Raw genomic sequence first — 72,089 nt, 5'->3', positions numbered from 1 at the left:
GCGTGTTTGACGTGTTAATTTGTGATCGATTATTTGAGTGGATTAATTTGGAAGGGTTATTTTTAAAGTTAAAAAGGTGTGACTAAAATACCTGTGGAAGTAATAACGGGCTTGATATTTGCATGCGTTTCTAGAGCTTCCATGCATTCCTCTTTGCTCATGTTAAATACTAAGCACTCTTCTATTAGGTGTTGCACCTGTTCATCATCATCACACAAAATTAACTTAACCATATACATATAATACATCTACATATATATATTATGAGAGAGAGAGAGAGAGAGAGAGAGAGAGAGAGAGGTCCATATGAGTTATATATATATATATATATATATATATGCACGTACCATGTGGATGTACTGAGCAGAAGGAGACTCCGATCCCATTTTTTTTTCCCAGCTAATAAAGCAAATCAAATTAATAGTTTAGACGTGCTTTATTGATCGATCAGGATCACTAAAAGCTATAGATATTAATAGTGAAGAATAAGATTATAATGAAGAAGTAACAGGAAACTGTCTGAACAAAAATGAGAGAGTGTGAGAGAGAGAGAGAGAGAGAAGTAGATGAAAGAGGAGTGAGGAGAGGTGATGCGATGCACAATTTATTAGATGATTAAAGAAATGAAAAGATTTTTTTGAGAAAAAAATGAAATGAAAAGATTAAAAAAATGGAAAAGGGGTAGTGATCAGGTGATGTCATGGGGTGGTGAGGGTCAGTAGTCCCACGTGGGAGATCACTCCTAATTGGCTGGGAAGAGATTAGACGAGATTTTGTTTAAGTCGCATTCTCTCTTCAATCACGTGTCACCCTGGGCCCACTCTCAAGCCTACTGATTCGGCCCATTTCAGGCCCAATTGGGAGGGCTGGGGCTGCTTAATCTTATTCGTGTTATTTGGCGTGTAAATATTAAACACATCAATTTTGAACCAATTTTAGTTCCAAATATAAATTTTAAAACTGTGATATAATACACAGACTTTCTTAATTTAATTGAAATTTTGTCTCGGACTGAAATTTTCCTTCATATTGAAACTTTCATGATATTGACCTGGCAAACTAAAAGTAAGATTGTTGGTGTGTCCGACATGAATTTTGGACCAATTCTTATTTTTAACGCGAATTTTAAAAAGTGTCAAGTAATATATAAATTTTTAATTTATTTAGAATTTATTAATGAGTAAAATTTCTTCAAATTAAAACTAATTTGACATTGTCGTGACAAACTTGAAATGAAAGTAACAATCAAAATATCGTCGTTTAAATTTTTTTCAATTAAAATTAATTTTTAATTTCTCCATTCTCAAATCTCATTTCTCTCTTCCTCAGTAGAAACCACTCTTCTTCTTCCTTACAAATTCGACAAGATTTGCTGTTGGAATACCACATAGAGAAATGATGTTTTGATTGTCACCTTAATCTCAATTTGTCATGTCAGTGCCATATTAATGTCACTTCAAATTTAATTTGGTGATAATTTTACTACATAGTAATAAATTCCAAATAGATTTTTAAAGTTTTTATTTGAGACTTTTTAAAGTACATGTTAAAAAAACATAATTCGTCCGGAATTGGTGTATTTACACAACAATAATCATAATTTTAATTTGCCATAAAATTTTACTTTGTGACAAATTCCAAACAAATAAAAAATTCACGTGTTATTAGTATGCGTGTGTTGGCCTAACGATAGGAGGTTAATGCTCAAGACCTAGGTTCAAGTTCTCCGCCGCACAGTCTTTGAATTTCTTTATTTACTTATTTAATTTATCCAAAAAAGAAAACTCATGTGTTATTTGAAAATTTTAAGTTTATGTTATAAATCAAAATTCAACCAAAATTGATGTATTTACATGTCAATAACCTTTTATTATTTTAATTTTAATTTAATTGTCTTCACTAGGATTCAATCTTGATCATTCCCTTTTTTCCCCCTAATTCAAAAGTACTTTTTAACTAAAATTTAACGACTCGTGATTAAAAACTTAGTTAAATTTTAATTATCAACTAAATTGATATAGCATCTCAAAAATTTGAGGTGGACAAAGCTGTTGGTGTAAATAACAATGTCGTACAAAATTGTGTGAGCACAGCATAAATGAGTTGTGTTTTATCATTGTCAATGTCATCTCATTTTATTTTTTCCACCTCTGTTGTCAGCTCATTGAATTTATACAACTCAGGATGTCATGCTAGTTTCAGTTTGGACGAGGATATCTGAAATTATAGTAAAATTACTATGGTGATAAAGTTTGCATATCTTTTTTAATAACATTTAAAGTTCATGTTCCAATTCAAAATAAATTTCAAATTTGTGTATTTAGAGTTATAATTCTTTTAAAAATATTGATGTTATTTATATTACCAGTTCCCAGAGCAGCTAAGATTGCCTTGTTTACCAGTTGAAGAAACGGTGCTTTCCGTGTTGGGCTGAAACAAGTAGCTACTAATTAATTAGCATATAATTATATGATTAGTTAGCATTAATAATTAACCATGAAAATTAGTTTGCATGCATGTTGATGGAGCTGGAGATGCAGATTTAATACCATTCAAGTTTGTGTGTTAGCACGCCAAGTATATGATTTAATAAAGGAAGGAATATATTCGGTGATAATAAATATTCCCTCCGTTTCCTAATATTATGAAATTTTTTTAATACAAATTTTAATAAAATATTATCCAATGTATTGATAGTAAAAAAAATCTCACATTGAGAGAGTATTATTATTTGGTTATGGTAAGTGATAGTAAGGAAATGATGTCATATTACGGGTAAAATTATTTAATTGTGTGGGATAATGACCATAAATAAAGTGTAAATATTTGGAGAATGTGCCCAAAAAAGAAAAAGTCATACTCTCTCCTTGCACAAAAAATAGCCTCTTGTTATTTTGGAATGTCCACAAAAATTGGTCCATTTTCATTTTTGAAGATTAGTCTCATGTCATTTTGGAATGTCCACAAAAATTAGTTCATTTCTATTTTTGAAAATTATCTATCACATGATGGGTGATATTCTCCAATCACAATCTAATTAATTATTATTATAAACATTATTTTTTAAATGAGATTATTTCTCTATTCACAATACAATAACGATTTTTATTAAAACCCGTGTTGTTTCTTACTATGACTATTTTTTATAGACAGAGCCCAGAGGAAGTATAATTTTAGGCGAGTGAAAAAGTAAACGATTTACTACAATTCTATTTGTTTTGCAGTTGGCAGCGCGAGAAAAACATAATTAGGAAATGTTATAGTATCACAAATAAGCAATTAAACAGATTGACACGTATAATCTACAACAATGGATAAATTGCTTAAGCACGATTCCATGTAATGTTACTCTGTTGCTCAAGATTGAATTTATAATACACTCAAAACCGAACAAGATTCCATCATATTGGTGGCAAAAGGCTGAAAACTGCATCATCGTCATCTTCACCTTCAAGTTAGAGACTGTAATTTCTTTTCATAAAGCTTAGCTCGTCGTAGGGCGTCCAAGGCCTCGGCTTGCTTGCCGGAGCGTTTTAACTTCACCGCCTTCACTTTCTCAGCCTTAATTTGTTCCACCAGCTGCGCTCTCTCTGTATCAGCATCCGCCTCGACCTTGGCTGGCTCTGGTCTTTCTATGGCCTTGGGTTTGGTGTGGCCATCATCTAACCCGATTGACTGCAATGCAGACAGGAGCTGAGGATCGAGAAAATCCTCGACGCTGACATCATCTGCTGGCCCGGCAGAATCATGAGGGTCCGCCTCCTGAAGCCGAGATTCTATAGCTTTTGCCAGTTCAAATTCAGCTTCAGCTTCTGCTGTTTTACCTTCCCTTCTCAACTTAAGCGCTTGCCGCTTGTGGCCGAGTGACTCCTGCTGTAGTTTGAATTTTTCACGGCTTGACAAGGGTTTAGAGACTGAACTAGGACTGGCCGACGAGACATCAGATGCTGACATGTCACTGGAGTTGGTTGTAGTCTGAGGTGTTTCGTCCACGCCCTTCTCCAAGAGCTTTGCCTGCCGAAGCTCCTCCTTGGCTTCTGCTAATTTTCCATCTCTCTTCAAGGCAACTGCCTTCCTCTTGTGAGCAAGGATTTCTTGTTGGAGGGAACCTGAATGAGGTTGCTTAGACACATGCAATTCTTGTGGCTTCTCATTCTCATCAGCTTTAATCTCGTCTTTGACTTGCTTCTCCGAATGAAAAGAAGATGTGGTATCACGAAGAGCATCATTTGACGCGATCCCTTTGATATTTTCAGGAGAATCGTCTCGTATTCTAATTGGTTCTTCGGATTCATTCAACTGTGCCTCCAACAATCTGGCATTGTTTAGCACTTCCTCAGCCTCCTCGACCTCTCCTTGGCGTCTCAGTGTATGAGCTTTTCGTTTTAACGTTAATAATTCTCTCTGAATTTCACTCTTACTTTTCTTCGGTGTCTTCACTTCAAAATTGACAACAGATTGGGTAATGGAGGGGCCTCCTACATGCTTCTGGGACTCATTATTTTCTTTTAAAATCGACGCTACATCTGCATTATCCTCATCTTCCCAGCCCAAGTTCTTCAAAAGGGACAGATACGACGGATCGTGCAAATCTTGATCTGTCACTTCTTCGTCTCCATCATCCGGAGTAGCGTCTATATTGTAACTCTGCTTGTTGCCAACACTTGGCTGTGTCGCAGAGGGAACTTTGTTCATATTTTCAAGCTGCTCCTCGAGAGCCTTCGCCTTTCTCAATTCTTCATCCGACTCATCCAATCTACCTTCCCGTTTGAGTGCCAAAGCCGCCTTCTTCAGGGCAATAAGCTCTTTCTGAATCATTAGTTTACTCTTTGGAACCGACTTAGGACCCGCATCATTCGCACTTGCCCTGCTGGAAAATGACGATTCTCCCACAGATTCCAAGATTACACCTTTATGAGGTGTAGCATAACCCTGATTCGTCAAATCTAATTCATGAGCTTCGGAATTCTCGAGTTCCTTTTCAAGTAGTTTAGCTTTCCTCAGAAGTGCCAATGCGTCTGTCGTGTTGCCTGCTCTTTTCTGATTCAGAGCCTCTCTCTTTAAAGACTGAATCTCAGTTATTAATGAACCCTTCTTAGAAGATGCAACCTCGGTGCCAAGGTCCTCAGAATCCGCAGCGTCTTCTTCCCAACCTAGTGATTTCAAAGCAGAAGATATTTCTGGATCATTCATGTCTTCATTCGTTACATCAAAATTACCATCTACACCAACATCATCAGCCATTCCAATCAACTGATTGAAATCCAAATTCAAATTAGATTTGTATGGTCCCGAAAAATCAGCACGCTCGTCAGCATCCATACTGCGTATTAGTGAAGAAAGTTCATCATCAGAATCATCAGACCCACCCAGAAGCTCCTCTTCCTCTATTTTCCTCTCAAGAATTTTCGCTCTCTTTAGTTCTTCCTTGGCCTCAACAACGTTCCCAGCTCGTTTTAGTTCAAGAGCCCTTTTCTTATGAGCAGTAACCTTAGACTTATCAGCGCTGACCGTTTGCTTCTCTTTATCAGGTTTTTGAGAGACTTCCTTCAGAAGAGAAAAAAGTTCACCCTCCAAAGACATGGTTGCTGGCTTGTTTTCTGCATCGTGGAGATCAAAATCTGACCATCCCAATTCCTTGAGTTCAGCAGAAACATCGTCAGTTCCTTTATTCTTCTGAGACGAAAGCTTATTTTTAGGACCAGATGCTTTAGCTTCATCTTTGTTTTCTTGAATATCATCTATGTTGCTTGACGACAAAGCCCTTTTACTATTTTTTCTCAAAGCTAACTCCAATGCTGCAGCTTGCCTTTCAAGCTCTTTACCCTTTTTAAAAGCTTTTAAAGCTTCTTCAGGTTTTCCTTCAGCTTTCAAAGTTCTGTGCTTCTGTTTTTCAAGCAAAGCTTGCTGACGCAGATCTTCTGGGGTAGCAGATCCTGCCTCTGTCAATGTGTTGGTAGACTTATCAAGAGAGAGATTTCCAACTATATCTGCACCTTCAACCTGAGTAGCTACTTCAGAAATGTTTGAACATGATGCATCGTTCTTTTGTGAAGAGGAACGCCTATTCTCATTACTAGGAGTCTGATTCAAAATCTCTTCATCTTTCTTTGAAACATTCTTGGAACTACCTGCAAATAGCTTAGCCTAGTAAAAATGAAATTATGTTCTGCATGAAACAATATGACAAAAGTTTAGGAGTATGTATTTATGTAACCGCGAAGTCTTAAAGACTCCCAACATAGCCAATTCAGATCCACATTCCTCTTTCATCTGCAGATAAATATAAGAACAGAAAGTATGCAATTTTTATACCAAAGGGTTCAATATCACAAGAAAAACATATTAAAATGTCATAGAATTGAATGTTGAAAAGGTAATTTAGCAGTGACCCTTTTAAAATAAATAATCCCGGATAAAACATGCAGTTCTACATAATTCAAATAGCTTGAAGACGTGGCAGATTTGGGATGTCTTCTGAAGTGCTCTCACAGCCTTGAGAACAAGGCTGTTTTGAAAAGGGAAGGAATTGATCAAATTTATTATTAGCTCTAGTATCTTTTATTTCTTTAATTATTTAGCTATTTAGAGTTAGAATAAATGGATTAGGCTTTTGTATGGGCCTCTAAGTTATTTACTTAGGCTTCAAGTTTTTAGGTCTTTAAATAGGGTTTTTGAGCTAGGGTTTATGACTTTATTCATTCATGATATTACTTTGTTTTAGGGCCTTGTTTGAGGAGGGTTTGTTATTGTTTTCTTTATTCATTCCATCGATTTCTTTTCTATTCACTGTTCTTCATTTATTACAATCCCTTCACTCTATCAGTCTTTAACCCAATTTGTAGAGTTATAGAAATCAAATCTAATCCAACAGCATGAACAGATAATTCAGAAAAAAAACAGGTCTTAGTTAGTTAGTCATAATTCATTCAAGAAAAAATGCACTATATAGCCAAATGTGAACTAATTTCAAAGTTACATAGTACAACAGGAGATATAAAAAAGGTTACCCAGAGAGCAATGTTAGTCTTTTGATACTAGAACAAGTTACAAAAGACAGCACACTGGAGGCCTAATTACAAAACAAGTTAACAGAACACTTACAATGAGGATTAACCACTTCAAAAATAATAATAATAATAATAATAATAATAATAATAATAATAATAATAATAATAATAATAATAATAATAATAATAATAATAATAATAATAATAAAAGGGGATTAACCAAATAGAGAACTCAGAACAAGCGTTAAGTACCTCTAGAAGATTTATTTTTATGTCCATATCTCATTTCAAATCGTGCCGCCTCTTCTAGTTTTTTGCATGGTTCACAGATACGCACAGGTGAGTCACCTTGTCCACGCAATACCATTCTTTGCTGGGAACAGCTGCCGCAAAATATGCCTCCACACCTGCGGCAATGGTGCTGGAAATCCACCCGGGACATCAAAAGTTAATTATGGAACTCTGACAAAATTGTGCATATCCATACAGTGAAGCCTATTTGTTTAGTCTTTCAACTATTTTGCAGACCAGTATATTGGGAGTATCAAATATATCATATATTGAAACTATGTAATAATAGTCGTCCATGTTGAGTTTCATGTAAGAAGTCCCTTCGTAACGCATAAGAAGTTTATCCATGCAGAAGAACGAGGTTAGGGCTTTAGCATATACACAAGTTATGTAGATTTCCAAGTTTTCATTGTAGCATCATGAAATCATGAAATGTGAGATTATTTGCTAAGCATTCCATTTGGATTTAGTTCAACAGAACAAATGATAGCTTGAGTTCTATTATTCTGGAAACCTAATGGCATTATTTGAAAGACTCAAAACAAGAAAATTTTATTCTATTTCCCTTAAGAACTTTACGAGCACAATCCTCAACCTATGGATCGATGGACTATAGGTTTCATCCTCTTCCGTAGGTCACATTCACTTAAGCAAGCCTCATTATAAAATTTTAGAATTTACAAATAAATAAGCAATTCACAAGTACAGTGCAAAAACTTAAGAAGAGAAAATGCTGATATAAGTCCTGCTCTGGACATATATATTGGAGTATCACAAATTACATAATCCTTCTTCAATATAACAACTCCAAACCAGGGATTAAGATTACCTAAACTGGAGTTCATCATCACATTGAAAGGAGAATGATGATAGTCATGATTGTAGAGAAAATATTTCATAGTAAAACAACCTAATGCTAGTGAGAGTGATCCCATTTATGTCAATTTCGATATGTTAGCTACACCGATCTCAAAACCAGCTTAAAGTAATCACAAATGATGTTCCTCCATCTAATTAGTTCTATATAATTAATTTAAGATATCATTTTAAAATTATAATGTTAAGTAACTAATTATTCATATGCACCAACATCAGAAGTTCCACTCATCAAAGCTCAAACCATAGACAGCAAGTGCAATAAAAAGAAAAATGAATCATTATTCTATTTTCAGCAAAGAAACCACACACACAAAATATTCAAAGGCCCATCGTGTTCAACGCGCCAAGATCACAACTTAAACCAATCCAATCCCATCAGAAAATAAGCAATTTCATGTAAAGGGCATGAATCGAAATGGGACGGAAACCACAAATACAAAAATTGAGTAATCAAAATCATGACCGAGAACCAAGAAATTTGAGGAAAAGGGTTTTTTTAGAAGAAACAATAAAATCAAGATCTGAAATCAATGGGAAGAATCAGTGAAAAAATAGGGACGAACCTTGCGATTGATGAAAGTGAACTGTGAGGAACATCCTTGGCAATGTGAGGCGTCAACCACCCAAGTATTCCCTCTTAGTGATGGCTTCGGAGGCAGCCCAATTTTCTCCAGCATCTTCTCTCTCTTTTTGTTTCCACCTTAGTTCTTTCTTTGAGCTTCTGTAGTGATCAAAATCGAAAGATTGAATTGAAACAAAAGCGTTGAGGAAAGATGGCTCTCTCTCTATCAAGAGTCGAGAATACCGAGTTTCAGTCTTTTCCTTATTTCTGAGGGAAAACTTTGGTATTTTCATGTACCAAATAAGATAATAAGAATTGGGGTAATTACGCTCAAAACACGTGAACTTTGACCCGTTTTTTAACTTTTTCATGAACTTTAATTTTTGCCTTTAATTCCCTGAATTTAAAGAGTTGTTCAATTTTTTCATACTTTTCATAAATTCCCAAATTGTAAACTGACATATCAATTTTTAAATCACTTGATAAATGACATGGCAATGCCGGATGGCAAGCAAAACGACGTCGTTTAGTTGGGGAATAAAACGACGTCGTTTTATCCCAAACCCTTCTCTCTGTCAACTACTGATGTGTGTGATTTAGTTATTTAGATTTATGTTATTTATCGTGTGATTTTATTTGATATTACCCAAGTTCGTTGGCATTTTGCGCAGAAATTGTGTGGATGGAGAATGAAGATGGCAGATGTCGGGAGATGATGAAAGTCGAGAATTTTGGATCAAGTTGAATGCTTTTGGAAGAGAATTAGAGATTGGGCTTGAAGTTATTTATTTTAGATTTAATTTAGCCCAAAACTCTTGTTTTTATTAATTTTGGTCCTTATTATGTTTAAGGGGCCGAAGCCCATGTTGAGTAGGGAGGCGGTGACTTAGGGATTTAATTCCCATATATATATTTGTTTTGCTTTTGGTTAAGGGGTCAGCCGCTAGTTTTAAAAGGATTAGATTAGGAATTAGTTTTAGTTTGAGATACAGCCGCATAGACTAGTTAGAGGTTAGGTTTTATTTTATGCACTACACGTTTTATTTTCATGAGATTAATAGATTAGTTAGAGCTTTTGAACTTGGCGACTACCTTGGAGGAATTGCAGCAGACGTGATTTCTTTTCTTCAAAATTAGAGTTGGTTTGCTTTTTAATTCGATTATTTTCGTGATTGCTTGTTATTTATTTTCCGTTTGCTTTAATTTATTTTATTGTTTTTAGTTTTAGTTATGAATAGCTAATTTCTTAATTCGGCGAGAATAATGAAGTATTGATTTAATAATCTGTGAGACCTAATTGTTCATATAATTGATTCCTGTTGATTTTGATTTGTTCCTTGTGTTTAAAGATAGTTCTGATTTAATTTAAGTCTGATCAACTTAGGTTACATTGGATTACAGTCAATTGGTTCCCCCAATCCGTAATTGTTGGAATAGGGCTGATTAGTGATAAAACTACCATGTTCGTAGTAGGAATAAATTGGTGGATGAATTATTACTAGCGTATCTAGGATAATTTATCTAAACTGGGTTCCTTCATCGTAATGCTGTTAGAATATTAAATCTAGGTCTGGCGTCTCCAGCTAGGTTATATTTTAATAAGGGAAATAGGCAGGTCTGGCGTCTCCATCTGTTTATCGATACCGTAAGTAGGAATTGGGGTACGTCCGTTGCGTTTCACGGTATCCTATAACTGGTTGGTTGATAGGGATTAATTAATCTTTGCGTCGATGATCAGAGTCATTAAATTAATATGGATTTATTCGAGCCGAGTTACTTTTCTTTGATCATTTTCTAGTGTTATTTTATTTGATTTAATTTGCTTTCTTAGTTAATTAATATTTCTCTCAAAATTAAGGCGTGGTGGCTACACCAAAAAAATTAGATCTTTAGGAAATTGATTGCAATTACCCGTTCTCTGTGGTTCGACCCTGCTTGTTACTATACTCATTTAATTCTTGGTAAGATTGCAGGAATTATTTGGTGGAAAACGACGTCCACCAAATTGGCGCCGTTGCCGGGGAACGGTGTTAATTAATTTCTTTTTTCCTATTGATTCTATTTTATTTTATTTTTTTCTGTTGTTTTTGAGCATGATTAAAAAAAAAAAAAAAAAAAAAAAAAAAAAAAAAAAAAAAAAACTCTCCAGTTTGAGGAACGAAGCAAAGGAGAGAAAGCTGCAAGGTCTGTTGGATTCGGAGATTGCTCTGTCTGCCCGGACAGAACTGTTTTTCATGGCTGATCTCAGTGCCTCTGCTGCGGAAGATGATCTGTTTGCCCAAACGGATCCTGATTCAGAAGCAGAAACAGAAATCGAAGAGGATCCTGAATCTATTTTCATAACTGTGATTGATCCTTTTGTTGATGATGTTGTTGAGAATTTCAGGGAAGAGGAGCTTGATCAAGTTATTTTCAGTGTGCTGAATGATGAGGATGCCAAAACAGAGGAGAATGATGCTATTCGAGAGATTATCATGCAGCTGTACTCCACGGACGAAATTCCAATTCGGCACCTATCGAGCAGGATGGCCAAATCGACCAGCACAGAACCGATTATGCCAGCTGTTGTGAAGCCATCGAAGGTAGACTTGAAAGAGGTAGGGTTTGAGTGTCATTTTGAAGATTCTGGAGAATTTGAGGTCAAATTGAACACTATGCTAAGTGTGGTGGAGTCAACTGCAATTCTGGGATTTGATGGAGGATTTGACCTAGTCAAAATTTCCCCCATCGTTTCCCTCTCAATTCCACCTCCTCCAAAACCCACTCCAGCCATCTCCACTCGCATATCTCCGCCAGAAACACCACCACTGCCGCGACCTACACCAGAACCGCCGCCGCAGCCACATACCTCCAGCCTTCATTTCAAACCTGCACCCGCCGCTGCTCTCCAATTCCACAATCCAACAACTCCCTGTTCCGGCCATCATATTTTTTCATCTGCATTTGGAAATCACCACCGCCAGCCTCCATTACCGCCCTCCATCTCCACTCGCATCTCTCCGCCTGAAACACCGCCGCCACCGCGACCCCCTCCAGAACCGCCGCCATTCGTCCTCTGCCGGCATCTCCACAAGGCAGCGTGCACGGTGATATCCTTCTCTTGTGTTTGATTTTTCTTTTTGTTTCTCTTTGTCTTGTTTATTGTCTTATTATGTTTTTGTTAGTTTTTGTGTGCTCCCCTTTTTTTATGCTTTTTCTTGTTTGCTTGAGGGCAAGCAACGTCTAAGTGTGAGGAGGGGGATGTGTCTTTGTTTTTGTGTGTCTATGTTGTGTCGTTGTGTTGTCTTGCATGTTAGTCAAGTGAGTGTTGGTTTGTTAGTTTTGTGTATGCATGCTGCCAAGTTGCACTTTGTGATGAAGTAGATGACTTGATACTTTTGGAATTGAAGAATTGTGATTTTTTGGATGAATCTTTATTAGATGAAAATTGGGATGACGAAGAAAGGCAATAAGTGAGTAAAAACCACACATAAGTGAGATTTGAGCTTAATAGAGTAGAGCACTCTCTACTACATTTCTTTTTTGAGTGATTTGATGTTCATGAGGTCGTGATATTAAGTGTGTCATATGTGACAAATGATAGAAGGCACTAGGAAAGCCCATTTGGCCTGCGTTTCATTGCCTACCCATACATTAACTCCTAGTGAGCCATTTTTGAAGCCTTGACCATTTTTGTTCTTACTAGTCACTAAATAATTAGCCAAGGCCTGTTTTGGACTCTCTCTTTGGCCCAGTGATGCATATCTAATTTTGAACTTCATTCCATTAATTGCTAGAGAAAGTTAAGCTGTGTTATATGTGTCGTTTGCCCAAACTGCTGTCTTGTGCTAGATGATAAGGGTCTGTGATCCGTTTGGCCAAACAGTGGCAGTGAATTCAGATGGGTTTGGGAGATGATTTGTGGGGATATTTTGTAGATGATGATTGCATGTTGATTGGAGATATAAAAAAAAAAGAAGGGTGCTGCTGAAAAAAAAAAAGAAAAAAAAAAAAGAAATTGAAAGAAAAAAAAAGAAAAAAAAAAATCGAAGAAAAAAAGAAAAGAAAGAAAAGAGAAAAGATGTTGCACCAGTATGAGTTGAGCATGTAATATCATTGTTATTGTTGGAGTTTTCCCCCGAGTTTAGTTGCTTGCTTTCTTTCTCTATGAACTTGAAATTGTGGATGATGGTTTGGATTAGATGTGCACACTTTGATCTTCATTGCTTGAGCCTAGGAACCCCTTTAGATCCTTCCAATCTTATGAATGGACCCTAGCCCCATTACGCCAAATGAACAAAGTCCTTTTTGAGTCACTATTTGACCGCGACATATCATGACCGAGTGGATGAATGTCTCTAATTGCAAATTGAGCGAATGAGTGAAACCGTGAGCTGTACTTGATATTGCCTGATTTTGACTATTTTGATGATAAAGATGCATTCTTGAGATTCTAAATTTTTTATTTTGAAGGTTGTGAGTTATTTATAAATTACTTGGTTCATCTTGGCAGTATAAATTACAAGCTAGCAGTTGGCATTTACTTGGCTGTTGTGTTTTCGTGTCTCACTTCTTATCTTCCATATTTCTTTTTCCTTTCCGTGTGTTAGTGTGTTGAGTCGGGGAGAAGGTCGTGTCTAGATAATTATTTTCACTATTGAGTCTTTTCTTCACTTCATACTTGAGGGCAAGTATGATTCAAGTGTGAGGAGATTTGATGTGTGTGATTTAGTTATTTAGATTTATGTTATTTATCGTGTGATTTTATTTGATATTACCCAAGTTCGTTGGCATTTTCGCAGAAATTGTGTGGATGGAGAATGAAGATGGCAGATGTCGGGAGATGATGAAAGTCGAGAATTTTGGATCAAGTTGAATGCTTTTGGAAGAGAATTAGAGATTGGGCTTGAAGTTATTTATTTTAGATTTAATTTAGCCCAAAACTCTTGTTTTTATTAATTTTGGTCCTTATTATGTTTAAGGGGCCGAAGCCCATGTTGAGTAGGGAGGCGGTGACTTAGGGATTTAATTCCCATATATATATTTGTTTTGCTTTTGGTTAAGGGGTCAGCCGCTAGTTTTAAAAGGATTAGATTAGGAATTAGTTTTAGTTTGAGATACAGCCGCATAGACTAGTTAGAGGTTAGGTTTTATTTTATGCACTACACGTTTTATTTTCATGAGATTAATAGATTAGTTAGAGCTTTTGAACTTGGCGACTACCTTGGAGGAATTGCAGCAGACGTGATTTCTTTTCTTCAAAATTAGAGTTGGTTTGCTTTTTAATTCGATTATTTTCGTGATTGCTTGTTATTTATTTTCCGTTTGCTTTAATTTATTTTATTGTTTTTAGTTTTAGTTATGAATAGCTAATTTCTTAATTCGGCGAGAATAATGAAGTATTGATTTAATAATCTGTGAGACCTAATTGTTCATATAATTGATTCCTGTTGATTTTGATTTGTTCCTTGTGTTTAAAGATAGTTCTGATTTAATTTAAGCCTGATCAACTTAGGTTAAATTGGATTACAGTCAATTGGTTCCCCCAATCCGTAATTGTTGGAATAGGGCTGATTAGTGATAAAACTACCATGTTCGTAGTAGGAATAAATTGGTGGATGAATTATTACTAGCGTATCTAGGATAATTTATCTAAACTGGGTTCCTTCATCGTAATGCTGTTAGAATATTAAATCTAGGTCTGGCGTCTCCAGCTAGGTTATATTTTAATAAGGGAAATAGGCAGGTCTGGCGTCTCCAGCTGTTTATCGATACAGTAAGTAGGAATTGGGGTACGTCCGTTGCGTTTCACGGTATCCTATAACTGGTTGGTTGATAGGGATTAATTAATCATTGCGTCGATGATCAGAGTCATTAAATTAATATGGATTTATTCGAGCCGAGTTACTTTTCTTTGATTATTTTCTAGTGTTATTTTATTTGATTTAATTTGCTTTCTTAGTTAATTAATATTTCTCTCAAAATTAAGGCGTGGTGGCTACACCAAAAAAATTAGATCTTTAGGAAATTGATTGCAATTACCCGTTCTCTGTGGTTCGACCCTGCTTGTTACTATACTCATTTAATTCTTGGTAAGATTGCAGGAATTATTTGGTGGAAAACGACGTCCACCAACTACACTCAACGCTCTCACAGACTCCGACAGCTCGATTTCAGCGGCATCTCCTGCAAACACTCGAGAATGTCCTCAATCAACCTCTCCAATCATCATCTCCACGTCGATTTCTCCAAACTCATCAAATTTCTCCTCTCCCTTCAGAATCTCGAATCACTCAGTGCTGAAAAATGCTAACATTAATTCAAAATTAGGGTATATATTCTTTTTAAATTTCATTTTTAAGTCATAAATATTAATTAGAATTTATTAATATTTTTAATTTTTATAACAAATAGTTATAAATTAGAGAAAAATAAAAGTAAGATACAATTATTGAACACAATAAATTATGGGATAGAGGATATTTAGTAATTCCTTCAGGTTCCATGATCTAGTTATTCATATCAACCTAAACAAAATTTATGAAACGATGCTTTTACCTATAACAAGATTATATTATTATTTTCTTATATGACAACATAGTTTGCCATATGCCAACTTTATGTTCTTGGTATTTTTAATTACAAAAATCTGACATAGGCACGTGGAAAAGAAGGGTCAAACTAGGCATGCCAAGATGTAGTCAGTGGATGAGGGCTGATGACATAAAAAAAGGACTTAAGTAACAATGGTGTGCATCATTATCAATGATTAATCCAACTTGTTAGAGATTGCGTTGAGCAGTTGTAGTTTGGTTAATTCTTCTAATTAAGGGGAAAAAATGGCAGAAAAAGGTAAGTGTGTGTGTGTAACTGGAGCTGGAGGCTACGTCGCATCGTGGCTCATCAATTAAGCTTCTCCTATCTCAAGGCTACACCGTTCATGGCACCGTCAGAAATCCTGGTACTTCATCTCTCTCACACATTCACACACTGAACTCAAGAAGCAAGAAAGCACCTTCTTACATTATTGTTATTACTTATATATGTTATTCTTGATGTTTTGAGTGACAAGTTGGAGCTGTCAAATGAATTATTGTCTACCAACTATGTACTAACATATAATGTATTGGGATGATTGTTGGTGTAAGAGGAATGCGTGTGTTTAATTGTGTGATGACACAGGGGATGAGAAAAATGCCCATTTATGGAAGCTTGAAAATGCAGCTGAAAAGCTCAAACTCTTTAAGGCAGACTTGTTCGATTTCGATTCCATTCTTACAGCCGTTAAAGGGTGTGATGGAGTTTTCCATGTTGCTAGCCCTTCCACTAATGCCTCTGCCCTGAGGTTCAATCCCTCTCTCTTTGAATAACCTACAACTTTGAGGTAATAATTATAATCTTCATTTCACAATATATTAGGTTGAGATAGTTGAGCCTGCTGTGAAAGGCACTCTCAATGTCCTTAAAGCATGCTCTGAAGCTAAGGTACAACGTGTGGTGCTTGTGTCGTCGTTTGTTGCGATTGTGATCAACCCCAGTTTCCCTAAGGATAAGGTTTTGGATGAGGCTGGTTGGTCAGACAAGGAATTCTGCAGGAAAAGTAATGTGAGAATTCTGTTTTCAACTCTTTTAATTTACAGAAAAGTTGATCCCCTAAAAATCTTGAGTGCAGAACGGGTATTGTTTCTCGAAAATAGCAGCTGAAGCGGAGGCTTGGGACTACGCGGAGACAAACGGGCTCGACTTGGTCTCCGTGTGTCCCGGCATCATTGTCGGCCCTATGCTGCAGCATACAGCAAATGCCCGCACTTTGATCCTGTAATACCCCGTTTTCCTCGAGCTAAGTTTAGAATAAATTTTGAACTTAGATTTAAGATGATTCACGCCGGATTGAGAAAAAGAATTTATTTTAATTCCAACAAAAATGATTTACAAAAGCATTTGTAAATTTAGTTATTAAATTCATATGCATTGCATATTTATTTAATTAAGCATTCAAGAAATTCATGAGTTGGGATTTATTTTTGTTTGGACCTCAAGCTTTTAATCACTTTCAAGAAAAGAATGAAAGCCCAACCCATCATCTTCCATCAAAGCCCAACCCACTTTAAATCCTAGATATTTTCTCCACAACCGCCTCACTATTTCTCTCTTTTCAAATACATCCCCTCCACTGCGCCACTATCATTCTCTCTCAATTCATCTCTCTCTCGTTTCCACCCGGACTGAGCATCAAACGCAGCAACCATAGCTCCATTCTCGATTCACACAGCAACCAGCAAATTCAAACCAAGGTTTCATCTATGAACTCCATCGCCCTTTGTTCATATGTTCATGTATCTTTGTGTGTTTATATGTTTTAGCATCATAACTGTTAAATGAATAAGGAAAATGTAGAGTCTTGTTTTCATGCTTGCATACCTTGGGTGTCTGTGTTAAAAGAAAAGGAAGGAAGGTAGAATTGTGTGGACTTGGCTGTGTGGGTAAATCAGTCGTGAGGTGTACTGAAGTCGAGAGCAGAGTAGGGAGAGGAGAGGAGAGCAGAACAGACCAGAGCTAAAAGCCAGAGCTGAAAGTCAGAGCTGACCACCAGAGCTGACCACCAGAGCTGACCGCCAGAGCTGGAATGCCAGAGCTGAAATGCCAGAGCTGACTGCCAGAGCTGAAATGCCAGAGCTGAATGCCAGAGCTGGAATGCCAGAGCTGAAATGCCAGAGCTGAATGCCAGAGCTGAATGCCAGAGCCGTAGAGCAGAGCCGGGATATCCAGAGCTGGTAGAGACCAGAGCTGATTAGTGTAACAGAGCAGAACGAACTAGGAACTTGTGCATATTTTAGTAAACACTTTTTATGCTTAAGTATGAAATGAGTCATGCATTGCATCATGTTTTAATTGGTTTTATTCATAATTCCAATTACAAAAGAAAGATGAGTAAGAATATTGTTGGTGTTCTTAACTCAAGAGAAATGTTTTCATTTATTTATTCTTTAATTTTTGAAAACCCGACTAAGTGAATCATAGAATGTTAAGCACTTTACCGTGACTTGAGTTTAGATTTAAGAGACCTATTAAGAATAGATTTCTTGTAGGCTTTGAACGTCAGGAGGATTAATTAGCACTGCTTTTTCGATTCAGAGATAAGTTAAACGACATGTTTTGCCTAAACAGGTGGGCTTACTTTCCAAATGTACAAAGTATGATTGAGTTATTAAGCTCTAAATGTTTCAATGAAATGCAAATTATTTATTCAATGAAATACAAAATGTTTATCCAATAAAATGTTTATGTGCACTCTGCTCTGTTTAAGGCTCGCCACAACGAATCAATTGAGGTTCTCTTATGGCCTAACACGTTATTTGAGAATTGTGTACACTCGTTAGCTGACTCGGTGGGTTGATCTCCATCGGGCACTAACTAAGAGGCGTTATAAGGGTGCTTGCTGGATGTGTTCCGAAGCATGTAATGTAAGGGCCTGCCTGGGTAGCGTCCCGAGGTCAATTCAACTTGTCTGAGTTACGTCATCAGGGCAAGTGCAATGGGAGAAATGGATCCGTCGGTGGCTAAAAGGTCCGGGATCACAGCGAGTAACAGAAAGGGAGTGTGACATGTGCGCACAAATGAAAATTATTTTAACATGTTTAGAAGTTATTTAAAACCTTCTAAGTCATGTCAAGTATGATTGGATAAACTGTCTTTAAGAAATGAATGAAATGCTTCAGAAAATGCATGCCCACTGTGTACTTTAGTACTTAGCCCAAAAATACCTTCAAATCTTTTTCAGGTTGGCTGGTCGGTGCTGACGGGACGGAGCTGAGGCTAGGATTCCATATTCTATTAAGACTTCCGCTGCAACGCTAGCTTTCAACTGTCTTTTGTTTTATCAACTTAAGACCTTCATGTTCAATATTAAATGACATCTCTGATCGAGTTTAGACTCTTAACTCCTAGATTTATGCTAATGAATGTCGGTTGTCAGATGCATGAAACAAAACTTGTGATCCAAAGGGGACTAGCCCGATTTGTCATCTCATTCGGGCTCAATAAGGATTGTTCCTTATGTTATTTCTATAAAATGGTTGCACCTCGATTGTATTTATTCATTCAAGAATTGGGGTGTGACAGATCCTACTTAACTTATTGAAAGGTATTTCATCCAATTTTTCTTGTTTTTTTAGTTCCAAATATGTGTTGATTTAATTCATTTAAGTTTTGGATTCCTACTTGAATTTAGCTTCACTTATAATCCTTTAGTGATTCATTTGGCCTTCCTTACACAATGTTGATATGGTTTATATGTATATATCTAGGAGAGGAGGAGGTCATGGAAAACAATCTACGTGTAATAGTAGATGTACGTGATGTGAGTGAAGCCATGAAATTAGTATATGAGAGACCTAATGCGAAAGGTCGATACATATGCACGTCTCATATGATGAAGAATGAGGAACTGGTGCAAAGCTTCAAGGAAACCTATCCCGACTACAACTACCCCAAGAGGTAATAAATAATATGTTTTGTGTGTGTGTGTGTTGGCCTAGCGATAAGTGGTTAATGCACAAGATCTGAGGTCACTATTAAAAAAAAACGCTCATACATAACGGTAATTTTCCGTTATCTAAGTACCAAAAAAACGTCTTATATAGTGGTGTTATGTATGAGGGCGCTCATACGTAACGGTAATATGTCGTTACCTATACTATGTATACATAACGGTAAATGAGGTATACATAACGCATTGATTACCGTTTTGTATGAATGTAATACATAACGGTAAAATTAGATTTCTGATTTTGAAATTGAGGGGGTATTTAGTTTATTTTAAAATTAAAATTAATAACAAAAATAAATAAATATAAAATTAATAAATAAATAATGCTTATATATAACGATTTTCTTAACGCTAAAATAATCGTTATAAAACAAGTGCTCATAGATAACGTATAACTTAACAGTTCAGTAATATCGTTATATAAATCATTAATAGATAACGCAAATATGTAACGCTTAATTTGGTACTGTTATAAATACATTTGGATAACAGTACATACATAACAGAATTTTGTAAAACCGTTATGTATCATTAAAAGTGCGCTCATACATAACGGTTTTTGACCAAAACCATTAAGTATGAACCGTTATCCCTATTCTTTTTTTTAGTAGTGGGTCATGAAAAAAATAATCTGTTTTTGGGATTTAGGGTGGATGAAATGGTTGAAAGTTCGTTGTGTTTTGCAGCATCAAACAAGGCAGAGACGTGCCACAAGTGAGCTCGGAGAAACTGCAGGGACTTGGTTGGAAATATAGGCCATTGAAAGAAACTCTTGTTGATTCTATTGAGAATTGCAAAGGAATTGGCCTTCTCTAATTCCTAGATTAATTGTTACTTGTTTTTGAACTACATAGTTATATTCTCGGAATTCCAAGTATGGAACAAAATAATTTGGTCCTGTGTTGGCGATAGCCTTTCTTGCTACTTCAAAGCTTCGAAGGTATAAGAAGTTATAGTTGTGCTCTTTTAGTCTCATCATCCATCTTCTTCTTCTTGGGATTTTTCAGTCCAAAAATGACTTCCTTTCTCGAATCAGACTACTGCCTCAGCTTTCCTTTTTGCCTAGTGTTGGCTAAGAATTTCTACATGTAACATGTTCATGGAATATGTTCCACTATCTCAAGTTAAGTTACCGAAGGAGTTACAAAAAGGCTCAATCTTTCTTAGCCTCTATAACTTCTCAAAACCTCAATAGCAGTGAAATATTGAAATCTAGACGACAATTAACCTTATAGGTGTGAACACCGGCGAACACCATCTAAAGTTCTTATTGTAATATTTTATTTGATATACACATTAAATACTATAATTAGTCGAATTTTATAATTTTAGAAAAAAAAACTTAAACAAAAAAAAAGAAAATAAAGAAAAAAAATATAATTTACATATAAACCTTCAATTTTATTATAATTATAAAATTGCCACTCACTTTTAAAATTGATTTCAAATTGAAATCTTGGCTTTAAAATATAACTACCATTTTCACCCACGAGAAATATTTTATATTTTATATTTATATAAAATTGATACTATCTCAATTATTATATTAAAATACGGCTTTACTAAAAAGGAAAAAGAAAAAGAACCTAAAAACCTTTGAAAGTACAGGAAAGCAGACAAGGGTCGAGTCTCATTAAAATCTCTTCAGGGAAAACCCCGTGGCAAAACCCCAAGGAAAAAGAGTACCCGTTTAACAAAGAAAAATAGAAAACCACGGATAACAGAGTTGAGTTGAGGTAACTTCTAGAGCTCCGGCCGAACCATCGCTCTAAAGAGACCCCGGCTCTGATAATCCGAAAAGAAGGTAGAACCAACAAACCCAAAAAACCAAGAACTAAGAACCACATAAGAAAAAACAACTCAACATCGAATAGGATAGACCGCGAGGCCATTCTGAGCACGGAGCAACCAATGGAGCCCGACCACCCGGATCCCAACTTCAAGCGCACCTGAAAGCTGAAAAAAGAACCTAGGAGACGCTCGATTCCAAACACCATGATCCCAACCTTCACAACCAAAAGAAAAACAACTAAAAAGCACAACAAAAATAAACCGACAACCAAGCTGCCGAAGCTCCCACCTATTGCAGTTCCAAACCTCAAGCCAACGCTGCTCGCAAAACCCGAAACCGGTACTATCTCAATTATCACATTTATTGTAGGAAATTGGTTTTAAGTTTACCAATATTTGACTAATTTTCAAGTACTGAAAATATTTAATTTAGCATAATTAAATGGCACAGGATCGATCTACCTTCCGAGTAAATGATCGCAGTACATTTATTTACACAAAACCGATTTTCGGTGAGTGAGAAATAACTAATTAAAGTTGGGTACTTGAAATATGGAGTTGTGGGAAAGTGATAAGCATTAAAGAGAAATTAATGCTTGTCTCACATTGATTTGTGGATAATATTTATTACAGTATAAAAGTTATTACATCAGAGCATGTAATAAAACTGTGTGCACACGTGACGGGTTGCAAAGCCCACACGCGTGCACCGCCGCCGTCGCCGCCCGCCCGGCCCCAGCACCCAGTCCCGACCGTGGACTTGGATCTTGGATCTTGACAATAGGTCTTTGGGTGGTCTTTGGGTTGGCCTTTGGCTTGGCTTCCACAACTGTAGCACCCGTCATAATGGGACGAGATGGAGTTACATGGATGGATTCAAACAACCTGTTGTTACACCTGTAACTCCCCAGACAGCATTTGAATTCCATCAATTAGAATTAAGGTTGTAGGCTCCCCCATGGGTGGACTGTGCCTATAAATAGGACAGTCACTCCATGCATCCATTACACTAAGAATTCCTGCATACAAGCTCACTCTATACTCTCTGCATTCATATAGTCCAGAGCTCTGTGTCCTCGCCGTGTTCCAGTTCGCCGGAGCTCGTAGGTTTGCGGTGCTACTACCCACGAGACGAAACTGTTTCATCTTTGGAGACGACACTCCAAATCGAGGGCACTACTAGGGCATATCTCGTCTTGCTAATAGAGGATCCTCCACGCCTCGGCTACTGTTTCTGGTTTCATTTTCATTGTAATTTCCATTCAGTTATTTTTGTGTAATTCTGATCTTCTACATTTCTATTACATTGTAACGCCCGCAAGCTTGTATTTCTAACAATCGCAAGACGAGATAGCTTGCTAGAGGAGATCAGTTTGGACACTTAATTGAACCTTAAAACTTTCGTAACATAATTCCCTTTGCTGGAGATGTCGACTGAACTTGCCAACTCCACTGAGGCTGCCAATGCCGTCGTCGTTGCCGCCGCCGCGACCAATCCAACCGTGGCATCTGCCACTTCTGCTGCTGTTGCCTCCACCTTTCATGGTGGGCTTTTTTGAGGTTCTACTCTATTGCCTTTCACGTTTGGTGCTAACCAAACGACTCTTGGAGGAGATGGAAGTTCCGGTCAAGGAACGGGCACTATTGGTCCAACTGCGTTTGGTTCCACTTCGAGTGGTTCCATAGGGTCCATGTTTGGACATACCTTTGCAGCCTTTAGGTCCAACATGATGGGCTATGAAAACATAATTGCTTGCCTGATGAATTATGAAGTAGATCGATCAATTTCAGTGGGATTAGTGAAAGCGAAACACAATTGGATTTATTGACAGTTGCTTACCCGATGAATTATGAAGGAGATCAATCAATTTCAGTGGGATTAGTGAGAGGGGATCACAAGTGGGATCCCTAATCGAGTATGGTAAGATATGATTTGAGTTTTCGTCAATATATATAAAAATGAGCAAGGAAATATGGCTCTCCCGAGGTGGCACCATTTGTGACTTCTTTTTCCCATTTTCTTTTATGTCAAATGGGCTATTGGCATTTGATTTCTCGATCTTATAAAATCGAGGAATACAGTAAATTAGAAGATTTAATGACACAGTATGAAAAGTTTAAATAAAAAGTTTAAGAAGTGGTTGATATGATGGAATGAAATTATAATTTTTATTTATAATTAGGATTTTAAAATCGTTCCAATTTAAAAATGGCCATTTAACTATAATCGATTAGTTGTCATATTTCTCTCTCACCGCACTCAATCATATTCTCATATTTCTCTCTCGCCTCACTCTGTCCGTCGCACCATGAGATCTGATGTCTCTCTCACTGGTGTCCTCGACACCGAGCCACTGTCTTCTACAAAGCTACGTGGGTGCAATCCATTTTCTGTGCAAAAGCAAATACTACACTTGTCTTACATGCGGGGGTTAAGAACTCTTGAGTTCAGACAATGGCTCGAACTCTCTCTCTCAAACTCTTTTTTCGCTCAGTTGAAAAGGGTTCGAATTACCAACTAGACTACAAAGAACAGACTCTCTGTAATCGGGGACTTATGCTTTGGATATTACAAGATATTTACCTAAGAAACTAAGAGAATGTCGGTAATCAGTGAACTGGTTTTTGGCTTTAAGTATTCTCTTATTTGATTCAAGCTTTGAAAGCAGTGAGTAGGCTGAGTTGTAATTTTGGCAGAGGTTTAGCTTGTGCATTTGAATCGGTGAAAATTGTGGTGTTCCTCGAGCTCTATTTATAGGCGAAGTCTTGAATAGATCCATTGGCTGAGATGGTCTTCAAGAATTCGTCCGTTGTGAGAGTAATTTAAATTTTGGCTAAAGCTTCAATCTTCGAGGTTCCTTATTTGGTGAAGAACGACATCTCAGGAACAAGGGGTAAGGTGCCTCTGAAAACTTTGCACCAAAAAGGAATGCTCTGCAGAGCAAGGACGATCTTCAATATCTCTGCATTTAATGCGGCTGTACTTGAAAGTACGTGGCTTTCCTTTTAACTTAAGAGTTTCAGTCCGAGGAAGAATGTCAACTGATACTTGACTTGAGTATCAGTCCGCTAATTTCACGTGGTCAGCATTAATACTTCAGTCATAATTGATCCTTCAGTAAGACTATAGTTCAGTCAATACTTCAGTATTTGACTTTGTCTTTTCACAGCTATCTTCAGTTAAGGTCTTCAGTCTTCAGTCTTCAGTCTTCAGTCCTCCGGTCTTCAATCTTCGGAACAACAGTTTAACTAGAAAACATAAACCCTAACATTTGAGTTCGAAAAGTTCTAGTCTATTAAAAGAAAATCTAAGAGTTTTGGTATCATCAAAACTAGGGCTAGGATATTTCATTAAGTTCTCAACATAAGCCGTCGACCCTCGATTCTGTGGGATCTGATGTCTCTTTGAACGACGGTGTCGTCCCTTACTCACTGAGCTCTCGAGTTCTCCGTGGGTCGAACATATTTTCTGTGCAAACCCTAGCCAAACTCACATTCCTCTATCGATCGTCGTGATTAAAACTGAGGTGGCCTCCGATTCTCCTCCGTTGACCATCGATTCTTTGGGGTCAGATGATGATTTCACCAGACTTCTTGTCCCCGACTCACTGTTGTTGGAAAATAGAAGAAATATCCTATTCCACTTTTGATGATCCCAAAACCCTTAGTTTTATTTCTATAGACTAGCATATTCGTTTGAACTCAACTGTTAGAGCTCAATCTTTTAACTAGACTAAAGGTTACAGGTAATTGAAGTTTCCTTGTGATGAAGACAGAAGAAACTGAAGACTTAGAAGATCAAAGCTCGACTGAAGACTGAACGACTGAAGGACGATACTGGTGATACGAAGGACACCGAGAACTAGAAATGTTCAGTTAAACTGGAAGACAATTTGACTGAAGACAACAACTGCTCAAGCGATGGACAAAAGCTCTGATTGATTCTCCAGTTAGACATAAATTCTCACGTGCAAACACGTGAGAACAACGTAACATTAAATGCAGCAGATTTGAAGATCGTCTTTACCAATACATCAACCTTCATTTTTCATGCTAAAGTTCAGACGCACTATACTCCAAGGACAAGACAATACAAACATTTGGCGTAAGGAGTATTTGAAGATTGCCATCTCAGCCCAAGAAGTGACATTGTCTCACAACGGCAGAAATTCTGAAGACCATCTCTCCAACGGATCTATTCAAGACTTCGCCTGTAAATAGAGATTGAGGAACGACTGCAATCTTCGCCGATTCAAAAATATACGCTGAAGTTCTGTCAAAATCACAGGCCAGCCTTATCTTATACTAAACTTTGAATCGAAGAAGAGAGTACTCAAATGTTGTAAAATCAGTCTTACTGATTAACTGAAACTCTCTTAGAATATATAGGCAATCAAACAAGACATATTCGTAGCCTAGTTTATGATTACTTGAGAGCTTGTTCTCAGTAATCCTAGTTGGTATTTTTCATAATCTTTTCTTTAGAGTGAGAAGAGCGATTGTAATCGAGTTCGGGACTTAGACCGAACTCAGTGGTTGTTTAGTACCAGTAAACTAAACAGAAAGGTCCCTTGGCACCAGTAAGCCAACGAAGTTCAGACAGTGTTCTGACTCAGAGATCTTAGCTAGACGCTAGAGAAGGCACAAGTGTGTCTTAGGGTGCTAAGAGTAAGCGAGAAATCCAACCCAATGTGTTGGTACTGAAAATTAGATTGTCAGTTGTTTGGTTCGCTGTGCACCCGTAAGCTACATCCCAGAGTGTTTGTCAGACTAATCATTTGGACGTGGATTAGGAACGTTATTTTCGAACCACGTAAAATTCTTTGTATTCTTTATTTGCTTTCAGTTATTCCTTATCTGTGCTAAAACTATTTTCAACTGAACTGGATTAACTGAAAAGTGTAACTAAGGATTTTATTAGTGACAAACCTTTCAACAGGCTATTTCGATTGAATTTAATTTTCCGATGCTGAATAATTAGTCTAACTGATCAATCTTTTGACAGTCAGTAAGATTAGTAATTCTACTCTGTTTTGCAAATACTAGACTGAAGCTTTACATGAATATCAGCTAAAGCTCTGTGCTTAACTGATATCAAAATACTGAAGACCATCAGTATCAGTTTACATCCATCCTTCAACGAAAGTTTGGTGTGTTTGTTCTCAATCGACGAAAAATAGCCTTCAGGTGTATTCTCCCCTCCCCCTCATACACCTGTTCAGTCAACCCTCCGGGACCCAACAACTGTCACCCTGGTCTGAGATTGATCTCGACGAAACTCTTGTTTTTGCTGCGATTTATCCCAACTTCCTACCTTTCTTATTGTTGATGTTTTGTGTAGATCTAAACTTTGAATTAGTTATAATTCTACATAAACTCTTTTTCTTCTAGGTGCATTTGGTTTAGCCCTAGTTAAGAATATTTGCTCACCGTTTTCTCTTTGTTTCTTGGCTGCAGCCCAAAGACGAATGACGGTACGCTTTGAAGAGTTGAAAATTGTGATAGCCTCCTTCATGACTCATTTCCTTGGCTTGTCATTATTCAAGTTTTGAAGCAGATAATAAACTATGCGATTCATTTCTTGTGTTCATAGATTTTTGCTCACGGTGTTGGAGATTTTTTTTTTGTGGTGTTGTTTGAAATGTAGAGCTCTCTCTCATTTTTAGAAGTGTTTTAGAGGAAAACTCAAAATTTAGTTCCAAAAAGTTCAAATGGTTGTACATTCGGAATTTGGGGTAAAATGTAAGTTTCAGATTTTTGGTGCATTTAAGTCTGCCACCACTTTTGTTTGTTTTTTAAGTTAATGATTCTTATCTCTTTTTCTCTTTCTCTCTCTCTCTCATGTTATAATTTGTCAGCTCGACATTAAAAACAAACCTAAAAATATAATGTGATTGAAAATGGACGAAAATAACACAGATAATGTCGGTGATAAATACAAAACTAAAAGAATGATCGGAAAACACTCAAAATTTGACTATGCAGCCTTTCAATAGTGCAATAAGAGCTAACCAATTTTTTTACAAAGGAAATGTGGTGCTATTATATATATTACAAAGCCAAGGGTAAAATTATCCTTTCTATTCTGCACACGGAGGGATAATTTTGTTATTTTAGCTCTGCGTTTCTTCAATCCGATGGCTATTCTCGTCCTTTCTGATCTTCATGCATGTGGCGTGAATGAGTGATGTGGCTTGTCATTGTCGATGAAGATCTTCCTCCAACCATAGTTTGTTAGCATTTGTTTGAAGTGCAAATCTGCAAATACCATGTATTATAGCTAAAACAGACCGGTTTGTGGTTTTGTATGAATGCTCAACTCTACCCTCTTTACTTGCGACTTGATGTTCTAATCATCCGCTTTGTATTTTAATCTCTGAATCCACTTTTATTCAGCGATTCCATGCGCTCAGAACTACGTGTTCTTCTTTCTTTCTAACTATTTTCTTCATTTCTTCGTAGATCGACTATGGTCTACTCTTTTTCAGATCTAAACTCCACTGGCGCCAAATATCTTCCTCATCACATTCAAAATTCATTTGCGTATAGTTATTCTTAAAGTTCCAATCATATATAGACTTCTATCAATCATGCAATCTTTTCATAATTAATACTAGAATAGATGATGTGCATTCGCACATAAAAAGGATTATTTTAATAAATATTTTTTATAAGTGTAAATTTATATTTCATTTTATTTTATAGTAACATTTTCATTTTAATATACTTTTTAAATAAATTATTGGATACTTTTTTAAAAGTATAATGTTAAAAAACTGATAAAATTGAAAAACAAAATCATCTAAATGAAGTATAAAAAACTATTTTAATTAACACTAGCCTAATTTTGACGTCATTACAAAAAACCATGACCAAAAAGAAAATGGTTAATTGCACCAAATATCCCCAATTTTGTCCGAATTTCATTTTTCCCATAATTTTAAAAAATTCTATTTTTTATCAGATATTAAATTAGTCGTTCATTTTTTCCACGATTTTTTTCCCCTCAAATCAGAGTTGACGTGGCACTGATGTGGCTCGCCGGCACACGCCACACACGTTCCACTCCGGCGATTGAAAAAGATGCATTTTTTTATTACACAAAATATCACGAACTTTGCCCGAATTCTATTTTTCCCATAATTTTTCATTTTTTTTCATTCTTCACCCGCACACCCAGAATTCCTCTCTACGTTATTAGCATCAAAATTATTCATACAGTTTCATCCTCAAAATTCTGATATGGGGAATAGCATCAAGATGATGAGAAAATTTGAAATTGCAAGGGAAAATTGAATGGTGGTTTGCAATGATTTGTACCTAACAGGAAAGAGAAGAGAACAGCGAGGATGAAGACCAACGGCTTGGGGGCAGAGGACGGTGGAGCTTCGGCGATTTGAATGGTGGTTTGCGATGATTTGCGGGGACAATCCGGTTCTGTATTATCGAGCTTGGGGATGGAGGATGGCGGAGCTTCGGCGATTTCAGTCGTCGGCAGCGAAGTTGGCTGTCCCACAGCCGGTGGATGACGAGAATGAAGACCAACGGCTGGCAGCGCGATGAAAGACACAAGACTGGAGGCGCGATGGAAGACAGGCGACTGTGGGTGCCGACGGCCTACAGCGTGCCGATAGTGAGATGGGTGGCAGCCGGCGAGATGGATGGAGGAGAAGAAGACAGTCGATTTTTGTTGAAGAAGAAGACAACCGATTCTTAGGGATTTGTTTTCTAATTCAAGTGATATTAGGGCTTTTTTGTGTGATTTTTGTTTATTTGAGTAATTTTAAATTAATATATATTCCACATCAATGTTATGTGTAAATTTAAATCCACATCAGCGCCACGTTAACTTTCCGGTTACCGGAGCTAAAAATCATGGGTAAAATGAACGACTAATTCAATCTGTAATAAAAAAAAATGAAATTTCTTTAAATTATGGGGAAAATGAAATTCGGACAAAGTTGGTGATATTTGATGCAATTAACCCAAAAGAAAATAAGATTTATATGAAAGTCATATTCATCGTCTAGGTTTCATCTCTACTTAATTTATTTTATTTATAAGGATTCTAACAAAATTAATCTTCTAATAAAACTATTAAGTAATCATTTCTATTGTAATTCTAAATTATTAAATTTACAGAATAAAGATTAGTAATTTATATGGATGAGTCCTAATGGATACTACTACTTAAATAATTATTCAAATATAAAATATAAATCATAGTATATTTTTAGATTTATTATATATCTATATATATATATATATAATATTAAATTATACATTAACCTTAAATTAAATATATATGAGGGATAGGTAAATCAAAATTTGTAAAACAAGACTCTTTTATAATAGATATAGAAACAAGACTCTTTTTCTAAACGTTGTTGTTGTTATTGTTGGTTTTTCATTATTATTTTTTATTTTTTATAATTAAAGTCCCCTACGTATTTCAATTGCGACTATCATTTATGATAATTTGCTAAATCCTTGAAGGCTTGCTTCTAAGTCATAAAACTAGGGGTGAGCATCGGTTCGGTTCGGTGCAAAACCGAACCAAAAATCCAAAACCGAAAACCGAACCGATGGTTAAAATTGGAACCGAACCGCACCAATTGGGGGTGCCAAACCGAACCGAAACCGAACCGGTAAAACCGTCGGTTGCGGTTCGGTTTACCGAACCAATGCTGCAAAAAAAAAAATACTTTTTTTCCAAAAAAAACAATTAAAAACCTGTAAAACAATGTAAAAATATAAATACATAATTTATGAAAAAACCAATTAATATATTATAAAATATATAAAATATAAATATATAATAAAATATTATAAAATATAAATATATAAACCAATTAAAAATTAGAAAATTGAATATATATTATAAAATATAAAATATTAATATTTATCGGTTCGGTTCGGTTTAAAACCGAACCAAAAACTGAAAACCGAAACCGAACCGAAACTTATCGGTTTTTAATTTTCGGAACCGAACCAATAGATTCGGGACCGAACCGCACCAAAACGGTTCGGTTCGGTTCGGTTTTGCATTTCGGTTCGGTTTCTGCTCACCCCTACATAAAACTCAAAGAGAGGAGATTATCTGTAATTTTTGTCTTAATCCTTTTAGCATTAATTGAATTTAGTCAATGCAAAGTTATTCTATTTCGCAATTATTAATTACATGATTGTATCATGTGAATTTGTGTCAAGAAAAATCTCTCAATTTTTTTATAGAAAAAATAGTGTCATGAAAATTTGCTGGATCTTTAACAACAAAAGTTGTTGTTGGATATGGATTTGCTAATTATACAAGCGCAACGACAATCTGGAAATCAACTTACTGGGTGCATGTTTGGATATGCTTATTTTAAAGAGTTTATAAGCTTTTGGAGTATATAAGATGTTTCAAGAGCTTATAAGATGTAATTTCTTAAAAACTTCTAAGTTGTTAAAGTGTTTGGATAATTGAGCTTATAAGCTAGAGAGATAATTTTTTTGTTAAAGAGGGAAAATCGAAAAGAAATGAACTTTAATGATATATGATGAAAATAATAAATTAAAATTGATACATATTTATAAAATAATTGTAGTATATAAGATTATAAAAAGATAAGCTGAGATAAATGGACATATATTTGGAGAGCTTATAAGCTTTTAGAGCTTATTTTTAAAACTTATAAATTATTTTGAAATTTATTTTGACAAATACTTTGAAGGATACAACTTATAAACTAGCTGTTTTAAAAAGCTTATAAACTCAGCCAAATACTTTCTTACTTAGGTTAGACAGACCACCTAATTATGATTAAAATAGGTAAGTTCGAATTGCATATAGGGCAACCTACTTGAATATATATGCCATATTATATAGTGATTGGAAGAAAAAAAAAAAAAAAGTAAATCCCACGTAAGTATAAATCTACGGTATCATCCTTGAAAGTTGAAACACGAGTGTGGAGTATTAAATAATCTAATGTTATGCTTGTTTTTTGCTTGTCATGAAAAAGTATTTGTAGATTGATATCACGATTATATGCACGCATCTTTTCTTTTTTCTTTTAATTTAATGTTATGCTTGCTTTTCGCTTGTCATAAAAAAGTATTTGTAGATTGTACGCACACATCTTTTCTTTTTTCTTTTAAAAGATGATTAATAATAATTTTTAATTTCTATCTATTAATTGAAAATTATACTTCGTTGTCTATTACACACACATTTCAACGCAAAATTTCTTTCTTGATTTATTATTTATAAAAAAGAAGAAGAAATAAATAATTGACAAAAAATTCCCTACAAATAATAATGAAATTAGAAATTTGGATCGAATTAAGTAAATAAAAATAGTAGCATGAAATTCAAATAATCTTCTTACACATCACCCGTATTATTTTTTGTTTATATACATAATTGGCAAATAGAATAATGATGAGCTAACCCCAATTTGTGAGACTTACATATTAGCTACAACTACAATGCAGAATCAGTACATAAGGGATATGGCCTGTTTGGTCTGCGATGCAGTTACATATAAATATAAAACCCCATGCCTCATTGCCTCATTTCTACACAAACCAACAAAAACTATCAACTGTTTTTCAAATGCCTTGACCGATTACAACCATTTTTTTTAATCTCTAATTTGGATTTTTTCCTCATGGGATTAAATTTCTTTTCAACAAAAATATCCGATATACAACTCGATCGTAAATCATACTATATGAAAGCTAATTACGCACGCAAAGATGAATCCCATACGTCTCATTTATATTTAAATACAGAAAACCAGTTTAATATCTTCAATTAAACGTCTTTGGTATCATTTTACGGGAAATAGTTTATACAAGACCTCAAAAATAGGTTATTTTTTCGGTCGAGTACCTCAAAGAAACTATCAATTTTTATCACCCAAAATAATTTAGATTATCAATCTAGGACTAAAAAAATTATGTACGGATTTATATCCTCTATGTCCCACCCGTGTTTCAGTAATAAATTTATTTCACTACAACAATTTGAGTGGATACCGACCGAATATTCCGTCGGTATACCGCACTTTTTCGTCGCTAATGTCGATCACCAACGGAATGCCAACGCCGGTCAGCGGTCGGCACAATAGTCGTCGTTAAAAGAAGTACCGACGAAAAACGCATCCGTCGCTAAATCACCGACGCCGAGGGCGACGGAAAAGCCGTTGGCAACCACGTGACGACGCCGGCGTCGTCCTCAAATGGCGACCGAACACCGACTAAATTATTCTATTGCCAATACCGACGGACAATGATCCGTCGTTGATTGCTCCGGCAAGATTACCGACGTATCCTATTTTCGTCGTTGATTTCTCCGGCTAATATACCGCGACGACTTATTTTTCGTCGCTATTTCTATAAAAAAAATAATAATAATATATCAATATTGCAAAATACCAAAACAATAATATTTAATACTCCCTCCGTCCCGCCCAATATGCTACATATTCCTTTTCGGGCCGTCCCAACGAAGATGCTACATTTCTATATTTGGCAAAAATAAGGAATTTCAAACACTTAATTAACACTAATTAAGTATTTCTTTATTACCTCATCTCTCATACTTTATCACTTTATTACTTTCTCTCTCTTACTTTATCACTTTATTATTACACTTAAAACATTAATCTACAACTCCTTAAATCCGGTGCCGAAAAGCAAATGTAGCGTCTTGACCAGGACGGATGGAGTACAATTTAAAAACTAACATTCAAATATTCATAACATAACATAAAATATTCAAATATTCAAGATTTCAAAACATATCAGAAGTATTCAAGTCTTCAAAACATAACATAAGTATTCAAAGTATAAAAGACAAGCATGATAATCAAGAAGATGGTCTAGAGGGTCCAGGGGGTCCAAGTGGAAGCCTAGCTACTATCATATCTATAAGAGGCTGTTGAGGCTGAAATCGAGACTCCACTTGCTCGTCTTCCGTCTCATCTCCTCCTGCTGAGATTCAAATCGAGCCATGATGTCATTTCTCTGTCCCAGGGCCTCCTGCAACTGCTGCTCCACCTCAAATCGAGTTATGAAATTAGTGTGAAAAAAGAAAGAATGATGGAGAAGGGAGACCCGAGGTCTCTCCATTAAAAAAAAAAATTAGGGCACGCCGACGGAACACTGGCGGCCCAATTCTTTGGTGTCACCGACGGCCAAAAGTCTGTCGTTATCATTAATTTAAATAATTGCGAAAACAATCACGGACGGAAGACATTCGTCGGTATTCCCGACGGACGTGCTGTCCATCGGTAAGAACAATTCCATAATTAATTATCGAATTAAAAAACTAACTCAATGACGGAAGTGATCTGTCGGTAAACCTGTTCGTCGATCGTCCGCCGTAAAATTTGTCGTTAAATTAGCGGAAAATTTTCGCGGTAAGGTCTGTCGTTATTTCTGACGTTAGATCGAAGTGATATTTTCCATCGTTAAGCTGTCGTAGGTTAGAGACGGACACCGCTTCGTCGGTAAATCCGTCGGTGTCCGACACACTTTCTTGTACTGTTACTTCAATAATATTATTTTTAAAAATAAAATCATTGCAATATAATGAAATTTAATCACCTTTAATTACTAGAAATTGAAGCTTAAGACTATTATATATACCCAAATCATGAAATATCACACTATAATAATAATAATAATAGTAGTAGTAATTGTTATTAACTTATACATTTGAAAAAAAAATTGAGGGGAAGAGTGTACGATATTATTACTCAACGTCTTGTCGTACAATGTCCCTAAGCCAACGTGGATATGCCTGAGTCCACTGGCGATAACTCTCAACATTCCTTATATTGCGCTAAACTATGAGCGGCCTCATTTGTCGTTCTATACATATGATAAATCCCAATCAAGATACTATCTCTAGCAGCCTCCAAAATCTCTCGAATATCTTGCGGAAAGAAATCCGCCTCCTCAGCCGGGTCTGCCATAGCTCTTGCCGCTCCATAGAATCCGTATAGATACAAATCGGGCCAAAATCACACTCCACGTACAGCACAATGCCAGCCACCACAACCATAACCTCCGCTATCATGGTGTTTGACGTGGGTTTAGTTCTCTTAGATAGAGCTGCGCAAATCTGCCCATTATCATCCCTGACAATCACCCCTACACCAAACGCTTGAGCCCCCTCATCAAAGAGAGCATCGACATCCAATCGGAACTTACCTCGCTGCGGCCTCTTCCACTTTTTCTCGCCCAAGTCCAGCCCCATGACCGTATTCATCGCGAAAGTAGGCTTCGCACATTGGAAGCTATCCCAAATCGCCAAACACTCATGTTCCGAGGGAGCTTTGAAAGCCGCCCCATCACCATATTTATGCTTACACTTTGCCACCCAAGTCTGCCACACCATAATCACCCACACTTCATACTCATCTTTCATGAATAGATCGCGAATCGCCCACGCTACTTGCATCAAATCAAGACCTTGTGCTTTCTGCATAGTAGTCCATTGTTGCCGGACCCCTGAGCAAAAGAGCAATCTGTGCTCAGTAGAATCCCACCCACTCCCGCAGCTAGGGCAGTTGCCTTCAACCGTAACATGATGTCCCTTCAGATTGAGCTATGTCGGAATAAGATTCATGAAAGCTCTCCATAAGAATACTTGCGCCTTTTGGCGGAATAGAGAGGTGCCAAACTAGCTTACTCCACCATTTCATCTCTCTTTCACTAGTCGATGGGTGTTGATCATAAAAACCAATCGCAAGCAAATAAGCGGATTTAAACGAGAAATAACTTCTAGGGTCGAAACGCCATGCAATCTCATCCCTATCCCCATGTTCGGCTATAGGCGTTAAAAGCACACGATCGACATCCGGAGGCCGAGGAGCTGTTCAAGTGTAGACTTGTTCCATTGTCCAGCCAGGTCTAAGAGAGCAACAACTCTTAAATCCATCACCTCACCGGCATCTTTCCCAACCAGCTAACAATAATAATATACCCTATTGGGTATAATAAATCATAATTAACAATTAAAAAAATAAATGAAACACAAAAAGAATTATATCGAGCAAGGATGAGACACTAAAAAAGTGGGACAAACAAATTCAATTGAGAAAAAAAAAATTGTTTATAAGTATTTAAAAAAAAAACATTGGTATTTGACCTCGAAAGATTATGTGGAATTCAGCAAATAGTCCACGGAAAATCCGACGTGTCCTCCACGTGTGATGTGGGGCCCTCGACCCGGTCGGCATACATTCCCCGCTCGTGCCGACCTGTCTACACTCCTTAAAATTAAATCCCATTATCCCCTCATTTAATGCCCCCGCCACCCTCCTCTTTCTCTCACTTCCTTCTTCCAATTCTCTCTCTCTCTCTTTCCCTCAACAAATATGCTCTATGTATTGCTTCTGATTTAAACTCTCCTTTTTCTGCTATACTGCCTTTTAAGAACACATAAATTATCTCTCTCTCTCTCTCTCATGTGTATCTAACAGCTTGACATTTCGAGTTGCAGAGCGATTAACATTTCCGGTGGTTAGTTGCTCTTTTTTTTATTGATATATATATCTTTTCATCTTACTAATCATATGTCATCGCAGTCAGATTAAATTGAAAATTCATCATTTATAAAAGAAAATGGAGGGAGCTCGGCATAGAAGGTCGAAAAGCGCTTCAGCCTTTGAAGGTATACATCTCTATATAAATATCACAAATTCAGTTTACAGAGTTTTTCATCTTAACGTGTAAATGTGAGTTATATGCTCCCACGCGCACACACACACATATATGCATATACATTCTCTCCTCCAACTCAACCTCAGGCTCAGCTGGAGAATTTTAAGGGTATGCATGCTTTTTCAAATTGTAAATTTCTTCTTTTATTTATTTTTTGGGGAAAGAAGTGCTGTTAATTTGATTTCTTTTACGTCTTTCTGTTTTTCGAAATACTTTTCATCTTGTTTGTTAGTAATGCTGACGATTTCAAGAAACCGAAATCCAGTCTTGTGAATGATTAAAAAGAAAAGGAATAATACAAGTCAAAATGCAATTAATGTGTTTTACCTATTAATTTCAGACGATATCATCTGTTCCATCATATTTTCCATCTCTTTTTTCGATTTGTGGGATTACTGCATGTATTTTAAAATTTTCGTAATTGTCAAATAAAAATAAAAGGCAGATAGGCTTAAAAAACTAAATAAATATATGCGCCGTACGTTACCTATTAATCTACAGTTAAATTTACATGCAATTAACCGTGTATTATCTTGAGGGCTCGTTGGTTTTCAGTAAAGGATTATGTAGGATAATTTGTAACCAGGATATTTAGCGTGGATAATGACAAATTATTAATACTGAGTTGGTATTTGCTATCATGGCTAAATACAGAATATCCTAGTTTAAGTTAATCCTAGGGGGAGGTGATATTATTAATCCTAATAAATCTGGATTTATAATACTGGGTCGTGGGATTAAACCGGGTCATCCGCATTATTACTAAATAATACAAAACACTAGACTGATCTGTACTAAATTAGCTAATACAGTGTATTAGCCAATATTAAACACGTTGTTAGGGTGTGTTTATTATCTTTGAAAAATAATGGATAAAAAAATATGAGAAAATATTATATATTTTTCTTTTTTTATCATATATTTACTAGAGATGAAAAGATGAGAAAATGTTGAAAAACATTTTCACACTCCTAAGGGTAAGATTATATATTATTCAATATTGGAGAGAAAATGAGTGAAAATGAGCTGTCCGAAAAAATATTCCATCCTGCCCGGAAAATTTTTCACAATAGTAAATATGTGAAATTGATGGAAAATGAATGAAAAATAAATATAAGTTTTCTCTCATTTTTTATCAAAGTAATGCACCCTTAGTTGATAAATTTATCATGAGAAAATAAGGATTTAAGGAATAACAAAAATTTATCCCTTACAATTAGGGATGATGCGGATAGTGGCTATCCATACTCATACCCGCAAACTAAATGGATAGCAGATTTTAACCACAAAACTATCCATGAATATCAAATGATATCCAAACCCGCCACCCGCGGATACCCACCACTTAAGAGCCAACACCCCACATTGGAGAGCCAATCCCTTGACTCTTAAATTTTGATTTTTAATTTGTATTTAATTTTAATGTTTGTTTTCAATTAATTTTAACACTATATTTAATAAAATAAATTTCATTAAAATAAAAATCAAATATTACACTAAAAAAACATTACAATAATTTTGAAAAATTAAAATCTACGAGCTATAGACCAACGGGACCAAATTGTGCCCATATATGCTCGACTAGATAATCTCGAAGGCGAGCGTGCAAACAGTTGTCGTGCATGTTTGAACTTCGGGCCATATAAGCGGCGAATTCTGGCGGTGCTTCGGTATTAAATGTTGTTTGAGGCCCACTGCTTGATTCCTCGCCCCCGGCATCGACTTCCCAATCGGCTGCGCCCGCCCCTTCATCCTCGATTATTATGTTGTGCAATATGATGCACGTAAATATGATACTGCTCATTTGCTCATTCTTCCATAAATGAGCCGAACCTTTGACAATATTCCAACAAGCTTAAAGAACACCAAAAGCTCGCTCAATAACATTTCTTTCAGCTTCTTGAATCACTTTAAACCTCTGCTTCTTCTCGTCACTCGGAAATGAGAAGCTCTTTACGACTATGGGCCACTCTGGGTAGATGTCATCGGTTAAGTAGTAGCCTCTAGTGTGGTGGGCATTGTTGGCCACGAAGTGCACCGTTAGTTCATACCCCGAAAGAACGTCATTGAAGAGTGTCGATTGATTCAGCACGTTGATGCGGTTGTTCGAGCCTGCGATTCCAAAGAAGGCGTGCCAGATCTAAAGATCTTGTGAAGCAATGGCCTCAAGTATAATAGTGGGCTCGTCGTGATCCCCTCGAGTGTAAGCGTCATGCCAAGCCATTGGACAATTCTTCCAAGTCCAGTGCATGCAGTCAAGGCTCCCCAACATTTTCGGAAACCCATGCTTCACCTCGTGCATTGCAAGTAGTCTTTGAACGTCGGCGGTGGTTGGCCTTCTCAAATATACCGCGCCAAAAATGTGAACAACAGCCTTAGAGAAAATTTTCAAACACTTCAACGTCGTAGTTTCTTCTATATGGAGATATTCATATCGCAGCAATCAGCAACAGTGCCATACGCTAGTTGTCAAATAGCCGTTGTGTACTTCTGGATCGGGGAGAAGGCCGGACGCCCACAAGTGTCATCGTATTGTTGGAAGTATGGATGGACCTCCAGCGCATTCACAATGCGCAAAAATAACACTCGGCTCATACGAACTGGCTAGGGGGCAAATAATCTCGATAAAATCGGTCACCACCGCTTTCACGATCACGACGAATAAATCTACGCTTCTTCTTTGGTTGAGGCAGATGATCAAATTTAAAAGGAAAATCAAACTAGCCCTTCAATCGCTATTCTCAAGAACAAAAAAAAAAAAGAAAAAGGAAAAAGTTGCTGCTTGCAAAAGGGTCGAATTTTGAATTTTTTTAATTTTTTATTTTCTTATTCGGTCTTAAATTGTGAAAAATATATATATTGTATTTTAAAAAATGCATATCAAATTAAAGATCATGATAAGAGTTTTAATTTATACATATTATGTAAATATTTGATTTAAAATGTAAAAAATATTTTAAAGATTAATTTTAAAAAAAATATTACGTCTCCTCTCTCATCTTTATTTCGAATAAATCTATTTTCAATTCTTTTTTGTTTGTTTTTTTTAACTTATTTTTTTCCCTTTTCATGATATCAATTTTTATTATTGTGAATTATTCTTTTTTTTTCAATATTTAGCTTAAATATATTAAGCTAAAATTAAATTTTTCATTATATTTATGAATATGATAATTAAGTTAATATTAATTTTATATAAATATAAAAAATATAAATTTTTTTTCATGCATTATACGAGATACAAATATTAATTAATAATTTTGAATCAGTTAGATTTTGTTCTCTCCTATTTATCCCAAGGTTAGAATACGAGTGAAATTGTTTTGAATCATGCAATATTCCAAAAACGTATTCCATCATATTCCAACGATGGAACTGTTTCTATGTGTATTTCTTTCTTTTGAGAAAAGCGGGGATTTTATTAAGTACACGAACATGGTATGCGGAGATGACCCACCACAAAGGACGGGGGTTCATTCCAAATATGATGTGCATCTATATCTCCCGCCGCCTTCGCTAAGCTATGGGCTATAGCGTTTCTTGATCTCTTAACATGGTGGATATGGACGTCCGGTACCCAGGATAGCTCATTCCGGCAGTGGGATGCCAGAGCACCCATTTCAAAAAAGTTCTTCTCGCTTGAGCTAATCGCATCACACGCCCGTTTGCTGTCTGTCTCCAGCCGACCGTGGGTTAGTTCCTTCTCTTTGAGCCAAGATAGGGCTTCTTTAATACCCATCAACTCGCCTTTTTCAAAAATTATATTATCCAAAAATTATATATCTCAGCACAGTGATGCTGAGTTGGCTACGTTATCACATTTACCAATTGAATTACAATACCGATTATTAATTTACATAATAATTTAAATTAAAAAATACCATTAATTATGCTGCCTAATTAATGGGCATGTACTGTTAAATTATATTCACAAATTCCAGTTAGATGGGACGCACATGTAGTTATTGTGGAATCACTTTTAGTTAATACTTACTCCCTCCGTTTCATTAGTTGTGTCCCATTTTCCTTTTTGAGTTGTCACATTAGTAATGTCTCATTCCCTTTATGGCAATATTCTCTCTCTCTATATCTAATATTTAAATAATTTTCATCAACTCATTTTATCTACTTTCTACACACTCCTTAATCTCCGTGCCCAAAAGAAATGAGACACTACTAATGGGACGGAGGGAGTACTAGCCAACAATTGATTGTATAATAATAATATCGGTAATATATAAAGAGAAAAAAAGACAAAAAAGAACCTAAATCCCTTGAAGGCACAAAAAATGCAAACTAAGGGCCGAGCCTCGTTAAAATCTATATAGGAAAACCCTCGCGGGAAAATTCTATATAGGAAAAAGAGTACCCGTCCACAAGGACCAACAAAAAAACCAGGATAAGAGCGGAGGACGGCTTCGGGAGCTCCGGCCTAACCATCGCCCCCAAGACGCCGAGCTCAAAAAGAAGCATCACCGACCAAAGACACCCCACCCCACAAATCGCCGTACTCCAGCCGCTCACAACCACGGCCCACAACCGGTGAACCACCCGCAAGCCCAAACCGAAGCAATAGAAAATGACAAGAGCACCCCAAGTGCTCGAACAAAATACCCAACCAGCAACGACCTAGAACGCAGAAACTAAAGTCATAACCGGCGGATGTGACTATGCTTAGCTATGTCAAGCGTCACTGCCTCCTTAATCTCCTCAACAGCATGCGACCACCAGCCCTCATGGCGCGAGGGGTGAGCCATAATATCAGCCGTCGCATTTCCTTCTCTATAAATGTGAGAGGCTCGAAACATCATCTCTTCCAACCTCACGAGAGTTTCTTTCCAATAAGCTCGGAACCTCCAGGGAACCTCCATGGTACGATGCTGTAGTAACTCCACAACATACGTTGAGTCCGCTTCAAGCCAAAGACGGCACCAGCCACAGCCGTGAGCGATGGAGATCGCAGTAATCACCGCTAAAAGTTCTACTTCAAACGCGAACCCCGAGCCCCCCTTAATATGGAAACAACCACAAACAGCCGATGTGTGATCACGAAAGATGCTGCCAGCAGCGATAGAGCCCGGCGAACCCGCGGCGGACCCGTCAGTATTAACCTTGATCCAGTCCACATCCGGGGGCCACCAATAAACAAAAATATATTCTGGAGGAGGAGCAGGCCGGGATTTGACCCCAAGGCTTCCCAGAGTAAGATAATCGCTCCATTCATTAGCCATGTAACCAAGCTTGGGATAAACATCCGTTCCCTGTAAACAGTCTTAAACTTTTAATGAAGTTCACCACCCTAATGGCACTAAAGGATTGCTCGTCATAAATGACACTGTTCCTACTCATCCAAACAATCCATATCAGGCTAATGGTTCCAATCTTCCAAAGCCTCGTCAAAAGAGAGCTAAAGGAAATATTCCAAGCTGCTGTTAAAAAGTTAAAGATATCCGGGCTGTCCATCAAATGACTCTTACCAAACCAGCCAAGGAAGAGACTCCAAATGTGAGAAACAGACGGACACTCCCAAAAGATATGACCGATATACTCCGCTGCTTTCCAACAAAGTGGGCAAACATTGGGAGTGATGAGTCCTTGACGGATCAAGTAATCCAAAGTGGGAAGCCTGCCGTGAATTAATCTCCAACAGACGAGGGAACGACAGACCGGGATCGCGGCATCCCACAGCCAAGAACCCCAGGAAACCCGAGGGTACCAATGGCACACATTAACAAAAGCTAAAGCCGAAGTAACGTCACCTCTGACTGAGGGCTTCCAAAAATGGGTGTCCGGAGAGTTACCCAAAGGGAGAAGAAGAATATCATAAACGATATCAGAGAATTCTTCCACAAAATTTTCAGAGAAGTGCCAACAACCTTCAAAAAAATAATCTGAAACCGAATAAGTGAGAAAACCAAGCATGTACTGAGGAATGCCAAGCCGATCGCACAAGCGGTAGCCTAACCAGTTATCAGTCCAGAAGAGAGTGGATCTACCATCACCAACCGTCGTGTAAGAATTATCCATAAGATCATCAATCTCTTATTTCAGACCAATCCAGATGGAAGAGTTGGTAATATTCTTTTTCGCATAACTGTGAATAGTCAAGTATCTTGAGCGAATCAAATTATGAGCAAAAGAACTCCCTTTTATATATCACATTCCATGCCATCTTCATCAAGTAGCTTTTATTCATCAAGGTGAACGACCGGATACCCAACCCCCCTTCCTCCCTGGTGGCGCAGCAGTGGTCCCATTTGACTGGACAAGATGGCTTCTACTCAGTATTCCCGGTCCAAATAAAATTCCTACATTTCCGATTCAACTCATGTATCGTTTATATAGTAAAAAATATTACCATGAGTTCATTGGGCTATGGAGTTTACTTGTTTTTTTTTTCTTAATTAGAACAATTGTTACTAATTATGATCACAAATCAAACGAGTATGGACCTAATTTAAGGATCAAGTTTAAAATATTTATTGTACATAAGATATATAAGAAATGAACTATTTTAGTCATCATCAGTGACGTAGCCAGACTTTTGAGCTAGGGGGGCCAAATACTCTCTTCGTCCCAACTAATTTAATCAATATTCATTTTTGGAGCATCCCAGCTAAATTTATTTTAATTTTCTAATATGGAATAAATATAAGTAAAAAAACATCTAATCACTTATTCATTTTATTACCAAATACACTTATTTTGATGGAAAAACAGAGAAAAAATATATTTTCATCCATTTTCCACCATTTTCACATGCTTATTATGATGGAAAAATTTCTCCGGCCAGTGTGAAATATTTTATTGGGCATTCCCTTTTCACTCATTTTCTCTCCAATATTAGATAATATTATTCTAAGGTATGGGTGTGAAAATATTTTTCAACATTTTATCATCTTTTCATCTCTAGCAAAACATATGATAAAAAGAAGGAGAAAAATATTTTTCTCACCTTTTCTTAACTATCATTTTTCAATAAATTTTTTTTCAACCAAAGTAAACGCACTCTTAAAACACTAGTTTTACAATCGTTCAATAGCTTATCTCCTACACGTAGAGAAAAATTGGGATTATTACTAAAAATAAGAATATTTATGTATTTATTTAATATTAAATATAAAATTACTAAAATACCCCTAGTGTTTTTTGAAATTTCCAGGGGGGCCAGTGCCCCCACTGCCCCCCTCTGGCTACGTCAATGGTCATCATTAAACATTTTTTTTTGTGCAAGAAGAGTCGCATCATCCATGATATGATCATCCTAATTATTTGATAATTAATTTAATTTTAATTAAGTTTCAATTAGAAACCAATTAAATTTTTATGAAGCCTATACATGTGAATTGCTATAAATCCTACTGAATAAATAATTAACAACCCTAAAGTTTTAGTATTAATTAAAGAATTAATTAATGGATTTAGGGTCGGCCGGTGGTCCGCACACGAAGTATTTGTTCACAAAGAATATTTTTGGGGTGTGTAACTAATATAATGGTATGCTACTCATTATTGAACTTCATCATTGTACACACAAATACATTAATTAGCCAACTATTTATGTATTCAGAGTTTGAAGGTTGACATATTTACTAGACCCTTGTGTTGAAAATTAAACCATGTTTGATTATTTTGGCACGATTGGCATATGGCAGTCAGTATGAGATAAAAATTAATATGTTTGATCATTACGTTTTCTTATATAATATAATATGTTAATATTGTGTTGGTATGACATATTAGTACATATGCAATAGTATAATTTATTGTTTAATATGATATGTTAGAATTATTTAATGAAATTGGTGCATAGAGCAATTTAGTCTAATGATAAATTAATATATGATATAATTATGTTTTGTATTACATATTCGAGTTAGGAGGTGGGATATAAAATATCTCATATTTAATTTGTATTATAAATAATAGGCCCTTACATTATAAAGAATTTTGTATTTTGAAGCAAAAATAATATTAGCATGTTGTCATAAGTATATAATATGCTTTTTATCATCCGACCATGACTGATATGTGAGAATTGAATGAGAATGAAATAATAATTTTTGCGTCCATTTCTAATCTTAAAGTCGATACCATTTTTTTCATGAATCACCATTTTCGAAGGGATGCCCGTTCCCATGAACATAGAATTACCCATTCATCCTCTCACATGTAATTTTCTTTACTATGAACTAGATTAGCTAGATTTAATTTTTATTGCTTTAAAAAAATATTCTAATTTAATATAATAATTATAATGATAATAATGAATAATAATAATATAAAAATAATAATTAATGCAACAATAATAGTAATAATAACAAAAATATCATTTATAATAAAAAAAAAATATCATCATCGTCATCATCATCATTATTATAGTGACGGTGATGGTTATTAGGGATGTCAATCCAGTCCGAAACTCGTGGGCTGAACCGATTAACCCGTCAATCCGAGAGGGTTAGGGCTGAAATTTTTCAACTCGAAAAAATCACAGCTCGATTAGCCGGTAACAGAAAATAGCCCGCCACCCGATAGGGTTGACCCAAAACCTTATAGGCATGACCTGAAAATAATGAGTTCGCTTGACAATATAAAATTTTTCTCGTTATTTGATTTTCGACTTCATTACTTTGCTTATGCAGATTAGTATAATAAGATATTTTTTTTCTAAAAGTTTGTGAAATGTAGTTTGATTCAATATTATAAATCTAATATGAAAAAGTTTAATGCCCCAAATTACCAACAAAGTATAATTGTGTAAAGAAAAGAGTAATGTTGGGAAGAATGCTATCAACAGAATGTTAATAACATTGAAGCTAACATGCAGCGGAAATGAATAACACACATGAATATTTTTTCACGAATTATAAATACCCCGTGAGTGCCTCAAGGCTAAAAACACTATATTGAATCAACAAAGTAAATTACAGGTTTGGATCTCTTGGAGATCTATCTTTATAGATTATTTGCCTAAGACAAATCAACCTATCTACTTTCTGCACTAGAATGTTGATACAACACAGAACCCAAATCAGCCAAATAACTAAAGTTAGTCGGACAAAACAAACAACCTGCTACGCTCCAATGACCTTGCACTTCAATTTCTGCTCTCGACTTCCCGTCGATACAAAGATAGACTTTACAGAATAGTTGTCTAAGTCTCCTTCGTCAAAGCAATCCTTGAAGAACATGTGTCACGTTTGCAGCAGGAAAATGACGAGTTGGTTGTGAGTGAACGTTAGGTCTCTGATTTTGCACTTCCAAAACGTAAGAAAGATTGAAGCTTCGTGCTGCTTTTATAGGCCTTCATGTCGTGGTTGGTTTCATTCCAACATTGTCGGAGTCAACATTGACTCTAACATAATATAAGAAAGTTATGGTCATCATTTCACTTTCTGTATTTTTAATCTCATATTTAACACAAAATATTTAGATGTACAAATTAAAAATATTTATTATTTAACAAAAACGTTGCATCTTTATATTTCTAAAAGTTGTATATTAGTTATTATGTAAGTCAATGTTGAAATGTTACTTATTTATGTGTGTATTTGTTTATTACAAATATAATATTGTCAAGAGAATTATATTTGTTAATTTTTTATAAATAGATTTTCGAGTTCAACTAGCCCGATGGGCTAGCCGAAATCTGAACGTTTAGGGTTATGGTTAAAAATTTCTAATCAGAAAAATTTTCAACCCAATTTACCTGTACCCAAATAACTCGATAATCAGATAGGGCTAGCCCGAAACCCTATGTTTGTTTTATTTTATTATTAGCCATTCATTCCATGTAGGTAGAAGCTATAACAATTCCATGTTTGTTTTATTCCATTTCATATTCATATCATTAATTTTATTTTGAAATCCATTCATTCTCATTTAAATTTATTCATGCATACTAATGATACTAATCATCACCTTACATCAAATAGTTAGAAAGCGCTTATTTTGAAGGATTAATTTTGATAGGTAAAAATAGCAAGGTTAATCTCTTGTTTACTTTGATGCATTGAAAATTTAGGATATCCCAAGGTCCTTTATTATATTTACATCATTTAAGATACTTTTGCTTGATTCTTATCCATTGAAATGATTAGATTTGAGAAATCCTATTATTAAGGATAAAATTAGTCAATTATGCATCTTATTAATCATGCAAAGTCTTACCTATCAATGAGTTAAGAATCAAACAAAACTATCTTAAATGATAGAAATAATCAAGACTCAAGAGCATTGGGATATCCCAAAATTTCAATTTATCAAAATAAATAAAGAAGGCTAATCCTCCAAAATAAACGTCCCAAAGTATTATCGCACGTAAACACATTTGTGTTTTTTTAAAGGTAAAAATAAATTAAACTAAATTCGGTTTTCATTCTAAACTCTGTATTTCAATGTTCTATTATTTGCCTTCTACAATCGTTTTATTCTATCAAACCCCTATAATTTTGTAAAAAACCTATTTTTGTTTGATTAATTTTTCTAAGAAAACACGAGGACTTAATAAAAATAACTTATACTTATTTAAAAAAATTATATTAAAAATATTTAATAAAATAAGCTTCTAAATTATTCATATAATTGACTTTATTACATAAAGTTATCAATTAAGATAAAATTTGCTATTAAAAAAACCCATAAATCTTTTGGTATATGAATGACTTTAGGTGGTTGGCAGCTTCAAAGGCACCAACAAAATCACATTTCATATTTTCATCGTGTGCCACTTAATATTATATATATATATATATATATATATATATATTCCCTTCGTCTCACGAATCTTGACACATTTGGTTTCGGCACGAGAATTAAGGAGTTGTAGATTAGTGTTTTAAGTGTGTAGTTAATAAAATATAAAAGTGATAAAATAGGAGAGAGAAAGTAATAAAAGTGATAAAGTAGGAGAGAATGTAAGTATTACCTTATTTGGAAATATATCAAGATTTGTGGGACGACCCAAAGTGAAAAACGTGTCAAGATTCGTGGGATGAGAGGGAGTAGTTTTTAAAAAATATTACATGAAAATGTGTAAAAAAAAATGTCCATATAAAGGAGTCCCATTTTGAATAAATTGTACACGGTTTTCAATTTTTTTCCTTACGTGTTTTCTATTATCATCTCATATTTCTTCTTTATTTTTCTTATTGTGATCGTGTCAATTATGAGTTTATAAATGTATGGTATTTTTTTCAATTATGAATTTATAAAAATATATATATTTTTATCTATTTTAATATTTTTAATAAAATTGAAACTATTATGACTACTATATAAAATAAAAGGAAAAATATTAAAGGTCTTGCTTCGTGTTACTAATGGGAGCATAAATAAGATAAATGGTGTTATGTATCAGTGTATGTGAAGAAGAAAAAAATGAATATTTTATTGAGTGATTTTGAAAATAGTCACTTTGAAATAGTAAATTAAAAAAATGTCCACTAAGATAGGACATTTAAAAGTTAGTCATACTTACCATTTTACCCTTGCATATAAAAATTTAAAAATTACCTGCACATTCACACTCAGTCGAATTCACAACTATCATTTATTTTGGTTGTGAATTCAAACTTTAAAACTTGAATTCACAATTTGTGAATTCAAGTTTTAAAGTTTGAATTCACAACTAAAAATAGTGTTAGTCGTAAATTCAAGTTTTAAAACGTGAATTCATAACTATAAATAGTGTTAATCGTGAATTCGCGTGAATTCACATTTAGAAATATTGTAAGTCGTGAATTCGTGTGAATTCACAACTATAAATAGTACTATTAGTTGTGAATTCAAGTATTTAATAAATTCACAATTAGAAATATTGTTAGTCGTGAATTCAAGCTTTAAAACTGAAACTCACAACTAACATTATTTCTAGTTGTGAATTCATCAAGCTGATTGTGAATTAAGTATAGTTTTAGTTGTGAATTAATAGATCTAGTTGTGAATTCATAGATCTGATAGTGAATTTAAGAACATTAATCAAAATATTCCAATTTCACAAATGAAAATCAAAATCTTCCAGATCAGCACATCACTTTCAATTTTCTCAACTAGCTGCTGCAAATTGCAGGAGAAAAATGACTATAACTTTCCCAAACCTCAAAAGAATAGGAAACAAAACAATAAAAGTTGTCCAAAGCTAAAAATTATGAGAAATCATAAAAAAATGGAAAGGAGTAAAGTTGAGATTAAATCTATCGAGCATACATAACAATGACAAATCTCATTAGTTTTCATATTTAAACGCTGACAAGTAATTAATCTAATAACAATTGATTTGCTGTGTTCAGCAACAATATGAAGATGTTGAGCATAAACAACAATTGTCGTGTTTCAGCAATTTCCTCTGGTTCTATTGATGTGAGAGAGGTGTTCTGATATTTTTTTGAAAATGTGTACTGTGTTTGTGATGATGTATTTGTGGGTAATTTTTTAATTTTAATTTTAGGGAAAATTTAATCATTTAACATAAAAGTGGGTAATTTTTAAAGTTTTTATTTGAGTGGATAAATTTTTAGTTCACTATAAGAAATATGCTAGTTTGATATATTGACTCTATTTTATTTAAAGTTGGGTTGTGGAATCAATGTTATAACTAGTCTAAAATACTTATAAGCTCCTAAAACATAAGTTCATCTAACCTAATTCATTTCTTCATAATTTTATAAACAATAACTATTTTATAAAAATAATTCTATCAGGGGACGTTTACTTTGTAGGATTAGTTTTGATAAATAAAAATAGTAAGATTAATATCTTGTTTACTTTGATGTATTGAAACTTTGAGATATTCCAAAACCTTTGATTATTTCCATCATTTGAACTAATTTTGCTTGATTCATATCCCTTTGAAATGGTGAGATTGAAGTAATCCTATTATTGAAAATAAAAATAGCATCTTATCAACTATGTAAAGTAAAAGACCCCAATGATTTGTTATTTTCATCTTATACTAAACAAAGTTTGTCTTTTTTTAATTCTCTCTCTAGTTCAAATTTCTCTCTCTTAACTTATAAACTCAATTATCAAAATACTTTAATAACTTCTAAGCTCTTAAAACATTACCTTATAAATTCTTAAATATTTACTCCATCCGTTCGCGATATCGTTTCCACATTTGCCATTTCGGTCCGTTCGCGATATCGTTTTCACTTCTATTTATAGAAGTAGGGTCCACAAACTTCCACTCACAATAATAGTGAGACCCAAACTCTACTCACTACAATATCCACTATTATTTACTACTATCCACTACTTTTCTTAAAACTCACGCTATTCACAATGTGAAAACGATATCACAGACGGAGGGAGTATAAGTTATTGGACCTTATAAACTCCATAAAATAATTTTTACCGACACTGTCTTAGTAAAACAAAACTTTATACTTGGAAGCCAAAAAAGAAATTCTTTAGGCAAAAAAAAGCACATATATATATATATATATGTTTATCAGAAAAAGGAAAATGAAAGTACAATAATAATGTACACGAAAACCAATTGCTGTATGGTATTATCTCACGTGGGGTGTAATGGGCCTGGGCCCATTCATTTGGACCATATACGTATTATCTTAAAACTTCGAAGTTGTCTAAAATAAATCTTCACTCCCTCTACTACATTGGAGCTAAACGTTTCTGAAAAAAAAAAAAGTTTCAAATTGGGAGGGCAGCGGAACTCTCTCTCCAGTTTTCGTTTATTGCTTTCGTGAAGGAAGTCCGTAATCCGATTATTGATTACCGCCATCGTCCTGCTTTTGATAAAGTTCAGTTGACCTACTGAAAAAAGTACTCTTTCATATAATTGCATCAGAATTATGTTTTTCCTCTTTACATTTCTCTACTTGTGAACGGTTCTAATCGTTGTGCCTATCTATATTTTTAGACAGGTAGCATTGATTGTATTCATACTCCCATATTCCGTTTATTGGTTGAGATTTATTCACAATTTGCTGAAGTTGCATTTCTGTATTTGCATTTTTGTAAAGTTTGGTTGAGCTTCATTGTTCGGTTTTATCGATGGTGAACTATAATAGATGCATCGGACACTGTCTATGTATAATCACATATTCACACACAATGAGCGCTCGTGTGAATCTATGATAGGTGCAGGTATACACTAGATGAAGCATTTATCTAAGTGGATTTTAGTTGATGCTGAACTTGGGGAACTCTGCGTTTGATTACTCACTGGTTCCATTTTTTGATTTTTAGTTTTCCAGGAACTTTTTGATGGTTTGATTATTGCTTTTATATAGGAATTTGTGTTGCACTTGCAGTGATAAAATTGTAATACTGATACTATTTTAATTTTGAACATGTATGCAGGACTTCCTCAGTTTCAGAAGCATATTAGTGTTAGTAGATTGTCTCCGGATTCTGGCTCGTATATCAATGCAAGCATTAGGAATGATGCGGTTAGTTCTGTAGATCTTTGCTAATTATGTAAAAATATTTTGTAGTTAAATGATGTGTTATATATATATATTTTATGTTTGTTTTGATAATTTTTATGTTACCTAGCAGTCGATGGAGATCCGGCAGAGCTCCTTTGGGCGAGCCGCTGATAGGCCATCAGCGAATTTACTGGCAGAAGGAATTTGCAAAGAAACTGAACCCAAGAGACGATCTCTGAGTGGCATTGCTAGATTAATACGACGTGAAGGGCTGCCTGCGCTGTGGAGCGTACATAAACAGAAAAAGCAGTTGTTGGACAGCTATAGGCTGAAAAATACCTCAATTAACATCGAACCAAATAGACAGCTGTATGATGGCCAATCTAACAGGAGAAGCCCAAAGAAGCAGCAAGAATCCAAGGATGTCTATGAGGATCTGGAATTATCACCCTTTGTAAATGGGCGTTGTTCTTCAAGATGGAGTGCAAGCTCAATGCTTTCTAAATCCGAGATGGCACACATTAAGCAGAATCTTAATTCCAAACGTCTTACCTATGATGAAACAGTCAGTGAGAAGTTTCATGACTCAGAAGATCTGGATGACACCTTAGACTCAAGGGACATAATGATGCAATTTGGTAGAAAAAAAAATTCCTTTGGAAATCTTGTGTATGATCAACGAGGCACTTCTAGCGGTTCTCTTGGTAACCCTAGAGCACTTTTGAACCCTCCAAGTTCTGTGAAGTACGGAAATGCAAAATCAAGGAGAGCAGATAGAGATATAACAGGTAAACACAACATCAATTCTTATCCAAACAGAGATGATGGTCTGCTACTTGATCCTCACTATCGGCACAGAGCTGGCATTGCTCACAAAATGTCAGAAATTCAATCAAAGGAGAAGAGTAAGAAAAACACACTCCCAACACCAATTGTTGTCCTAAAGCCTAACCTAGGAAATATGAAGAATGATCATGATTCATCACCTCACCACCTGGAAGATTGCTTTCCCAACTTTGAAAAAATGACAGGACACCCTAGTGTTGGAAGTGTCAAAGAAATGTCATGGAGAAAGACCAAATCATATTATGATGCAGAATTTTTGAATCCTGTTTCCGAAGAAGCTAGAGCTGAAGAAGCTAGGAAATTAGCTAAAAAAATCACAAGGCAATTGAGAGATGCTTTTGACAAGAGTGAGGATGCAATATATTCTGGGTTCAGAGGATATGCAGCAGATAAGAATTTATATAGTGCTGAAGAAAGGGATATTGACAGTGAGTTGGAAATGTTTAAATGGTCGTCCAGAAGTTCCTTTGTTGATGATAGTAAAAGGAGTAGTCATGCATCTTCTAGGTCTGTCAATGAGGAGGCAAAGAAGAGACTTGCAGAGAGGTGGAAGCTAACTCACAAATATCGAGATTTGGAAATAGTTGGTCAGGGTACCACACTCGGTGAAATGCTTTCCGCACCTGATGCAGAAAAAAGGTCCAGAAAAACTGCTCATGGGCATACTGACAGATCAAGCAAAAAAGTGGGTAGTGATAATGGAAGTTCTATACAGAATGGTCTTTTAGGTACTATCAGTAGGGGGGGTTCAAAGAATAAAAGTGAAAGAAGATTGAGATCGAGATCAGTTCCTCCATTAGGTGGGAGCATTCTTGGAAGAGGTACATGTCATAATATGCTGGATAATGAAAAACATTTGTTTCACAGTGATCCCATAAGCCATGGTACAATTAAGGTGACTAAGCAGTATCCAAGTCACAAAGATCATTTCTCATCTCAAGCTTCAAAATTCAATGGCAAGAAGCCTCTTCCCTGTCCACCCATCTTTATTGAGGAGATAGACTCTTCATTAGAAGCTAGTTTCGAGATCCAAATGGAAGCAAATGTTAAGGACTTACCTTACCAACAACTCACATTTCAGATGGAAGAAAAAGATGACTGCAGTGGTGGTGATGTACCTGAGATAGTGGATGCTGAACATGGAATCACAACCTTGCTTTCTGAAACTTCTCTGTTGCATCCAAGCAATTCTTCAGTGGATAATGAAAGCTCAAGCTCTACTGCTCATGATCAAAAGGACTTCTGTCTTCAGGTCTAGATCTTCACTTTTTTCTTTGGGTGCTTGAGTATCGCATAAGAATATTACTTTGCCTCTTATATTTTGTTTTAGTTTTTTCATTAAAGTTTTTGAAGCCATGTGATCCCTATTTAATGCTACTGCATTCTTATTTTCTTTGCTTTTCCTTGATTGCAAAATTGTGCTTTCACTATATGTGTAGCCCATCTATTTACAACTTTTATATTTTAAATCATGTCCATGCAGTTTATGTTCAAAAGTACTTGCCAAAGATGTATGTATGTTGTTGTTGGCTTTTCTTGTTAATTATCCTCCTCCTGTGAGGGTAGTGATTTATGAATATAGTTGTTTTTATTGATAGTGAGTCTTGTTCCATATGTTGGGATGAGTCTAATATTTTATGAAATATGCAACATCTATCCACATCTATCAATGTGCAGTGCTTCTGGAATAGATTAAAATATAGCTACTTTAATTGGTCTTGATGTGTGGGAAAACTGATATTTGCTACTACTAATTGTGCTTGGGGAGGCCCTTGTGGGAATGTTGTTTGATTTTCGGACATTTAAACTTTTTACGAATAGTTTCGTTTGCCATTGGTGGTTTCCTTTTACCCAAATAAATAGTTGTAACTAGTTGTCTCTTCAAATAAATATAAGACAACTAATCATAGATTATGAACTCGATTCGCTTGCATTGGATCTCTATTATTCTACTAATCATAGATTATGAACTCGATTCGCTTGCATTGGATCTCTATTATTCTATTCTATAGAGACCCTAAAAGAATAAGGCATATATATCCGTGACCTCGCGTCATGCCTGTAGCCTAACATGATGCAGTAGCAGCATAACGAATTCATAAGCTATTTACATTTAGCATTGGTATGCTTACTAACTAGGTACAAAAAGATCCTTCGCTACCCAATCTGGAATGCATAATTCCAACGAAATGAGGCTAACTGTTGTGTAACTTCATTTTCATGATTGATGCCACTTCTTGGAGTGGTTATGAAGAGACACATCCAAGAAATAATCTTTAACAGTCATATATCGGTATATGGTAGTACACAATATCGTGGAAGGATGATGAAACAAGAGCCGTTCTTCATGATAGAACTACTCTTCATATGAAGGTACGAACTTGGGTATACATGTCCTAATAGAACATCACTTAGTTTGAAATCCTTAACATGCGAGCAAATGTTGTGCCCTCAAATGCAACACTGATATCGAGTAGAAGAGAGAACAAGAAACTTTCAAAAGCTTTTTGGGGAGGAGGGAGCCCCCTCACCACTTAAAGAGAGACTGACTTCTTTTTAAGCCTCTCCAATTATGTCCATTATACCTCTTTTACATTTGGATTTTTAGATCTATCTTATAGTTGCTTATTATCTTATAAGTTGTTCGGGTGCCTTGGTCTTTGGTTTCTTTTTTTTTGGTTTTTACCAAAACAAGAAAAACTTCCACATCTTTATTTCACTTGTTTATACTTTGTTGCATCATCAAAATTAATGACTGTTTGATCCCAAGTTGATATTGATAACATAAAGTGAAATATAATGGTTTTTTGGGAAAATCTTGAAATTTTATTGATGGCTAAATGGAACTAGGAAATAAAATCATCGTAAAATTTATCCCATCAAATCAAATTTAAAGATTTGCCTAGCGTAAAGTCGGATTATGCCCTATGCTTTCTCGATGACCCTTGCATCTAAATTAAAGGAAGAGTACAATTTATTCCTGGAATACGCCAATCAAATCATAACTACAAAGCATTCAATCAGCCATTTGATTTGAATGATTTCCTTTCTTCTTTAGTATCCATCTAAAAGGAAATTCTTTTGCTACTATTATTAGAAAATCTTATTCCATCATTGCCATCACCCCCCCACCCCCCTCCCAAATAGGTTTGTTCATAAGGTTCAAATATTGTAACGACCCTTCTCGTACTTCGCGCCCATGAAGAGACTGAGAAATGAGAAGGACCGAAGTTGATTTGGGATTCCAGTGATGATTGAAGTTCACACTCGATTTTGCGGGCCAATTACTCGATCTCAAGTATATCTTCAGAACGGATGCAAACTCGCAAGTCATCTCGAAATCCATGCAAAAGTGAACCCAAACAATGTGCTCGGAATGACAATGAACTTCGGCAATGCCAGATACAAATGTGCCCACATATTCATCCATCGTGCCAAATTGTTTAGTGCTCATAAGGGACTTATATGGGTTAGCTAGTGGATTGTCCCCATATGGTTGTAGGACTTAGAGTTTGTGTCTATGTTGCATGGGAAAATGAACCAACATCCAGTGCATCCATCAAAGGGCTTTGCCTTCATAATGGAGATGGACGAGATGCACTGCTTGACCCAAGATATTCACCGAATGACGAGTAGAACACCAAAAGTCAACTTTGGACAAAAACAAAGAAACATTCGACCCAAGGTTGACGATCAAAGTTGAATGCGTGAGGGTAGTATGTGGCGACACTACTCTAGATGGTTGTAGTGGGCGAGACCACAATGTTGGTGACACCTAGAATTGTTTGATCAAAAAATAGTTGAGCTGGCATCTTTTCGATGCAATCTAAATCATCCAAAAGAATATAACCTATCCCCAACTACAATCCAAATCATAACTATAAATTTATTAATCAAGTGATTTTATACTATAAATTTATTAATCAAGTGATTTTGATGATCTTCTTACCCTTCTTTGGTAGTATGAATGTGTGAGGAGGGTAGACAAACAAATAAAAGTTTGACCCAAACACACGATTGAAGTTGAATGTGCGAGGGTAGAATGTGGAGATGCTACTCTAGTTGGTGAGACCACCGTGTTGGCGTCCCCAAGAGTCGCTTGAAGTATTTAAGCCAATATCTCTTTGATGCAATCTAAAACATCCAAAAGAATATAATCTATTCCTAACTATGATCCTCCAAATATAACTATAAATCCTCCAAATATGATCTTCTTTCCCTTCTTAGTTATACATCCAAAAGGAAAGATTTTTATTGCTATCATTAAAAGATTCATATTCTATCAATAACATGACCATCTATTTCTTTTGCCCCTTGAAAGCTCATTTCTGAATGCTTAAATGGGGTAGCGTAAAAAAAATTATTTTTAAGTGTTATTTCTATATAAGACACAATGCATGTACTATTATATCATCTATCACATTATATCTTTTCATAGATGTGCCTACTAGCTAGGTTATTAAAGGCACAAGTAGCAGGACATACATGGGTCATAGAGCTTAGGCAATGTAAATGCATGAAATCGCTGAACACATAGTAGCAATATATACATATATATATTGACTTGTGTATATATTTAATTTGACATGAAACAATACATGAGACAAGATATTTCTCCAAAAATTGTCAATATGATAGCAAATAGAGATGCTCACTACTGATAAGTGATAACACAAAAGCTAGTACATAAACTATGGATTTGATATAAACGATATATAAGATTGATTTTTTTCGAAAGTTTTTGTATGTATGTTTGTGCAGTTTGTACTAGATATTTAAGAACAATGATTCGAATATAAACCCAATTATGTGCCTTTTTTAAGACACTGATTGACATGTGGCGGTGCGCCATTTCCCTTGTTGTAGTATAATAACTAGTTTTGCTTAGCACGTGTAATATGTATATTGTGGCTAGCATGGCCTTGTACAATGGTTCCAATATTGCTAGGCGGTTGTCTAACCTATACAAGACCTAGGTGTCGTCCATGGAATTCCATAACCTCGCACCTAACTAATAGTATTAACTTTTTGATGCCTTCCGTCACCTTCTGCATTTTACAGCACAAAATTACTTAAATTGTAATCTAGTCAAAACATTTAGGATTCCAAAATTTAGTTTGATCAAAAAGAGACAAAAGCGAAATATTATTGCCTGGACCAGCTTAGATACTACCTAAGTTGGAGGCAGCTAACAAGGCCGATTAGCCCAAGGGTGGGGTAGCCATGCGCAGCGCTCCATCTCATGCTGATTTTGCTGATTGATGTGCTATAGTACTCATTATAAGTAAATGCACACAACTCAAACCTACCATGTGTAGTTATCCAAATAAGAAAAGCTAAGAGCAACACGAGAAAATTGCTTTTACTACCGAAATTGGTTCTAACAAACAAATTTTTTGTTGCTACTAGGATTTTGCAGCAAGAACTTTTGTCTTTAGTAAGAAAAGCTCAGAAGTGGTTAATATCTTTTTGATTATCATTTCTTCTTCTCTTTAGGGGGGAGGGGCTTGTCCGAAGCTGTATTATTGTTCTTGCAAATTTATTCACCTTTTTAAAATAATTTGATTGTATGCATTGATGCATTCATAAATATGATATATATGTATGTATAGGGATGAGATATAGTGAGAATCATCCATTTGGTGAGAAATAAGAACCAACCTACATCATTGATCACTGTCAAATAAATGGACTAGATTTTAGATTTAAGGAATCATAATGCACAAGGATTGACAAATCAACTAATGCGGTTGTGCATGAGTTATTTATTTGTTCAATAGATTATGAGTATTATGCATGCTGAGTATTACGCACGCCAGATCTGGCAGCACATTTGTCCATCTCTTGTTCTTGGGTGTTTGTGCATGTGTTTTTAATTCTCATTTAAAAATGTCATTCTCACATGAGCCTAATTCTATATACATATAGGATGTGGTTCAAATAAAAATTTCTTATTGTGAGAAATGTTAGAACTCTTGACCTATAAAGTAACTGCACTGAAACTGAACCCGTAAGTAATTTGCGATATTTGCTAAGAGTAGATTTCAGTGCAACTATTTATAGGTTTCAGTGCAAGAGTTATTAAGCAATAGCATTTGCATTAGCTATATTTAGGAACAAGAAAGTCAGAAGTGGTTGATATTTTTTATGCTTTAAAAAAAAAATCTTCTTCAATACAAAGTCTGACAATGAAATTTTAATTTCATCATCACTGATTTTCAAGTTTGTGATATATTTATGCTATTTTTTTGCCACATTCGTACAGTGGAAATGGCTGTTAATGCTGAAATATTCAGGTTACAAAATGCTACTTTATTTGAGAAAGATTGTCATTAATTGTATTACTTATTTATTCTGAGAAAAGTCACTAACTGTATTATTGCTATTTTTGCAAATTTATAAAGTGGTGAATGGTAGTTTTATTCATCTTTTAAAGAAACTTGATGGTATGGAATCTCTGATATTGATTTTTGATATCCATCAATCTTTGATGATTAACTCTAAATAATGATAAATTGTCTGGTATTTTACCTGCCAATTTACTTTGTTTCTAACCATCTCATTTTCATACATATGATATTGATGGAAGTGTAACTCAATTGGTTACATCTACCATGTCTTATATTACATGAGAGAGACTATATTCTTTGCACTTGCTAATGATCACATGTAACTGTAGATGCCATAGGGCTTTTGTATAACACTTGCACATATAACACTTGCACATCAACCTTTTGTCCTAAGGGATCTGTAATATATTTTATGATTAAAATTATTGGATATTGATGAATTTGAAGGACAACACCCACTCATTAAATATTCAGAAGTTTAAACAATGAGTAATTCTTCCCAATGACCTTCATTCCAATTTTACCAATTATATGACTGGAGTTGCTAACTGTATGTGAAGATGGTTTGGGTTACATGCTTTGTCAATGATGCAGGGGAAAGGCTGTGGCAGCCAATGCTCACCCAGCACCTAGGCGGATCTCGGGGGAAATTTTATGACACTGCTGACTGTGTTAATTATGGATGTTTAGTTCATATCTTAGTTGTACCTGTTCTTGTTCTATATCATTATTCTTACATTTCTTTGCAAAAGGTTCTCATCAATTTTTCACGTGATGCTACACTTTTTTATTTGATATTTCTTGTGTTGTGACAATAGAATACATGTTGACTGGATGCTTATTATCATGTATTGCTCTGTGAATGTTCTGTTCATTTAAGTTCTCTCCTTTTTGTTTGGTGATGTTTTAGGAAGTGCACCAAGAAGATTCCGAAGAAGGTGATCCTTCTGTGAACCATCTTGGAGCTGAGCTGGTTTCTTCGGAAAGCTCCAAAGATGCGGATTATGCTAGTCCAGTCTCAGTCCTCGAGACTTCTTTCATTGAGGATGCATCATCTAGTTCAGAAAATACTGAGAGAGTTAGTGCTGAAGTTAGCGGTATGAACTTTTTTATTCTCTGTTTATATTAGTTAACTGGAAGAAATTAGTTTTCTGTGTGTCCATGCAAGTTGCAATAGGTAATCAGTTAGTGAAAGATAATGTTATCTAGTCATATTTAACTATGGTTGAGATCTTAACAGTGAATGAATGACTAATGTTAAATTTGTTTGTTTCATTGGCGCATTGAATATGTATATGTAACTTTTTTTTTGAGAGAGCATAGAGATTAAGGTTTTATCTTTTCTATCATCATTGATGTTCCTAAGAAATTCTTTCGGCATGCTATTCATTCTGACATTAATTGTGCTTTTAATTTGTTGCAATCTATTTTTCATGGGACGCGTGCTCAGGCTTACGATATATTCTGGTGCAAATTTCTCCCTTTTCATCTGTTTCATCCCCATCACTCCTTTGATTTCATTTTTGTCATCATAGAACTCCGAATGCAACTACAGCTCCTCAAGATGGAATCTGAAGCTTATGATAATACATCCACTCATATTTCCAGCGAGAAAGACTCTTTAAGCGCTGAAGGCTGGGAGGCCTCTTATATTCTTGATGTGCTAATCCAAGCGGGCCTTCAAGATTTTGGCTTCGATTTGTTTAGGATAATATGGCATTCCCCAGATTGCCCTCTGGATACCAGGTTGTTTGACATCCTTGAGGAGAAATACCGCAACGAGAGGGCTGCGTCGAGACCAGAGAGGATGTTGCTATTTGACAGAATAAACTCAGGACTATCAGAGATTTTCCTGAAGCATGTTGATGTACGCCCCTGGGTGATGTCAAAATTAGCTGGATCACTGCATCTAACGTGGCAGAAGGAACGAGCCAGAAGCACTGTTGAGAAGCTGATTGGCCAAGAATCTGCAAACGGGCTGCAGGTGACCGAGAGAATACTTGATAGGGAGATGCAGTGGCAAAATCCTAAGGAAGAAATCGCCTTAACCGGTAACGAGATTGGGGAATTATTGATAGATGACTTCATAAACGAGTTTCTATTCGACTAATGGTGATAGTTTAGTGCATAATAAATTGGTCTGGTTTAGTTGGTAAATCTTCGCAGATGAAAATTTTGATGACTAAAGTCTAGTGAGCGAATGAATCTAAATTTAACGAACTAATTAAGAATTTACTGAGAAATATTTTTATGTTGTTTGAGGGCTTCATTAGATGTGAAAGTACTCTGCCTCTCTTAACTGTTTTGGTTTGTATATAAATAAGTTAGTCTGGTGCTTCCATTACTCCTTTCCGCGATGATTTGTCATTTGTGTGTGTTTGTATATTTTTGTTTGGAAATTTCATGTATAGTTGTCGATTGTATATTGTCTGAAACCCTCGAAAACCAAAAAAATTACTCATTTATTACATGATTTTACTCATGATGTCTGAAATTTACTCATTACATGTGCAGTAAATAAATGAAAAAATTACATAATTATTTCCCTGTTCCCTTTTTTTTTTTTTTTTTTTTTTTTCTGAAAAAAGTTGTGTTCCGTATCTGCCATCAATACACCTATCATGCATGTGTTAAATTATAACATAGATATTTTTAATATATGCAAATGATATTTTTTATAAAATTAAACAATACTTTGTTTACAAATAAATGGTATATTACAGAGAGGAAATACATTTAAAAATCAAAATATAAAATCAATAAGTTCTATATCCTCTCTTTAAAACCCATTCTTGCATACCAAAATCGGTAAAATCAATAAGTTTTATATCCCCACCACTTTTTAAAGAAGTCAACACTCTTTCTCTTCGATTTCTGCGCAGAAATGACATGTGGTCACGACGGTAGCACAATATCGTGTCCACGATCGTGGGTACCATCGTGAGCACGATGGCATGCCATGATCATGGCCACCATCGTGGAGGGTGGTGTCTACGACATGCCATTAACTGAATCTACAGATTTGGTGAAGATGAGACTAAGGGTCCATTTGGTAGCATGGTTTCGGCTAGTGTGTTTATTAAACCCGTCTATACATCGTGGTAGCCACGGTTAATTGACGCTGGGGCCCGTTGGCGAGGCTCGGCCCACTGCTATTACATTGTTAATCCTCGGTTTTATGCTGTTGAAGTTGGTGAGTTTATTTTAAACTCACGGTTAAGTGCTTTTATTTTAAAATAGGATTTCCATTATACCCTTTCAAATTTCAAATAACAAAATCGAAAATCTTTGCAAGAACTTCGTCTCAGAACACAAGAACTTCGACTATGAAGGCATCTGCGTCGGCCGACTAGGTATAGTTTACCTCGCGATATTCTTCGCCGAATACATGAATTTTCTTATTGCTCTGCCGAGGCGTGCATTCGATTGTTTCCATTATCCACATTCAGATCGATTCGGCAGAACATTCTATCGGCACCAAAATCTGATCCAGACCGTACAGGAACGTATCAGAAAACCCAATTCAGCCGTACATATTCAGCAAGAAATCACAGATCCAATCCAAAAAAGGAACCGAAATTTGCGAAAGAGACACAAACCTAGAACAATGCGGGGTCAAAATCGTGAGACTTAAGCAGAGAGTCTTCCCACACTCGCTGCCTGCAGCAGTGTAACAGCTGAGCAAGAGCTAGCGAAAGGCTGGGGAATTGGATTTTTGATAAATAAATATTAATAATCTGAAGAAAAAAAATTTAGGAGAGAGATGGGATTAGGGAGAGAAGACGACAAACAACTAAGCTTCACTGTCTCCGAACAACAATCGATTTAAATGTTTGGGCAGATTTTAGATAGAGTGGAAATTAAGTACTGGCTTAGAATGTTTTTGGATTTGGCAGATTTGGGGAAATTGGAAGATGGAAGTGTTTGCCTTTTTCAGCGTATAAACGATTTCAACAAAGACGAGGACACAAATGGAAATATGAAATTCTATAGAGAGGGTAATAAAGTCATTTCATTATTTAACCATTCAAATAAAATAGTCTACCAAACAACCATCACGTTTACATAATGTTTACATAACAAGCATTAGCAACAATGTGCCATTTGGTTTATCTCAACCAAGCATTAACCCCATCATACTACCAAACGGACCCTAAGTATTTAATAAAGTTTGTGTGTAAGAGATTGTTGATGGTAGTATTGGTGTGAGAGTTGTGGTGGTTAAATGGTTTACATGCATTCAACACAACATAATATCACCCAAATACTTTCTACAACAGAAACAAAAATTAACACAAAAAAGAAAATCAAAATCCTCATAAAAGCATTCGAAACATCGACCAAAAGGGACGAAGAAAATTTCAAGTGAGGCATGTTTCGTTGCCTTAAAATGAAGGGTCCTTCTAGCAATTTGAAACCAAGACTTATCACGGAGTATATCACAACCTTTCAATCGTCGAGCTAGCAAGTGATGTAGGGCATTACTTGCACTATGATTTCTCCTCACATCAATCAACCTCTACATTACCGTCAAATTCAAACAAAACCTTCTTGAATACATCAATCCTCATGTAAAGGCTCATTCCACGAGTGACATAGAGCAAGGTAGGTCTTTTTCAATCACAATTATCCTACAAAATCAATGTGTACATAATTACATGTTTAAACCAACCAAAGCAACAAAGCACAACAAGATGGAGCCATAGTTGCCGTGACCACGACCGGAGGAGACCACTGTGCCCGCGACCGTGGTCATGAAGGAAAACTTCCATCGTGGGCACGATGGAGGGTGCCGTCGTGGGGCAGATCGCTGCCCATGATCGTCCCATCTAGTCGTCCCCACTACCGGTGGTCGCAACAACCATCCCTCCATTATGGGCTCGATGGAATCGTCTTCCTTCACCTCCATCGAGCCTGTAAGAACTAAAAGATACATACCCAACTGATAACACTCACTTTTCTATGATTTTTAATGTTCATATGATGTCAAATTTATAAGCAATTGAGTGTTTGATAATTGTTTTGTGCTTAAATTGCTTTATCTTGTTAAATGTGATACTTTCTCGTACTTTGATGAAATCTATAGAAATTCGAAGGTGAATTTGGAAGAATAGTCTGAATGAAAGTTATAGATCATCTCTATATGAGTTTGTAGAAGCAAATGGATTGCAAATTAGATTTCAAACGGGGGAGATATGGCTGAAATAAGAAAGTCGCGCAATAGTGAATAGTGACCATCGATTATAACCCGGAAAAGACCTAGTAATAAACATATAAAACTTTGACTTATGGTGAAGACCTTAAAGGATAGGAAAGCCTATGGAAAAGACCTAGCATGATGTCAAGAGCGTAAACATGTATCCAAAACACTTGAGGGACGAGCGATGAGGAGGAAAAACCCTTACACCCACAAGCCCATTCTTGAGTCAACTAATGGCATCATATGACTTTTCTCTTTATTAGTTGTCTGTTTTGTATTAGTTGTCCGTTTTGACTTTGGAAATTTTCATGCATTATGAGATTGTGTTTCGACTGTGCTAACCTTGTGTTTTGAGTCTGTCTTTTCTGTTTCGTTAGTGTTTGTCTGTTGGGCATAATTGCATGTGAACGTTTGAGAACTATTGTGTTTAAAGGGTGTGCATGTGACGACCCCATGTTTGCGCTTGATTTTGTATATGTTTCAAGTTTAGATAAACTCTTTTTTTGTGTTTTGTTTGAGTCTTGAGTCTGAGAGGGCACAATTTAGGAAGATGGATCTTTTGGGCATGATAGTTACATGTACGGGCATAATGTGGTTGCATTTCACGATAAAGGTATGCTTATCAAATCAAAGTAATTTGGGGGTATGAAGCAGTAAGGCACAAAATTCAAAGTTAGAAACGAAGCTGCTCAAATGTTCTAGTCTTTTCACCAAAGTACTGGGCGAAATCCAGCAACATTGGACGGGAGGTCCATGACATAATAAGAATATGGAAGCTTGATACGGGCAGAAGGTGATGCAGATATCTTGGAAGAGGCGAATAAGGTGAAAATCAAATGCCTTATCACTTATGATCAAATAAGCTCAAGATTAGCCTGTAGATAGGGATGAATCGCAAAGATGAAGAGAGCTTGCTCCAATCGACTCTATGGGATGAGCCTTCTCGAGCACAAGATCACTTCTATAAATACAATGTGGCCGTAGGCCAAACGAGTACATTAAGAGACCAACTGCCGTTTCTTTTAAATTCGGAGTGATTGTGAGAAACTAACAAGTCTCTTATGGGCATAACATTTTAGTTTTATGTTTATGTTTTGTGCGACACTTTTGGCCATAAGTATTTGGATAATTTTCTTAAGTTTTTAGTTTAATTCAAGAATGTTTTTCTTTACATTTTGTATTTGTTTCATTTCGCTTATGCCCATAAGTATTTGGCAAGATGATTTGAGCATGAATGTTTAACACTCGTGAGGTCTAATTGAGCATAATAACTGCATGAAAATATTCTTAATACAACAAGTTTGATTTCAAACGGTTGGGCAACTTTATTGGTTAATTCAATGGTTTTGACCACAAGTAACTTTGGGCACAAGGCATAAAGATATAATTTATCTCCAAAAGTACAATGGGTGTTTGAGTGCGCTTGTGTGGGTTTGGCCATATGAATAATTGAATTGAGTCTTTCTAAATCTTAATGCTTTCTGGGCAGAACCTCGAGCGAGAGGCCAACGTGGGGGTGGGTTCTAAGCAGAATAGTTAAAATCCTTTAATAGATAATTTTGGGTTTATACACTAAAATGAGAGATTGGACAAGAGGCTCTAGCGTGCGTGACGCATGACAATATGAGCGTTATTATTTTTGGCCTTTAACTAATTAATATATGCATGTAGTAAATATAATTGCACATATGACCGAGTGACTACTCATATTTGCTTATTCGAATCTAGATCATGTTATCTGTTTATTTTGATCAAGTTACTTTTGTATTTCAGTTTAGTTTTATTTATTGTTTTACCCACAAGAGTAGTCATAATAGTAAGTAAATTTCAAACTCTTTTAGTGACACTGTGACTAGAGAAGTTACAATCAATTCTATGTAGATTCGACCTCGAACTTGTCACTAGCTAAAGTAAGTTATACGCGCAAAATTGTAAATTTATTTGCATAAAGCTTAACAACGTTTTGTCAGAGAGATGGAGGCATAATCATTGTTTCCCTTATTCTGTTATACTTCATTCGTCCCATTATTTATGGCTCATATTCCATTTAGGAGTGTCGCAAGTTAAACAACCTATATTATATCTAACCCCTTATAGAAACTTCCGCTTCGTGTGTGGGTTGCAACCCTAAAATCATTTCCTCTCTCTCTGCACTCGTCTATCTTCGCCTTTCTTCAGTGAAACATTAGCTCTCTCTGGAATCTTCCGTCGCCTCTATTGGTTGAAACCTTAAAATCATTTCCTCTCACTCTATCTGCACTCGCCTCTCTTCGCCTCCTTTGGGGAAAACCCTATCTCTCTCTCTGCACTTGTCTCTCACCATTTTGTTGTTGTTTTCTGTAGCGATCCATATCCGACTTATTGTTCGCCTTGAACTGCTCCACTTTGTTACTGCATCTTGGATTTTGCCCTTGACAGTGTTTTCATCTTTACTGTTTTCTAAGAGGAATTGGATGGTGTGGCTGCCCTTTCAAAAGAAGAAAGATCTTTTCTTCTAGGCATTTTGAAGATGTATTATTTTTTTAGCTTATTTATAGTGTTGTTGGTTCTTGCTGCAAACTGATTTTGGTTGGATTTTAGAATTTGTGAATCTGAAATGGTTAAGTTCTTGTATTTATAGGTAGCTGAAGTTGTTGGAAATATGGTTTTATGCCAAATCTGAAAATTATTATTTAATTAAATATTTATTATTTAATTAAAATAATAATTGGATGTTAATCTACATCTCGAGTAGATCAACGTGATATACTTGAAGTCTCAAAACCGATTTCCGGTGAGTGAGATATTGTATGTCAAAGTTTGGATGTTGAAGAGGGAAAATCAGTTTCAACTTCTGCGTTCAACGATTGCGGCCACCTACCGCAGCCGCCGGAATTGACTGTTTCAACTTCTGCGTTCAACGATTGCGGCCACCTACCGCAGCCGCCGGAGTTGACTGCCGATCCGTTCACACTCGGTTTAACACCTATAAATATGGGTGTGTGGTGAGCTTTAGAATTCACTCTGAAAACTCACAACTCACAACTCACAAAATAGTCTGCATTCTGCATTCCACCTCTAGCTCAGTTTTCGATCCTTATTCAGTTCGCCGGAGCTCGCCGGATTGTGGTGCTACATCCGACGAGACGAAGTCGTTTTACCTTTGGGGAAGATACGCCTAAACCGAAGAGCACTACCGGGGCGATAATCTTCTTGCGGGAAGAGATTCATCTCGACTCGACTTAGTTTATACGTATAATTTATTTATACAGTATATTTTCAGTTGTATAAAATTATTTGAGTTGTAATTTCTCAAATTATTTTCTTTGTAATATTTTCAATTATTTTGAGTTGTAATATCTCAAAATATTTATTTTGTAATATCTCGATCGTGTACCCGATTCTAACAATCGCAAGAAGATTATTTCTCTGCCGTTGATACACGTTCGAGAAATGGCTCACACCGACGTCAATATGGATGGCTCCACCACCTCTGCAACCATCGGTTCAACCACGTCGTCAATATTTTCCTCGATGGGGGCTTCATCGTCAACCATGGCCCCATTGCAAACATCAAGAACTATTGGTCTTGCCGAGAAACCATCAACGTTCTCGGGCAAGAATTTCAAATACTGGCAAGAAAAGATGCTATTCTACCTCGCAACCGTGGGGTTTGCCGGATTCTTGATGGAGGATAAACCTCCAACCCCGAGTGAAGGGGAGACGAGCCAAGAAACTCGTGCCGGATATTTGAACTGGTGCCGCGGCGACTACTTGTGCCGTAACACCGTTCTCATGTCTCTGGACGAACGGCTCTATCGTGTTTTCAAGGTTCATGAAACCGCGAAACAATTGTGGGAGGCCCTTGATCTAAAGTATCAAGTGGACAAGGCGAATACTACCAAGTATGTCGTTGCCAAATGGTTGGAATATAAAATGGTTGACTCCCGACCATTGATGGACCAAGTGGAAGAGTTCCAAAATCTTTCACATGAGGTTCAAGCCGAAGGGATGCCCTTGGCGGATGCATTGCTCGTTGCAATCATCATAGAGAAATTACCTCCTAGTTGGAGGAAATTTCAAAACCTTTTGAAGCATGAGCGCTCGGAGATGTCCGTGCCGATATTGTTATCCAAGCTTCAAATGGAGGATCACGTGAGAAGTCGTGATCAAAAGGGAAAAGCTCCGATGGAGGCAAAGGCCAATCTCGCCGAGAAAGGCGGTCCCTACAACAAACGTGGTCGCCCTAACCCTAATAATAAGGGTAAAGGGAAACAAGGCGGTAGTCAACCATCAAAGTTTGATGGTGTATGTTTTAATTGTGACAAACAAAGTCACATGGCTAAAGATTGCCGCAAGCCAAAGCGGAAGAAGGCAAAGAGCAACGTGAACAACGTCGAGAAGGACTTCGACGATTGGAACCACGATGACTTTGCTGCCATGATCTCCGAGGTGAATCATGTAGACAACCCGAACGCTTGGTTCGTGGACACCGGCGCTACCGTCCATATATGCATAAATCGTGAGTTGTTCCACAACTACAAAGAAGTGGAAAACAAAACGATAATGGAGGCTAGCGAGCGGACATCCCAAGTCCTTGGCATGGGAGATGTGATTCTTCAACTCACGTCGGGCGTGGAGATCACATTGAAAGACGTATTACACGTTCCAACTGTCCGAAAGAATTTAATTTCGGGCTTTAGGCTTACGAATAAGGATTTTGAATTGTTTTTCAAATCTGACTATGTTGTAATACGCAAGTGGGGAAAGTTCCTAGGGAAAGGCTATGCCTCCGAAGGACTTTTCAAACTTGGTGTAAGAGCTTGTAAGCCTGCCAAGGCTAAGATCAATAAAGATGCATCAACCTCTTCTGCTTACTTGATTGAGTGTTCTGATTTATGGCATTGTAGACTTGGACATGTTAATCTAAATGCTATAAAGAGATTAGTAAAAATGAATTTACTAAAAGTTGATGAATACAACTCACAAGAAAAATGTGAAGTTTGTGTTGAAGCCAAGATGGCTAAGTTACCGTTTAAATCGGTAAAAAGGAGCGCTCAACCTTTGGAACTTATTCACACCGATGTTTGTGATTTAAAGTTCGTGCAAACTAGAGGTGGCAAGAAGTACTTTATCACCTTTATAGACGATTGCACAAAGTATTGTTACCTTTACTTATTGAAAAGTAAAGATGAGGCTATTGAAGCTTTTAGAAACTTCAAAAATGAAGCCGAGAATCAACTTGGATGTCGAATTAAGATGGTTTGAAGTGATAGAGGTGGAGAATACGTAGCTCCGTTTGCTGAATTATGCAATGAAAGTGGTATAATACATCAAACGACGGCTCCTTATTCACCACAATCTAACGGCGTTGCTGAACGCAAGAATCGAACTCTTAAGGAGATGATGAATGCCTTGTTGATTAGTTCAGGATTACCCCAGAACATGTGGGGGGAAGCTGTCTTAACGGCCAACTATATCTTGAACAAGATTCCACTCAAAGGGAAAGAAGTAACTCCCTATGAGCTATGGAAAGGAAGAAAACCTTCGTATAAATACCTCAAAGTGTGGGGGTGTTTAGCCAAGGTAGAAGTGCCTTTACCAAAGCAATTTACAATAGGACCTAAAACGGTGGATTGTATCTTCATTGGTCATGCACTTAATAGCAGTGCCTATCGTTTTATAGTGCACAGATCGGAGATACCTGATATACATGTTGGGACAACGATAGAATCAAGGAATGCTATATTCTTTGAAAATATCTATCCTAACAAGGATAAAGGTACATCGAACTCTGATGATGGAGTTGATGGTAATGCTACAGGTTCTAAACCTATGGAAGTAGCTAGTAATTCTACTCAAGTAGATGATGCCACGGGTTCTAATCATGTACCACCTAATAGGAAAAGACCAAGGTCTAAACCTATGGATGTAGAACCGAGACGTGGGGAACGAGTTAGAAAAGCTAATGTCTATGGACCGGATTATGTTGTCTTGATGCTAGATGGCGAACCGGTGACGATTAAAGAAGCTATGTCTGGCTCAGATGCAGCTCTCTGGAAAGAAGCCATCGATATTGAGATTGATTCCATTATGCAGAATCATACTTGGGTGTTAGTGGATCTACCACCTGGAAGTAAAGCTTTAGGATGCAAATGGATCCTAAAGAAGAAGTACAAATCTGATGGTACTATAGATAAGTACAAAGCCCGACTTGTCGTTCAAGGTTTCAGGCAGAAAGAAGGGTACGATTTCTTCGATACCTATTCACCTGTGACCAGACTAACATCTATTCGGATGCTTCTCGCTATTGCTGCCTTGCACAATCTCGAGATTCACCAAATGGATGTGAAAACTGCGTTCTTGTATGGCGAGTTGGAAGATGAAATATATATGAAGCAACCTGAAGGGTTTGTAGTACCTGGGCAAGAGCACAAAGTATGCAAACTTCAAAGGTCTTTATATGGGTTGAAGCAAGCACCGCTTCAATGGCATTTAAAATTTGACAGTGTAATGTTGTCAAATGGATTCAGAATCAATGAGTGCGATAAATGTATCTACATTAAGAATTCTAATAACGGATATGTTATTGTTTGTCTTTATGTAGATGACATGCTCATCATGGGAAGTAATTCCCGAGTGATTCAAGAAACCAAAGGCATGCTAAGTAAAAATTTTAGTATGAAAGATATGGGCTTAGCTGATGTTATCCTTGGAATTAAAATTCTAAGAAGACCTGATGGTATTGCTATAACACAATCTCACTACGTTGAGAAAGTGTCAAAGAAATTCAACGCTTTTGACAAGCCAATAGCTAAGACACCATGGGAACCTAATGTGCATTTGAGTGTACACAAGGGAGAACCTGTTGACGCGATAGAATATACGAAGATTATTGGGAGCTTATTGTATCTAACAAATTGCACTCGTCCCGATATAGCATGCTCGGTCAACAAGTTGGGCAGCTTTACAGCTAACCCTAGTAATGAACATTGGAAAGCTCTTGAAAGGGTTTTGAGATATTTGAAATATACTCAAAACTATGCGATTCATTATACTAGGGAACCCTCTGTACTTGAAGGGTACTGTGATGCAAATTGGATATCTGATGCCAAAGACTCGTTTTCAACGAGCGGTTATGTATTCACTGTGGGGGTGGTGCTGTGTCTTGGAAATCCAAGAAGCAAACATGTATTGCTAGATCGACCATGGAATCAGAATTCATAGCTTTGGATAAAGCTGGTGAAGAAGCCGAGTGGCTTAGAAATTTCCTCGAGGATATTCCATGTTGGTCAAAACCTGTGTCGTCCGTGATAATTCATTGTGATAGTCAAGCTGCTATCGGACGAGCACAAAACCATTTGTATAACGGTAAGTCGAGACATATTCGTCGACGTCATAATACCGTGAGACATTTGATCACTAGTGGAGTTATCTCAATTGATTATATAAGATCAATTGATAACATAGCGGATCCTTTGACAAAAAGTATCCATCGAGATCAAATGTATAAACTGTTAGGGGGAATGGGTTTGAAGTCCACAAATTAAGGATAATCATAGTGGCAACCCAACCATGATGACTGGAGGATCCCAAGAACTTGGTTCAATGGGACAACTAAGTTATGAAAATCCGTGTGTTGAACACTCGAATTGCCTATTCCTTGTAGAACAGTGAGTGTTCGGAAACCTGCACGTGGTGAGGTTAAGTCTTTGACTTTTAATGACTCTAGAACTCCTCGAAGAGGACAAGTATAGCAGGATACTTGAGTTAAGAGTCACCTATGTAAGTGTGAAGTGGGGCCGCTTCGATTGAAACACTTATGAATCCAAAGAGGTGTTCCAAGGCCTGTAATGGACACAAACGTGAGAACGAATAAGGATTGAAGCAATATTGTGTCAATATTGTTGACTAAGTATACACCGAGGAGGACTAGTTCAAGGAACACAATCCACTAGGCCGCCGGTATACTCGATAATATTGACTATGGCAGGTTCAAAGCCACAAGCTACCTTTCCAAAAGCAATGTTGTTTCTTGAGAAGACTGAGCTAAATGTCTGCATACCAATTGGTTTTATGCCAAATCTGAAAATTATTATTTAATTAAATATTTATTATTTAATTAAAATAATAATTGGATGTTAATCTACATCTCGAGTAGATCAACGTGATATACTTGAAGTCTCAAAACCGATTTCCGGTGAGTGAGATATTGTATGTCAAAGTTTGGATGTTGAAGAGGGAAAATCAGTTTCAACTTCTGCGTTCAACGATTGCGGCCACCTACCGCAGCCGCCGGAATTGACTGTTTCAACTTCTGCGTTCAACGATTGCGGCCACCTACCGCAGCCGCCGGAGTTGACTGCCGATCCGTTCACACTCGGTTTAACACCTATAAATATGGGTGTGTGGTGAGCTTTAGAATTCACTCTGAAAACTCACAACTCACAACTCACAAAATAGTCTGCATTCTGCATTCCACCTCTAGCTCAGTTTTCGATCCTTATTCAGTTCGCCGGAGCTCGCCGGATTGTGGTGCTACATCCGACGAGACGAAGTCGTTTTACCTTTGGGGAAGATACGCCTAAACCGAAGAGCACTACCGGGGCGATAATCTTCTTGCGGGAAGAGATTCATCTCGACTCGACTTAGTTTATACGTATAATTTATTTATACAGTATATTTTCAGTTGTATAAAATTATTTGAGTTGTAATTTCTCAAATTATTTTCTTTGTAATATTTTCAATTATTTTGAGTTGTAATATCTCAAAATATTTATTTTGTAATATCTCGATCGTGTACCCGGTTCTAACAGAAGTTTTAAGATTTTTGGGAAATTTAAAATTTTCAGAATTCTGAATGAAATTTGAAGTTTTATCCCTTTAAAATTTCAGTCTTAATGGAGATGGCGCCCAAAATAAGTGGCGTCATTTCTAACGTGTGTTCCTTTAACTTTTTAGCCTTAATGCTTTGTTAATTTAAGTGCATGTCGGTTTATGTGTAATAAATGTAATTGAAATAAGGAAGGGTGAAATTTTTAATTTCATAATATATATGTAAAGATGTTTTAATTGCAGGCAGAAAAAAAAGGAAAAAAATATTTTAAATGCACAAAATAAGAATAAATAAAAAATTCTTTAAACACAATCCTAAACATGTGGGCCACACACATGTTTTTCTCCTATTTTTCTTCTTCTTAATCTCTTTGTTGAAAATGTGTGTGCCATAAGTAATGGGACAAATGGAGTAGTATTGCAGTTTGTTCTTTTAAGTTTTATTTATGATATATATCTATAATATTTTCTTGGTGGGATGCTGTAATTATGATTAATATAGTTTTATTTTTATGGATAAATTTTTCTTTTACTACATGAAATAGGTATTGTATAACCTTCTTTTCATAGGGAAAGTACTGTAGGACCTAAATATACATTATTGAGACAACATATTAAATCGTTATACTCAGTTTTGCAATTTCGACATAAATACTTTTGAATTTAGCAATTAAATTTGTTATTAATATACATATTTCCCT

The 72,089-nt window shown here is 36.0% G+C and overlaps 4 protein-coding genes and 1 pseudogene across 9 annotated transcripts in view; 3 read left to right on the top strand and 2 right to left on the bottom strand.

Annotated features, from left to right (window-relative positions):
- Positions 1 to 590, bottom strand: part of LOC131016741 (uncharacterized) — a 1,262-nt gene extending 672 nt beyond the window's left edge. Inside the window, exons 1-2 of the mRNA XM_057945453.1 lie at positions 348 to 590; positions 92 to 197 (exon numbers count right to left, since the gene is read on the bottom strand). Of these exons, the coding sequence (XP_057801436.1) occupies positions 92 to 197; positions 348 to 386 (145 nt within the window). The 5' untranslated portion in view covers positions 387 to 590. The remainder of the gene's footprint in view (positions 1 to 91; positions 198 to 347) is intronic.
- Positions 591 to 3,238: 2,648 nt separating this feature from the next.
- Positions 3,239 to 9,054, bottom strand: LOC131016739 (uncharacterized). 2 transcript variants are annotated; one of them, XM_057945451.1, is made up of 3 exons: positions 8,744 to 9,054; positions 7,263 to 7,431; positions 3,239 to 6,131 (listed from the first exon to the last, which is right to left on the bottom strand). In XM_057945451.1, the coding sequence occupies exons 1-3, from the start codon at positions 8,855 to 8,857 to the stop codon at positions 3,451 to 3,453; spliced, it is 2,964 nt and encodes a 987-aa protein (XP_057801434.1). In that variant the 5' UTR covers positions 8,858 to 9,054; the 3' UTR covers positions 3,239 to 3,450. The 2 variants fall into 2 exon arrangements, with proteins under 2 accessions (XP_057801434.1, XP_057801435.1); XM_057945452.1 differs by lacking the exon at positions 8,744 to 9,054 and having other exon boundaries at positions 3,239 to 6,147.
- A 6,430-nt stretch (positions 9,055 to 15,484) lies between these two features.
- LOC131018813 (cinnamoyl-CoA reductase 1-like) lies at positions 15,485 to 16,543 on the top strand (annotated as a pseudogene).
- Positions 16,544 to 18,848: 2,305 nt separating this feature from the next.
- LOC131016738 (bifunctional dihydroflavonol 4-reductase/flavanone 4-reductase-like) lies at positions 18,849 to 20,305 on the top strand. Its single transcript, XM_057945450.1, has 3 exons — positions 18,849 to 18,865; positions 19,029 to 19,218; positions 19,957 to 20,305. The coding sequence occupies exons 2-3, from the start codon at positions 19,043 to 19,045 to the stop codon at positions 20,084 to 20,086; spliced, it is 306 nt and encodes a 101-aa protein (XP_057801433.1). The 5' UTR covers positions 18,849 to 18,865; positions 19,029 to 19,042; the 3' UTR covers positions 20,087 to 20,305.
- Positions 20,306 to 49,381: 29,076 nt separating this feature from the next.
- LOC131016737 (uncharacterized) lies at positions 49,382 to 59,718 on the top strand. 5 transcript variants are annotated; one of them, XM_057945449.1, is made up of 5 exons: positions 49,382 to 49,570; positions 50,111 to 50,199; positions 50,309 to 52,276; positions 58,285 to 58,471; positions 58,910 to 59,718. In XM_057945449.1, the coding sequence occupies exons 3-5, from the start codon at positions 50,312 to 50,314 to the stop codon at positions 59,482 to 59,484; spliced, it is 2,727 nt and encodes a 908-aa protein (XP_057801432.1). In that variant the 5' UTR covers positions 49,382 to 49,570; positions 50,111 to 50,199; positions 50,309 to 50,311; the 3' UTR covers positions 59,485 to 59,718. The 5 variants fall into 5 exon arrangements, with proteins under 5 accessions (XP_057801432.1, XP_057801428.1, XP_057801429.1 ...); XM_057945445.1 differs by having other exon boundaries at positions 49,398 to 49,570; positions 50,306 to 52,276; XM_057945446.1 differs by having other exon boundaries at positions 49,398 to 49,671.
- The last annotated feature ends 12,371 nt before the right edge of the window (positions 59,719 to 72,089 follow it).

This window comes from Salvia miltiorrhiza, chromosome 3, assembly GCF_028751815.1.
Source record: "Salvia miltiorrhiza cultivar Shanhuang (shh) chromosome 3, IMPLAD_Smil_shh, whole genome shotgun sequence".
Lineage (NCBI taxonomy): Eukaryota > Viridiplantae > Streptophyta > Magnoliopsida > Lamiales > Lamiaceae > Salvia > Salvia miltiorrhiza.
Note: the sequence above shows the minus strand (reverse complement) of the source record. Positions and strands in the feature narration are given on the sequence as shown.

Coding starts and splice junctions, on each gene's coding strand:
- LOC131016739 (XM_057945451.1), bottom strand. CDS start 8,857: ATGCTGGAGAAAATTGGGCTGCCTCCGAAGCCATCACTAAGAGGGAAT. Junction 7,432..8,743: donor TCACTTTCATCAATCGCAAG/GTTCGTCCCTAT, acceptor GTGGATTTCCAG/CACCATTGCCGCAGGTGTGG. Junction 6,132..7,262: donor TAAAAATAAATCTTCTAGAG/GTACTTAACGCT, acceptor AGCTATTTGCAG/GTAGTTCCAAGAATGTTTCA.
- LOC131016738 (XM_057945450.1), top strand. CDS start 19,043: ATGGAAAACAATCTACGTGTAATAGTAGATGTACGTGATGTGAGTGAA. Junction 19,219..19,956: donor GACTACAACTACCCCAAGAG/GTAATAAATAAT, acceptor TGTGTTTTGCAG/CATCAAACAAGGCAGAGACG.
- LOC131016737 (XM_057945449.1), top strand. CDS start 50,312: ATGGAGATCCGGCAGAGCTCCTTTGGGCGAGCCGCTGATAGGCCATCA. Junction 52,277..58,284: donor AAAAGGACTTCTGTCTTCAG/GTCTAGATCTTC, acceptor GTGATGTTTTAG/GAAGTGCACCAAGAAGATTC. Junction 58,472..58,909: donor AGTTAGTGCTGAAGTTAGCG/GTATGAACTTTT, acceptor TTGTCATCATAG/AACTCCGAATGCAACTACAG.